This window comes from Neltuma alba, unplaced genomic scaffold, assembly GCF_004799145.2.
Source record: "Neltuma alba isolate B1F8T4 unplaced genomic scaffold, ASM479914v2 tig00012348_pilon, whole genome shotgun sequence".
Lineage (NCBI taxonomy): Eukaryota > Viridiplantae > Streptophyta > Magnoliopsida > Fabales > Fabaceae > Neltuma > Neltuma alba.
The window spans coordinates 67,413-139,272 of record NW_021636857.1 but is presented as its reverse complement, the minus strand read 5'-3'; the positions used below and the strand labels follow the sequence as shown (position 1 = coordinate 139,272).

The following is a 71,860-nucleotide window of genomic DNA, read 5'->3' as shown; positions in this document are numbered from 1 at the left end:
ATCTCAAAAAGCAAAGCAGAGGCTGCTGATAACGAAACGTCCTACTCGTCAGAAGTGCATATAACTTGTGGGGAATTTCATTAATTAAAGCGACAACTCAAGGCAAGTTCTCTATAATTTGTGGAGTTTGAGGAGTCAATACTGATGCTTTTTCAATTGTTCGCAAGTATTTTTCTATTGAAAGTAATTCTCTTTGAGGCTATGATCGAATATTAAATGTGGATAATCTTAGTTCGTCATATTATGAAAAATTAGCCTCTTCCGCTAAATTTAATTTCCATTGGTTCTAATGTTGATGTTTTGGTGACCATTCTTTTTCTGTTTTGTTATTGAATTTAGAAGACAGATACTGATGGTCTGAAATTACAAATGAAATCGAACGCATAACCATTCAGTTATGGAGAGAGTTTTATGTGAGCCCAATGTTATTGGTGTCGCCATTCCTCTTTTGCTTTTTCGTCTCAATTCAATTCAACTCAAGTCTTCTAAACAGTGATGGAAACCTTAACACAAAATGGCGTGTAAGGATCAAAGTCTTGGAGTCATCTTTCTGTCAATTGTCTTTTTCCTTTTATGAGACCTTAGAATCATGTACAACTCACATATCTGCATTTTAGTTCCTTGTTTGTGCAATACTATTTGACAACCAAGAAAGCTATGCGTCGGGAAAAAGAGAAAGAAATAGTATGGATAGTTACGTTTGTCACACATAAACAAAGCCATATATTTATAATTAGCTTACCATGTATCTATCCCAAATGCTTATTCCTCCTTTTTTTGTTTTTAAAATATATATATGGGACATGTGTGTGTGTGTGTGTATAAGACTCTACAATGAGATTCCTTTCCATTGTTTTTTCATAACTGGCAAAGTTTTTCTTTTTTGGCCTCAAATTGGCAAAATGAATTAGACAAGGCTGACGCTTGGTGCATGTATACCCGTGTATTTATATATATGCATGTAATGTATATAGGCGGCTTGGCTGGTTTTGAAGATGTTCTCGAGAACTCGATAATTAAAGAAAAGTAACTCCATCATTTTTTATGATACAATTTTAATCTTGACTTTATTGAAGGGTGAAAAGTAATTTTTGTTCCTCAAGTTTGCCTTCATTTTACTTTTAGTCTATCAAATTTTAAATCATAGGTTTTGATCTTTTAAGTGTCTGTTTATCTAAAACATTGGTCCTATAATTTAATAAAAATCTAGACTATTTTATCTCTTTAGAGACCAAAATTTATGGTTTAAAATTTGATGGACTAAAACCAAAATTCGTGAGGGACAAAAAATTATATTAACCTTTTATTCTTTCTTTATCATTATTTATTGTACACTTATCAAGCAAGTAATAACGCAAGCACTTTAAAGACCCCAAAACGATCCAATAATATGGCAAGAGTATAACAATGAACTAAAATTCAATAAAAAGAGAATGACAACTATGAACCTCTTAAGAAAGTTAACATCATAGCATGACTCTTTAAAAAATTGTTAGTACTGAAATATTAAAAAAATGAGTCGTAACCATTTTTGAGATTATCATCCCTATTGAGATTTACTAGGTGAAGATTTGATATCTAATGCAATATTTTTTCTATGATTTTAAATGACATAAAGTTTTAAAAATTTTTTATTTTCAAACAAAATTAACATGTTAATCCACTTAACCACTTTTCATTGTTCCAATGGGTAGTTAGATGTAACATCTAATATGAATAGAATAATATATATGTTACTATGCTTTAGAGATTGAAAATAATAAACCTTTTTTTTAAAAAAAAATTTCGGGTCTAGGGGAATAAACATCCATATCAAAGTACACAACAATAAAGTATTTACTTCTTATAACATATAACTCACTTTTAGCTATTTCACTGAAACCAATAGGCATGTAAATTATTCATATATTATCCGAAAAAGAAAATAAAAATCTCATTTTATTCTTATTAGATCCACCATATCTGTTAATATATTTGTAATAAAGTGGCACGATTCTCTAATAAGTGGAAAGACGTGAGTTCAATTCTACTTATAATCCAAAGTTAGTAGTGCATACTCCTTTGATTTCAAAAAGGAAAATACATCATTTTCTTCAGCAAAGAAAGATGCATCATATTTAAAATACTTGTCTTTTGTAAAACAGGTGATTATTGGTAGTGAAACAAAGTAGGCCCAAAAAAGTGCGAAAGGGCAAAACTGAATGAAGATATAATAATGATTCTTATATATATATATATATATATATATATGTATGATGACCTATAAAAAATCAGCAATTTGTTAATGACTTATATATGAAATAGTAGGAAGTAGATTATAGAGGATTTAGATTATTAGGAATGCCTGAATAGTTATTGCTTCCCAGAGTTAGGAAAAAAGACAACTCTATTAGACGGTGACAAGTATTTTCCTATTATTAGCTTATGTGCGCAAATAAAGAATGTGTGTAAAATTTGGGACCCCCAAACCAAAAAGAAAAAAGGTGTGTGAAACAAGCAAATGTGCTCAAATAATATTAGAGAAAAAAAAAGGGGCTCATTTCTATTAAAGAAAAAAAAGAGGTTTATTATAATTACTAGTTGCATTTTTAGAAATAAATAATTACCTACTTATTTTTTGTGGTTTGATAGCTCCCTAGGGTTAGGAGCCTTCTTTCCACCACCAACTTTTTCACCCCACTTCTACCGTAATCCAGGAAAAGTATGAGAGACTCACAAAGAGAGACCCCTCCACCATCTTCGAAATCAACAATGTGCCGTAACTTTAATCATTATTAATAATCCAATCCTCAAACAAATTCCTTCAATTAAGCCTCAGTCCTTAAGCTTAATCATTGCAGAATAGATCCTTCACACTTACCCGCAAAACGTTCCCATCGTTGGGTCAATTCCATACCAAAAAATTGAAGAGTGTTTTTCGGAATGAACCTTCATTTATCAGTGCAGGCTAATGATCTTTGCGAAGCATTCACATCTCAACAATGAACCATTTCATTTTCATGTCAAACAACTTTGAATTTCATGTGGACAGATCAAACTTTATATTCGTTTTTTTTTTTAATTGAAGTAAACGGGAAGACCATTTCAATCACGGCACTCTACCAGTGGGAAATTTCTGTATGAATTAAGCATATTATCAGTAATATAAAGTGACCGATCAAATGAAGTGATGCATTTTTTCAGTGGTAGTCATTCAATATTCCCTTTCAGCGCAAGAAATGCAGCCACGAAGAGAAATAAAAATATTTTTTAACAAAAAGTAAACAGGAAGATTCTGCAAGTTTGTTACATTGAACATGATCTTAACATATGGTGATTATAAAGAACCTGTTGGATGCTAATCTCTTAGCGCAGTAAGGATTAGTGGTGATACCACATGTTAACCCATAAATGAGGAATTCACTGGGTCAACCAAATTTGACTTGTTCTTTAGTTGAACTCAGCTTCCCTTCTCTCATTTTTCATAAGTCACTCACATGATTCCCAATTGTACAATTGAATTAATGGCAAGTGACCACATGGAGGTGGGGTTCACTTGTTCATCATCATTACGCCAAACATTATATTTGAGACACATCAACCGCTATTCTTAAATTATATATAGCCTTAGTTCACTTCACTCCAAAATTCAAGGGAGCCTGTTCTTTCTTTCTCTTGCTCTTGCGCTGCAACTACTCTCTCTAGCTTAGCAAAAATGGTCTCAGCTTCTTCTCCTCCTTCCAAGGTAACTCTGTGTATAGTGTTCTTCAGTGTCTGTGCTTTTGTTTTGTTGGTTCGGTATTTCTCATGCTCTGATTATTGCAGGAAGTTAATTCAGACGGAAAATGGACAGAAAATGGACCTATCCGAAATGCCAAATGGTGGTACTCGACCTTTCACACCGTCACGGCCATGATAGGCGCAGGAGTTCTAAGCCTACCTTATGCCATGGCTTATTTGGGATGGTACGTGGAAGATCAATATTGGATTATGTCCTCACCCCACATGAAAAAGCTTACAGCTTTTAATATTAACACTACAAAATTACATGTTTTTTATTTTCAGGGGACCAGGGACGATGTTGTTGTTGTTATCTTGGTGTCTGACCTTGAATACAATGTGGCAAATGATCCAACTCCACGAGTGTGTTCCGGGGACGCGGTTCGACCGTTATATTGATCTGGGTCGACATGCTTTCGGACCAAAGCTTGGACCTTGGATTGTGCTTCCTCAGCAGTTAATTGTCCAAGTTGGGTGTGATATTGTGTATATGGTCACTGGGGGGCAATGCCTCAAGAAGTTCATGGAGATAGCTTGCACGAATTGCACACAAATCAAGCAATCGTACTGGATTCTCATCTTCGGGGGCCTCCATTTCTTCCTCTCTCAGCTTCCCAATTTCAACTCTGTTGCAGCTGTTTCATTAGCAGCAGCTATTATGTCTCTGTGGTAAGGACCAGTGAATCCTTTAACATCTGGCCTTGTTTACTTCGTATTATAATTCTTTTATTATAATTATTACTACTGTGCTGCTTCTGCTGCTTTAAATGTCGCAAGTCAACACTATATTTTGATTTGTATCTCATAGTGTCTCGGGAGGAGTCTATACTTTTCTCGCACTTTAACTTTATGGGTCCTGGATGCTTTCTGAGCCAGCTTGACACTTTATGTCCATTAAAGATCACAGGAAAGTTCTGGTTGGATTCTTTGGGGATAAAAAGAGGTAACCCATGTGAGAAATATTTTAAGACAGGTAGCCAGATTTCTAGAGAATTGTGGTGGGCTTGTCTACTTTGCTTAGTTATCACTGAGTTACCTTTTTCCATAGGGGAATGTCAGGAAGGTGTTTGCTTGATTCTAAGAAGATTAGAACAAAAACAGGGGCATATATCTACAGAACCCAGATTAGTAGATTTGGAAAAGGCCTTTTGCTTGAACTTGGCTTGAATTAATTCTAAGAATAACTAGACGAGATAGCTATATGCTTCAGAAATTTCACTTTTTGATTAGGCCTGAGCAATGGCCATTATCATCTAGTAAAAATCATGTGACCATATAACCATCTGTTCTTTTCCTCTACAGTTAGGAGAGGAACCAACAAGAATATGATAGACTAATACCATAAATAAATTGATTATAATATGTTCAATGCTTAAAGGGTTTAATCCAGTTGGGAAAAAACAAGTTTGATTTTTCCAAGAAACAAAAAAAATTCTAGATGACCATGAGTTCAGAACACTAGCTCACTGTACACTGGTGGCGCTGTGATTGTAGCTATTCAACTATCTCGTGGGTGGCATGCTTGGCCAGAGGTCCAATAGAGAATGTGAGCTACGCATACAAGAAGACAACCTCGACAGATTTAATGTTCAGGGTGTTCAATGCATTTGGTGAGATCTCATTTGCATTTGCCGGCCATGCAGTGGCCCTTGAAATTCAGGCCACAATCCCTTCAACCCCCGAGAAGCCCTCAAAAGTATCCATGTGGAAGGGTGCCCTAGGTGCCTATTTTGTTAATGCTATATGCTATTTCCCAGTGGCCCTTATAGGGTACTGGACTTTTGGGCAAGCCGTCGAAGACAATATCCTTAAGTCTCTTGAAAAGCCTGCTTGGCTCATTGCCTCTGCAAATTTGATGGTCTTTGTTCATGTTGTTGGCAGTTACCAGGTATATGTCTTCAAAATCAAGAAGCTGCTATATTCACTGATATATATCCCTCAAATTAAGGTGTGTTTTTGTCTAGTTTGATGGAGAAAAATGGATTGGATTGTAGGTTTACGCCATGCCTGTGTTCGATCTGATAGAGAGGATGATGATCAAGAGAATGAACTTCCAGCCTGGATTAACACTCAGACTTGTTGCTCGAACTTCTTACGTAGGTGAGATGTCAGAACCATTTATTTCATTGCTGCAGAACATTTTCCCCTTGCTGTAGAGAAGAAATTTTCTGTACATATACATGCAACAATGTAAATATAAATTTTGTGTTACATGTACAGATTAATATGAACCATTTTATGCCTGTGTATATGATGGGCACAGAAATTTTATTGTTGAAAAGAGCATTAGAAATTGACCTCAGGTTCAAGTTTAGTATTTGAACTAGTAGATTAAAATTCAGTCTCAAGTAACACGTTTGCATATCTACCAACGACTACCCAACTTAACTGTCAAGTGGTTATGCTATCATAACCAATAGTCTTGGGTTCGAGCTTCAGGTATGCAGCTACGTTGAATAGTTATTGAGAAAGCTTTTTTGCTTTTGTGGTTCTTCTTAGCTCAACCTAGGCTGATTAGAATTCAATGTGGCTTCTGAATATTGAGTGGTTTGACATATATATATATAAATATATATATATTAAGTTTACATATCCACTACAAAATAATTATAGCATGCATTAGATGAGAGAGAGTTGGTTTTTACATGAAAACTCTTGAAATCACCATAAGTGGGTTGAAATGTTGCAGCTTTTACATTGCTCGCTGGGGTGACCTTCCCATTCTTTGGCGATCTTCTTGGGTTTTTTGGAGGATTTGGTTTTGCTCCCACCGCCTATTTTGTAAGTCTGATCTATATATCGTCCTCTGCAATTTCCTCATGCTTCTGTTAAATCACTGAAGAAACAAGAACTGATTCAAAGCCTAAAACTTTTTTATAATCTGACTCGTCAATATATTTCAGCTTCCAAGCATAATGTGGCTCATAATCAAGAAGCCAAGGAGATTCAGCATCAACTGGTTCATCAATTGGGTATTGATCAATAATTTGCAGGAGCATCTTTTTCCTTTTTATGAAGCATCATTAGAAAAATAAAACCCACATAAAACCCACAAGTAAAATGCACTGATTCCTAGTTTGTGTGTTTTTTCAGGTTGGAATATTCATAGGAGTGTCCATTATGTTGGCTTCCACAATTGGTGGCTTCAGGAATATTATTGCTGATGCCTCGACGTATAGTTTCTACACTTAAAAACGTCAGTACTTAGTACTGTATCCCAAGAATACGTCAAATGTAATTAATCTGCTTGGTTAGGCTGCTTTGGCTAGTGACCCTCTTTTTTACCATGATATTTGAGAGGCCAGGCCTTTTTCATAAGTAGAAATTTAGTTTTTAAGTGAGTACTATAAAGTTCTTCGGTAGAATTATTACATATGATAAATGTGTAATTTAATGACATGAAAACTCCTCTATAAATAACGGGTTGTAGGTTTGATCTCGTTTGTAGTCTCAGGTCATTAGTGCCTGCCCTTATGATTATAAAAAAAAAAAAAACAAAGAGAATAATTACATATGATAAACTCTTACCTTATGTTTGGTATAGAGCAAATGAAAAGAAGGGAAGGAAAATAAAACTTTTAATGCGCTTGATTTGAAAAATTTGAAAAATGGGATTTTAAAATGTATTGAAGCCATCAATTTGGTTTCACGAGGCTGTGATCAAAAGCACCCCTTTCATGATGTTATAGATGATTGTAGGAAGTTAACTAATTGCGATTGACAGGTCTTACCTATTTTTTTTCTATCAGAGAAACCTTTTTATGGCTGATTGTTTAGCTAAGATTTCTCATAGTTTGGATAATCCTTTTTGTATTTTTGACTATCTTTCATCTTTTTAGGAAGAGACAGACGGTTACGAGGGTTTTTGACTTCTTAGCCTAGTTGGTTTGTTATCTTTGTACTGTTATATAGTTTCAATAAAAAAAATACTAATAAAAAGAAGATATAAAATAAAATATTAATTAATTAAAAACTTTTAACTTTGTTTTTAAAATTTTTCAGGTGGAGATTGTTAAAAAAAAATTTCTCCTTCCTTTCTATTTCCCTCGTACCAAACAAACCATAAAACTAAAGTTGACAGTGTGATGCTCAATCATAAAAATATTTCCATTTGAAGCTTTTATCAAAAACTTTACCCCCGTTATAGCATATGTGTGTGTTTTGGTGACTAATTTGAACTTCATTGACAAAGATGCAAACACGCATGAGGGCAAATTGGCAAATAGTTCTTATTATACACTGTTCAAATCCCCATTGTGGACATTAGTGGCGAGTGGCCACACTTTAACATGAATCAATTCACTTCAAATTAGTCCAATCTTGTTATTTCCACGGTCATATATTCTTGCATTAATGGATTATTAATCCGTATTATAGATGAACGCAAAATCTCGATTCTGTTCTAAATCTAAGAGATCAAATGCAAAATAAATCCAAATAAGTTAAGGAATACGTCCTAAATATAATTCAAATAGAGATCATAGGTTCATGGGGTTAGCAAGTTGCAATTTTTTGAGGATTTTTAAATTTTAACCCTAATTAATATATGCTAATAATACTTAAAAAATCCCGGACAACTTCTCCTTTAAATCACCTACACATTTAAAGAGCTCCTCTAATCAAGAAATGGAACACCATTAGAGAGAGATGGTGAGCAAAGAACACAGTTAGAATGGCATTCTTTTTTTAGACTAGCCTTGGCTAGCTAATCAATAGCTCGATTAGTGTCTCTAAGAATCTAAAATCACTTAGTGATATCTGATAAACTAATTTATAGCCCCACGTGATGCGTAGTTTGTTTAAAACGTATAATAAATTAATAAAATAATTTAACTGAATAGGAGATGAAAATATTTCACAATGAAAGATAAAAAACTAGGATCGAGTAAAAACAGAGCAACCCTTACAAGCTATTTTCAAAAGAGTAATGCATTAGCAATATCTGTTTTATGTCATACCCGCATAAAAATAAGAAATCATTGTCCACTGCCTTAGCATCGTCTGAATCTATTGCAACATCAAGGGGGTGGGTGTACTCAAAATTTATTTCTTGTGTATGATCAAATGCTACTTTTGTCATGTTCTTGTGACTTACTTGTTAATGCCGGATACAAATTCTCAATTATCAAATTCATTTGTTTCAACCTTATTTCTCACTGAAATATCAAATGACAGTCATTTTATGATTTCATTTTTTTTTCCAGGAATATATCAGGTAATAACTATTCTTACTTTTTTTTTCCCCCGGTTATTACGTATTAAACACTTCTCTTTTGGCCAAAAAAGCCACTTCTCCGGCCAAAAACACAACCACCTCTGTTTTTCCCGCTCTTTTCCTGAAACAACAACCACACTTGAGAAAAATTGGATTTTGTTGTTAGAATCCTCACATGAGATTCGAGTTTGCTATCACAATTATATAAGAATAAGCAAGCAATGTCTGTAGTGTGGAGGCTTGAGTTGGAAGTCAAGCAAAGGAGCAAAATTAGGACTTCCAACTGAACCCCACTGTCATGTTATGAGAGACCCGAGAATAATTTCAATCTATTTGTCTCCTTTAACCTACCTACTTGTTTCGTTTAATTTCTTGTATATTGGAGACGAGTAATGCCATCACTATGTTAACCTATTGTCATGTAATATTGTTGTTCAATTAGAACATAGATTCATTTGAGACCGACTCCTTTAGAAGTGTTCAATGTTATGAAAGATATGAAACACGCCAGCTTCCACCCTGATTTCAGTTAACTATTGGTTAATTTGTAAATTTCGAAAACTTTCATTCTCAATCCGTTTCTCTGCTCGTCTGCATGTGAAATTCGTTGTTGTTGTTTTTTTTTTTTTAATTCCTTTCGTTGATTATTTTCTTGTAATAGCTCTCTGTCATGTGCAATGAATGGCCTAGTTATGTTTTGACCCATATCTGTCTTCCTCTTTTCATTTGCTTATACTTGCAGAATTTGTTGTTGCCCATAAAATCTTGGATCACCCTGTGTACATGGTTAAGTGTTTCAGCTGCACTTAGTGAACTAATATTTGCACCGCAGGGGACAAACATTCTCTTTGCAAAGGACCATTCTCCAATCTCTGCATTCCCATGGCTGCATTAGCAACAGGACCAGGTCAGGGAGGAGGACTACCGGGGAGACCAGTTATTGAAAAAGGCACTCCTGGTCGTGAGTCTGAGTTTGATTTGAGGTATTCAAATACTCCTTTGGTCATTAATATAAGATCCATTTAACAAATTTGATTAGATTAAGAAAGTTAGGTAAGTTAGTTAATTATAAAAAATGTGACATATTTTTCCTGAAATACCATAATTTTTGAGGGGATTGGTTTCCTTTTCCCTTTCCCTTCACAATAATTGGGATTTTCACCTAAAAATTATAGATCGCTATTGGTGCCTTGTCCTTCATGATGGTTTAAAAGCTGTTTTTAGCCATTTGTTAGTTTTCTGCTATGAAGCACAGATGCATTGTCGTATTTTAACATAAAAGAGAATTTTTAATCCTGGGGTTCCTAAGATGTGCAGGAAATCACGAAAAACAGCACCACCGTACCGAGTGATTCTGCACAACGACAACTTGAACAGACGTGAATGTGTTGTTCAAGTACTGATGAAGGTTATTCCTGGGATGACCCTTGATGATGCATATAACAATGACATCATGGTAGAAGCTCACTACAATGAGTTTGTCGGTGGTGATTATCTGTGCCCAAGCTGATGCTGAAGAACACTGCGCGCAACTAGGAGGCAATGGCCTATTCAATTCAATTGAACCTGCAAGTTGGGGCTGCTGCTAAAAGGTGTCAACATAAGATAAGTATTAATCTAGTCAACGTTGTCTAAAATGAAGTATGGGAATATTCATGTTAAAAAGGAGACAAAAATGTGTCAGTGTATGAAACTTGGTCTGCCATGAATCAATGATCGAGATATGGGGTAGTTGTGATTGAGTAAAGAATAATCTCAACCTCTGCATCAACTAGTGTTGCTCAAACTTTTTAAGGTTATGGATATATTTAATTGTATAGAGACGCCTTAAAAGTGAACTAAATAAAATGATGTTCTCAACATGCCTCTGGCATACATGTCCGAGTTTTACATTGGGATTAATCGGCAAGACAAATAAAATTTTGTTAATAAAAAAACAAATATCCAAAACTATTTTAGTCAAATTTTCTATCAAACACCCATCTTTGCAAGTCATCTCCTTCGTTTTGAATAGCATACTTCACGCACACTAGCTACGAGCCTTTTTGTTAAAGACGCATCGTGATCTTGAGTCATGTTCTAGTTTTTGACGGCATTATACTTTTTGTCAGTTTGGAAAAAAAAAAAAAAATCTCCTTTTGTTAAGCGTGGGCGTGGCGGTAAAAATTGAAACTAGCCAATTCCTGCCAACTTAGAGTGTGTTTTAGTGTGTTTTAGAATGCTGTTTGGATTCTATCTAAAAAAAACAAAGAATGCTGTTTGGAAGCCCATACATGCATCCCAACTAGAAAAGCTAAAGGTGTGGGTAAAAAAAAAAAAGTGTTTGGGCCCACATTTTGAGATCTGACATTTGGTCTTCAGATGGATTTCTGCAATAGGTTCCTTGGAGTTGTTTTTTTTCTAATTGGTAGTGCGTTCAGTAATGCTGTTGGAGCATTAATTGCATTTTAAAATTTGTTATCCACCTTGACCCTATCTTGCATGTATTTTCTCTCACCCGAGGGTAAAAGAAAAGGAGACAAAATCAAAGGCGCGCGAGCACATCTCTCACCTAAGTATTTTTGTTTTCTTTTCTAATAATAAATTAAATTTCTTTATTTTTAATAATTTTATTTTCAATATTTCTTTTAAAATGGTCACCTTATATATATATAATACTCCCTCTGTCCCTTTTTATAAGCAACATTGGAGCTCATTACGTAGATCAAAATGTTAGTTAAAATTAGTTAAAGACAATAATGTGTAGAAATTAAAAATTCTTTCTCTAAAATGTCCTTATTTATGGGGGAAAGTATAAGAGAGAGAATAAGAAAATTATTATAATAAAGAGAATTGTGGAAAAGAGAGAATGTGTGATGGAGAAATGATGGTTTAGAAAATGAGATAATAAATATATTGAGTATTAAAATAAGCAATTAATGAGGGTAAAATAGAAAATTCGCTACAAAAATTTAAGACAACTTACAAATGTTGCTTATATTTAAGGAAAAGAGGGAGATAGTAATTGTTGCTTATAAAATTAGATGAAGGGAGTATTAGATATGTATTACTCTTCCGGTCATAAATATAATACTCATTTTGTAGTGTAATTACATTACAAAATTGGTCTTATATTTAGGACTAGATGGAGTACTTAATAAAATTCATGTTCTTTTAAGTCATTTTGCATCTAAACTTGCCTTTTCATTTATCATCCAAACAAGTTTCAATTTCTCAAACTGATTTTTTTTAACAAAACTCATTCTAAATATAAATCACATTACACTATCTCACTTTTATCGAATCTGACTTCTGTGTAAAAGTCAGATTGAAAAAAATTACTTCTATCACTACTAATCTAAACACACCCCTAATTGTTAACCAATATTGAAATAAAGAAGAGGGGTTTCAAAACCTTCAATACATGCATGTGAACAGGGCAATCATTTTATCCAATAAACTAAACTTAAAATGAAAACAATGCAAGCATATGGATAAAAGAAAGTCATTATCGAATCATTGATCCGGCAGTGCCATCATCTATGAACAAGAGAAGCATCCATGTTAAGCAGAAAGTGGTCCTTCTATTCCTGTCAATCAGGGCTTTGGAAATGCATCCATGGAGTACATAGAGACGAAGTGTAGGTTTGTCGTTAAAAACGATCATTCTAATGAATTTAACTTGAAGAAGAACCAGGATTCAGGTATCAAAAAAAAAAAAAAACAGGATTCAGGTATTCCTAAGCCATGATCTTCTTCATTTTCACCATAAATGCTTGAGATGCGTTTTAGACTTCTTCATATAGGGGCTATGGCAAGAAACCTTGCAGATCTGTTGATTCATCTTCATTATAAACCCCCCCCCCAAGGCACTGCAGAGGTACTATATCAACAACGAAGAAGTCAAATTTATATAATTTGAATCATGAACACTGTAGACTTACTGTTGCTGTGGAATTGTATGTATTTGTCTAACTTTTTGATATCCCATGCAGTTTTACACAGGCATGAATTAAAATCTCACATAATGAAACGCAAATATGGAGAAGCTGGAGGATGCAATCTCCATATCCGAGAGGGGGAAACGAGAATAAATATGCATTACTGTTCTTTCAGATGTATGAGATGCCGAGCTCTTTATTCCAACAACAGTAGCAATAATGCCTAACGCTTGTCCCCTGCAAAATATAACTAAGAAACATAGTTCTCCACAAAAATTTCTGGACCTTATCACATTAGATGCATCCTACAGCCATTTTTATGCCTCTAGAAACGAAGGCTGCATTTGCACAGTATGCTCATACCTCTATATGTAACATTCGAACAAAGTATTGGTCAAGAACATGCACCATAACAGATAACAAAAATAAATTAATCAAATACTCCAAAACCAAATGGGTTCTTATCTGCAGCCAAGCCATAAATTGCCAGCTGAAACAGAACAAAGTTATGCCTAGTGACAGAAAACCATGTTCTCTAATTATGCTCCCCCGCTTCTTGTCACCCCCTTCACCAAAAAAAAGTGATTGAAAATGCCTGCAGAATGGTAAATACTGCATATATTGACCAAATAATACCTTTAACAAGATGGGGGAGAGAAAAATGAGCGGATAATGGCCGTTTAAACCCCTTCAAATCATCATCATCGACCTGGGAATGAAAACATTCAGTACTCAAAACACCACATATACAGCAAGTCAGGAATCTATGCTGAAATTAATTAATTACTTGATGGAAATAAATAGCGGAGGTATTATTCCAGCTCCTAAACAGATCCACAGACCAATTTATCATTGACGCAACCAGAGAAGCCGAGTATTTCTTAGGGAGAGTTGCTGTAAAATTCTAAGAAAGAAATATAATTACTATAAAGTCCTAATGATAACAAAGCAGTTTGCAATGATAAATCCTTGTGTAGGAAATGATAAATGTTCACTTATCATTGGTACTACTGTCGTAATTCTCCCTATATCTTAATTTTCATAAAACACTTTTTTTCTTACATCCAAGCACATAATGAGAGATGAGTTTGTTCATTCCATATAAAACTGATCTTTTTCACAATTCCCTCACGAAGCGCTCTTGTAATCGAAAGGTGTTGTAGTAAGGCTAATCAACTAGAAGGTAAATTTCTATATCATTTCTATAATGGTTTGTTTTATAATTATTCCATTTTCTTATTCACATTGATTTGTCTCATAACTATTCTATTCTCTTAATATTAATTTTCATTTAACTTTTATATGATAGTATCATCATGTCAAATCTCACGAAACTTGAGTTTGTGGCTCTTGACATTACTGGAAAGAATTATTTATCATGGATATTAGATGCGGAAATCCATCTAAATGCCAATGGTCTAGGAGACACAATCAAGGAAGGCAACCAAGCATCCAACCAAGATAAAGCCAAAGCCATGATCTTTTTACGTCACCATTTGCATGAGGGGCTCAAGATTGAATATTTGACCGTAAAAGATCCACTTGTTCTTTGGAACAATTTAAAGGAAAGGTATGACCATCAGAAAACTGTAATCCTTCCTAAAGCTCGTTATGACTGGATGCATTTACGTTTACAAGACTTTAAATCTGTGATCGAATATAATTCTGCAATGTTTAGAATCAGTTCTCAACTGAAATTATGTGGAGAAAAGATCACTGATGAAGATATGTTAGAAAAAACATTTTCCACATTTCATGCATCCAATGTGCTCCTGTAGCAGCAATACCGTGAGAAAGGTTTCAAAAAATATTCTAAATTAATTTCTTGCTTGCTTGTGGCTGAGCAAAATAATGAGCTTTTAATGAGGAATCATGAATCCCGTCCTACTGGCTCCACTCCATTCCCAGAAGTGAATGTAGTGGCAACTGAATCAACTCGTGGCCATGGTCGTGGACGTGGACGGGGTCGTGGTCGTGGCTGTGGGCGTGGCCGTGGACGTGGCCGTGGTCGTGGAGGCGGTCGTTCCCACCAGAAGTGGGCAAATAATGATGAGCATCACCAAAAAGAATCTAGTGGAAATAATAATCATGTTGAAAATCTTTGTTATCGTTGTGGTGGCAAGGGTCATTGATCTTGTACCTGTCGTACGCCAAAGCATTTGGTTGACCTCTATCAAGAATCGCTGAAAAATAAGAATAAGAATAAAAATAAAGGCAAAGAGCCAAAGGTGGAAACAAATTTTGTAGGAGAAAAAGGCGATTCTGATTATGGCAACATGGATGTTACTTACTTGGATGTTGCTGATTTCTTTGCCGATCCTGATGGAAGAATTGATCACTTAATTGGTGATGGAAGTGTTAAAAAATGAGTCATCTTGATGTAATTGAGTTTCTATAATTAAGTATATTTTCATGTTTTGCTTATAAGTGTGCTCTTTCACCTACCACAATAAATTCTGTACTTGTAAGGTTATTACCCCCAAAATAAATATAATTATGAGTTTTTATTCATGATAAAATTATATTTTCTTTTATTAATAATGTTTTCTTTTTAATCTTTTCCTATGTTTTTTTCATGAAGAATGACCATTATTGACATCAATAATGAAGATTTGTGTCTCGTTGATAGTGCAACAACTCACACAATACTCAGAAATGAGAAATATTTCTCTTCTCTGGTAATGCGAGAAGCCAATGTTCAGACTATATCTGGAAGTATAAATATGATTGAAGGCTCTGGAAGAGCTGATGTATTACTACCTGAAGGAACAAAATTACATATTGATAATGCATTTTACTCTACCAAGTCTAATAGAAATTTATTGAGCTTCAAGGATATCCGCAGAAATGGATATCATATTGAAACAATAAATGAAGGAAATCAAGAATACTTGGTTATCACAAACTTAATTTCTGATAAGAAATGCATTCTAGAAAAATTACCTGCCTTTTCTTCAGGCTTATACTACACACGTATTAGCACAATTGAAACACATGCTGTTGTAAACCAGAAGTTTACAAGTGAGAATAAATTTAACATTTGGCATGACCGGTTAGGCCATCCCGGGACTATTATGATGCGAAAAATAATTGAGAATTCATGTGGACATTCACTGAAAAGTCAACAGATTCCACAATCACATGTTTTCTCATGTGCTGCATGTTCTAAAGGAAAGTTAATCATTCAACCATCACCAGCAAAAATAGAAAGTGAGTCTCTCACATTTCTAAAACGTATATAAGGGGATATTTGTGGACCGATACACCCACCATGTGGACCATTTAGATATTTCATGGTTTTAATTGATGCATCAACAAGGTGGTCACATGTTTGCTTATTATCCTCTCGAAACCTAGCATTTGCAAGGTTGCTTGCTCAACTAATTAGATTAAGAGCACATTTTCCTGATTATCCAATCAAAAGAATACGTTTGGATAATGCTGGTGAATTTACTTCACAAGCTTTCAATGAGTATTGTATGTCTCTTGGAATTGATATTGAACATCCTGTAGCACATGTTCATACACAAAATGGACTTGCAGAATCATTAATTAAACGACTACAATTAATTGCAAGACCATTACTGATGAGATCAAATCTCTCAAATTATGCTTGGGGACATGCAATTTTGCATGCAGCAACACTAATTCGTATCAGGCCAACAAGTTATCTCAAGTCCTCCCCTTTACAATTGGTTTTTGGTCAGGAACCTAATATCTCCCATCTAAGAATTTTGGGAGTACAGTATATGTTCCTATTGCTCCACCACAACGTACTAAGATGGGTCCCCAAAGAAGGATGGGAATATATGTTGGATATGAATCTCCTTCTATAATAAAATATCTAGAACCATCAACAGGAGATTTATTTACGGCTCGATTTACCGATTGTCATTTTGATGAATCAAAATTTCCAACATTAGGGGGAGAAAAGAAGCAGTTGGAAAAAGAGATTAGTTGGAAGGAAGTTTCATTATCTCAACTTGATCCTCGTACAAAACAATGTGAACTAGAAGTTCAAAAGATAATTCATTTACAAAGGTTAGCTAATCAGTTGCCAGACGCATTTACTGACCCAAAGAAAGTGACCAAATCACATGTTCCAGCTGCTAATGCTCCTATCAAAATTGATGTCCCTGTTGGACAACCTGGTATTGTAAATGAATCTAAAGCACGCATGAAGCGTGGCAGGCCCATTGGTTCCAAAGATAAAAATCCTCGAAAGAGAAAAGGAGCTAAAAATGTAGATGGCCAAGTCGAGGATAATCAAGAAAGAATTGCAATTCAAGAGGAGTCATTAGATAATGCTAATGTCTCAATTCCAAAAGAAAATCAACTACCTGAAATGTGCGAAAATGATGAGATCTCAATAAATTATGTTATGAATGGAATACGATGGGATCGAAATGAAGTGAATGAGAACTCCCCCTAAATTTCTCCTCCAATTTCTTCTTATTTTCTCCATCTCCCTCATTTCAATCTTTGTACTTTTCTCATTTTTCATAACAGAAGTAAATCTTTTCCTGCATGACTTCTTTCTTGTGCCTATTGAGCATTTGAACGTCTTAAAGAATATGATACATAATCTAGTTATCTAGAATTCGCCCAATTCATAATCAAAAACAAGAGTGAAACATGAGTGGGCAGACTAGAGTTGGGAAAACGGGCCGAGCCCGTCAGGCCGGCCCTGAAATTACAAAGGTCAGGCTTGAAATTTTTCCCTTTAAATGGGGAAATAGGCCCTGAAGGGTTGGCCCTAAAGGGCTGGTCCTGGAGGGTCGAGGGCTTAAAAGGGCCGGCTCTGGAGGGCCGAGGGCCGGCCTGTTTAGGCTCTTTTATATATTTTTTTAAATTTTTTTATGTAATTCTAATATTATTAATTTTTTACATTGTTAATAATATTTTGAATATTTAGTTATTATTATCATTTTAAAATTAAATTTTACAGTATGATTTGATTTATTTAGTTTTAGATAACAATTTATTCAATTCAATTTTTCAAAAATGGGTTAATTTGGACTTTAATAATGATTTGATTTAGATTATATGTGTTGATATTTTTAAACTATATATATTTGATAATAGAGTGTTTTTATACTTATATAACTTGTGATTCTATAATTTGAATTAGAAATTCATGAGTTTCAACAACAATGTTTCTCACATTAAAGTAAAATAATAGTTAAATTGCAAAATTTAAAAGTAAAATTCATATTAAAAAAACTTGATATTTTTGTTACGAAGGAAAAACACACTTATAAAGAAGAGTAATTGATTATAGTGATGATGAAGTTTCAAACGATTAATGATAATGTTTATTTATTGCATAATTACACTATAGATAAAACTTTTGGATATTGTTATCTTGTTAAATGAATATTTTAGATGTTCTTGAATGTTGATGGATATTTATATATGATGATATTTTGTATTTGTGACTTAATTTTATTCATATTTATGTCTTTTATTAATAATTTCATTGGTTTATTTTTATTTTTTATTAAAAAAATGAGAAATATAAAAAATAATATTTTTTCTTAAACGGGCCAAAAGTCGGCGGGCCGGCCCTGAGCCTGTTAGCGTAAGGGCCCGGTCTAGCAAATTGGGATATTTTTGAAATTTCGGCTCTGAAGGGTCGGCCTTTTTAAACCCGTCAGTCTTGATTCCCACCTCTAGGGCGGAGAGCAAATCAAAAAATTAATGCTTTAAAACAAAACGTATTATATCTTGTCCAGTATATTGTTTGGACCTGCGGAGAAAATTATATAATTGTATCTTATTATTTACCATTTATGAATCTTGCTGTTTAATATGCATGCATACAGAGAGACTAATAATTAATAATGAGATCGTTTGGTCCAGGCCTTGCAGGGTTTGATTTCCTCATGGATCTTCAAACTGATCAATAAGAGTGGGTCCAAAGACAAGCCCAGAGACTTCTCTGAACTTGTTCAGAATATCAGATAGTCCAATTTCGAAACCCAGTTTGGCAGCCTGTACATCCACATTTCATTAACAGTCGGGCCAGCAATAAAAAAAGCAAACTAAAACAGTTTTTTTAAAAAAATTCATCTAATCCTTTTGAAAACACTTATTAATTTCTCTACTAATAAACAGGGAATCCTGTTAACTTATTAACCGTGTTTTAAAACGAAAAAAGCTTTCAACTTTGTGAGTCACATCACATTGCTGGTTGTTCATAAATAGAGGAAGTTTTTCACAGATTGTATGCAGGAAATATAAAGCTAAAGATGAGGACTTTATACATGTAAAGATAGAATTCTCCACAGAATTAAAGGAGTAAGTGGGACCAAAATGATGAAGAACATCCAAAGCACACTGAAAATCACTTTGACACAGTGCATGATCAGATGATTGCGAGATGGGTCATGATGATAGAAGCAACTAAGAGGCCTCAAGGATTCAACCCCACCTCCTGTCCCACAAATACGCAGCATCTTTCCCTGACTATGCAGGTCGCACTCTCCAGATACTCATCTGTATTAATAAGTCGATGAAATATTGGAGTTACGTCCAAAATAGTCCCGCAAAGCCGAAGTCTTAATTAGTCAAAAGCTTAGATTTATTGAAAAGATGTCTCTCGTAAGTCTCAAGCATCATAGTCATACCCACGCACTAGCCATGCTTATCCCAATGATATTACTAGTATTTTATAATAATCCCCTCATGAATCAACTTCCCATAAAGCTAGAGTTCTCAATGCCAAGCACTCTTTCGGCTTTCCCAAGAATCATAAAGACTATGGGATCAATGAGGGATTAGCCAGACAATGCAAAGCTTATGAAAGCTTCCTCCTTTGCTTTAATTGGCTTTGTTTTATGCCCAGACAGAGTGAGCTTGACGTGAATCGCTTTAATTACTTCCTCCCACTGGTCCCCTTCTCCCCTTCTCCTTCCTAAATATAAATTCATCTCTTTCCATTCTCTTCATGCAGCCTCGTTTCAATGCCTGAATCAGAGAATTTTCTGCTTTTTCTCTTGTTCTTCTCCTTCTTCTTCGTCACTTCCCCATTGGTTCACTGTCGGAGCATACCACAGAGCTCAAAGACCACTGTGCTTCATGTCGCTTCATCCATTCGAAATGCCCAGAAAATTTTCTCCACTACCCGACCAGCTTCTCTGAACCAGCAGCAACTGAGGTCTTCTCCTTCATCTTCCCTCACACTGCAGCTGCATTCTCGAGCTTCACTTCATAAACCTTCACATGGAGATTACAAATCTCTCACTCTGGCTCGTCTCGAGCGCGATTCAGCCCGAGTTAGATCCTTGGTGACCCGTTTAGATCTAGCCTTGAAACGCATTACTCCATCAGATCTTCACCCAGCCGCCGGAGAAAACAGGTTCATGTTTGGAGCAGAGGAAATGCAAGGTCCTATCGTCTCTGGAACCAGTCAAGGAAGCGGCGAGTACTTCACCCGAGTCGGAATTGGCAAGCCGCCGAGTCAAGCTTACATGGTCCTCGACACCGGCAGCGACGTAAGCTGGATTCAGTGTGCGCCGTGTGCCGATTGTTATCAACAAGCCGACCCCATATTCGACCCGGCTACCTCGGCTTCCTATTCGCCGCTCACTTGTGAAAGCCCCCGATGCAAATCACTAGATTTATCAGAGTGCCGGAATAACACATGCCTCTACGAGGTGTCCTACGGTGACGGATCCTACACAGTCGGTGACTTCGCGACGGAGACTATAACCATCGGCTCGTCTTCGGTTAGAGATATTGCCATTGGCTGCGGCCATAACAACGAGGGATTGTTCGTCGGCGCAGCCGGCTTGCTCGGTCTCGGTGGCGGCTCGTTGTCTTTCCCGTCTCAGCTCAATACAACGTTCTTCTCATACTGCCTTGTGGACCGCGATTCTGATTCGACTTCGACCCTTGAGTTTGACTCACCGTTGCCTCCTAACGCCGTTACTGCTCCGATACACCGTAATAGGGAACTAGACACCTTCTACTATCTTGGTCTAACAGGAATCAGCGTCGGAGGTCAGATGCTTCAGATTCCGGCGTCGAGGTTTCTCGTGGATGCCACAGGGAACGGCGGCATTATTGTGGATTCCGGCACGGCGGTGACGCGGTTGCAGACTGACGTGTACAACTCGCTCCGCGACTCGTTCGTGAAGGGAACCCGAGGTCTGCCACCGGCGAAGGGCGTGGCGTTGTTTGACACGTGTTACAACCTTTCTTCGAAGACGAGCGTGGAGGTCCCAACGGTGTCGTTTCACTTCCCGGAGGGCAAGGAGTTACCGTTACCGGCCAAGAACTACTTGATACCGGTTGACTCAGACGGCACGTTTTGCTTGGGGTTCGCGCCTACGACTTCGACATTATCAATCATAGGCAACGTTCAACAGCAAGGGACACGTGTCGGTTTCGACCTTAAGAACTCCCTCGTTGGATTCTCTGCCAACAGCTGCTAAATAGGAGCTTTTAGCTTCGTCTCATAGCATTAATTGCTATATACTGTTTTACCCTCGCAGTTAAAAGTCAAGCTTTTGTGTGTGTGTGTGGGGCCCCATTCGGATAAAGTTGTAATGCGGTGGGACCAACTCAATGGCGCGATAAAATGTAACGCAGGGGCGGTTTGTTGGTTGGCTCGAGCTTGTGCTTGTGGTACAACCATCACGACAATTGTAAGAAACCTTAAAACTATATCTCTGAAATTGCTAAATTAGTGATTATTATTTCTTTTCTTATTATTTAATTTAATTTTTTGAATAGGTGTGTCATTTTTTATAAAAATTTTTTTTTGAATTTATCTGAACATTTAACATATTATTACCTATTTTACTTTCAATTTAATGCATTTAATATATATTTTTTATTTACCTTATTATTACTCTCTCATGTTTACCCATTTATATATAAAAATATATTTGAAAAAATTATATTTGTTACGTATTAATTGCTTTTAACTAATTTTAATTGTTTTTATAAACATTGTAATTTAGTTAAAAAAAATTTATAATAAGAGATAGAGGGAGTATAATTTATAAATGTTGTGAAGTGAACACATTCATCTAATTTTGAATCAGGCTTATTACAATTGATGAACGATTTGATGGTTGTTTGGAATTGCGATTACAACCTTTAAAATCAATTTTTTAATCATAATTTATAAAATACAAAATAAATATGTTAAATGAATTTTATCTTGATTTATATGAAAATATTTATAATTAAATATCATGAGTTTAAATCCCATAGTTGATGTGAAGATTTTGTTAATAGGTGATCTGTAAGTATATTTACAAGCACTCTTTGATCTTGAAGGCTTGTTCCGATCCTAATAAGTCTTAGGACTCCACACATCTAAACTTTTTTGTATAAAAAAAAAAGAAAAAGTTGAGCGTAATCAAATTATTTTCTAATTATCTGACAAATCAAAATTAGTTTCTAGAAATTCCTTTTAAGTAAATTATTTATTAATATTTTAATAATTTTTATCATTATATTTTCACTCTTAAATCAACTAGTACAATACTCGTGTATGAATTGGTGGTTTTTTTTATGAAAAATAAAAAGTTGAACCAACACAAAATAATTAGTTGAATATTACTTTTCTATTTCAACTCATGATTTCAGTTTAATAAGAATAAAACATCCATAAGCTTTTGAAATATGCAATATGTGTAGATTCATTATAAACATTTTTAAAAATATACTATGTACGGTGTTCTTTTAAAAAGATTGAATTAATGGAGACAAAAAAATTAATAGATTAAAACTCAAATATTTGATTATATTCAATAATTACATAGACAATGTCATGGTCAATAATTATATATTTTGTTTGCCAAAAAATAATTATATATTGGTTACCTTATTTTCTATTGTAAAAGTAGGCTATTTAATATAAGAAAAACTAATGGAGACACAATAGTTAATGAGTTAACATATTTCAAAAACCACATAAAGATGTACTTTGTTCAAAAAGAGTTTATCACTATAACATGCAAATAAGCAATTCCCATAAAAATTAAAAGAAGATTCTAAAGTAAGAACTAAGAATATAAACTTAAAATAATCTAAAATTACCAAAACAATATCAAACTATTCATACTTAAGAAATATTTTATGAAGACAAAAGAACTATAGGGAAGAACTAGTCTAGGGTTGCAAACTCAAATTTAAAATGTATGCTAAATACACTTTGGTAGCATTACATTCAGTTATGCAAGACAAAATTTCAAAATTCATACAATTCTTGAAAGGAATATTATAATTCAAAATCAAATTATAAATACAAAAAGTCAATAGTCAAGCTAATCAATTATATGGTATTTACACATTAAAACGTTGGAACTTCCAAATAATTAGATGGCATGGAATGATACTGAAACTTCATTTTAAAAAAACGCTAAAGAATGATGAAAATAGAGTAAGGACCAAGGTTACTCCACAATACATGTGGATTCTTGAGTGTCTTCGACTACCCCATCACAAGCATGACTTTCCTAGTATTCTTGTCTGTTAAAAATTTCATAGTACCCATGCCTCTCTCCTTTTATCAATTCCCACCAACTTCTCCTTCACTACCATGGTCATCACCACAAAAGGAGTAGAGTGCAACTTCTGAGAAATGAATAATACATTCTAAATTCATGAATCGATTATTGCAATGGAGGGGAAATATGGAACAACACTAGAGACAAAAAGAACAACAACAATGAGAGGAGGAGAAAGAGAGGAGTTGAAACAAAACAAAATATGGAAAAAAAATCAAAAACCAATAGGCTAGATGAACATGTCATCTCCTTTTCACCATCCACATATTCAAAGACAGTGTTCTATATCTCAATCTGTAGCTCCGTCCTATCTTCTTTATTTGGCATTGAAAAGTTAGAATGTAGATCTATAAATACTCGATAGAAATGATGATGAGCTAATGAGATAAAACAACTATTGGAAACTAATTCTATAGCATGCATAGCATCCTATGTTCCTTTCCCTAAATAGGCTTGTCCACCCTAGCTGGTGATCTACCCATTCAACCACAACGATAATGAAATATCAAAAAAAAAATGGAAAGCATTCAATTAATTAACTCAAACACGAGAAAGGCTAACATGTCCTAATTGAAAAGGAGGCAACAAAGCATTTATTGTCATCTTCCTAGCTACATGTAAGAATGGAGTCTCATGGCCACTGCCATAGAGAATGATAGAATAAGATTTCCAATGTAATCTTGCGGCAGTGATCTGTAGTAGATGGCCTGTCATCTTCACTGTCCACGACAAAGAGGAGAAGGAGGAGTGTGCATGGCAACATTCATGGGTATTTAGATAACTGTGATAATTGAGTAACTATCATAGCCTCCCAGAATCCTCCCCTCCCCCACACAAATATCGAACGAATACTAGTTGCTCCCTCTCAAAATCTCCATACCTCATGGAGTTAAGATTAAGTTAAGTATTTAATATAAAACATAAAATATGTTGATTATTGTAATGATAATTTGGAAATTCACTATTTGAGATCATTAATAATAGACAAATATTAGATAAAATATAAAATAGGTTCACTATTCAATATATTAGGAAATTGAGTAGCTGCTATTGTTAAAGTTACATATATATAAACAAAATATCTTTAATATGTTTAAGTTTGTATTTTATTTTTTTATTAAGCTAATTCATAAAAAACATAGATTGTTTTTCTTAATTTACGTAGAGTTGGGTAGACATGTTACTTTAACAAAAATAAAAACGATAAAAAAAACATTTAGCTGGGAAATGGTGCTACCACAATAAAAAGGTGCTACCACATGTTAGTCTGCTACTAAGTTTTGCTTTGTACTCTACGTTTATATATTTAAAGCCCATTTGATTCAATTTCAAGAATAGGCATCACATGCAATCCTAGTACAACAGACTGATTCAAGCATTTGGTTGGGTTTTTGTAATGTAAAGTGGATTACATTTTGTAATCATGATTACCTCAAGTGATGTATTGGGATTGCTAGCTGAGACTCATGAATAAGAGTGCAAACCTCTTATAATCAAGTGAAAAAGATATTATTGCCCTTATAAAATTTCAAATTGACTGGATTGTCCCTACTGAAATAAGGCCCATAAACCCTATTAATCGCTACCCACCATATATTTACTGCTAACATTGTCTTCTTCACTGCCGCACTAACAGAGGTCATTGCTGCTTGATTGTCATTGTTCTAAGGAATCTATGGCGAGGTAAAGTTCTTTGCTTCTTGTCCATATGGTTTCTCTTTTACTCCTTCTTCAACAGTTATTTTGTGTGCATTCAGTTCTGTTTCTTTGCTAGAAACAATGAACCATTGGATTGAAAACTAATTCTCATATTATGTCTAGGTTGAGGACATTTAGAAAGACGTGCAAGGTTGTATCTAAGATGGTGACTTTTGGCTTTATATGAGATCCCAACAAGAATTATGTCACAGCTGAAGATCATGCATGGTCTGAATTTGTGAGGGTAATTATCTATTATATGTTATTATTAATGTTTATCAATGTATTTTGTTATATGATTTATGCTTACAAATTATTATATGATTGTGCAGTGTTTATTTTTCATTTTCAGGTTAATAAGCTAGCTGGAAATTTTAGAAATATAAGGTTACACTACTTTGAAGATCTATCATATGTTTTGGAGTGAGGACCATACACCTGGAATGGGTGCAAAATTACCTCCACCTTATGTTGAGAATGATGAAGAAGAAGATTAAACAACTGAAGCTGAGATCCACGCCAAATAATTAAAATACATGATATTTTATTCATATCAATTATCAAGGCATAGTATAGTATGCATTATACGTCTTTTGTTAGACATAACCATCATATTTTATAGGATGAAGTTATTATAAGTCCTTTTTTTACTATTGTGGCTCATACTTTTTATTTGGTTGGGACTGTATTTTTTACTTTGATTAATGATGATAGGGTCCACTTTATTGGTTTTTATGCACAAATTTATATTCAACTAATCAACTTGTTAACTCAATTGCAGTCTATATGAAAATTATATTTATTATCATAATATATATGGATAGAGTTTCAATTAATAAAAATTTTATTATACTTTAATTTAATTATACAGGTTTTGCATACAAGTTAATAAAAGAAAAAAATTAATGTGATAAATAGAAAATGTGGTTGTAGGGTTATACAAGCAAAGCTACTCTTTATATTTGTCTATAGATACCTACATACAATAATTCAACTTATTGATTTAGTTCCAGATTTATATAAAAAATTATACTGGTTATTATATATCTATAAACACAATTTTAATTAATAAGCTATTCAATTTATATATATATATATATATATATATGAACAAGGGGTAATCTATTATTTTATTATATATGTGGATAGGATCATTATATATATTTGGAGAAAAAATTGACGATTTTAGTTCATTATATATGTGCATGTAAGTAAGGATAATTTTACCTATAGGAAAATGGCATTAAAAGACCTTTGAAATAGCAAAATGGCTAAATAGGTACCTGAATAAAGAAAATTGCTTGGAAAGACCATGTCCTAAATTGCAATTATCAAATCAAATTTAAAAGATCAAAAAGCCCTTCTTTCTTTCTTCTGTTCTGACTTCCTCTCTCTCTCTCTTCTTCCTTCTTCTCTTACCTTCTTTACTTTCTTTCGACTTCTTTCTTCTTCTCTAGAACTATAACTTTCTTCTATGTTTTTCCAAACCCATTAATTTGCAAGGGGAGAAATGAAAACATGTTAACTGTGGGGCTTTCATATTTAATTTTCTACAAAACATGTAATGCTAATATTGTACTCTTCATGTAAAAGCTCTCATTCTCCGCAATCTCTCTTTATTCCACAATATCATCTCATGCTGATATAATATATCTATGACTTATAGAATAAAAGCTCCACTTAGGCTTGAAAAACCAACTTCATGCTTATTAAAAACTACAATTCATGACAAGTTTAGTAAGGCGAATAATAAGTTCAATAAGGTGAATGACAACTTCTGATAAACAATTAATAGGAATTTAAGTTTTTGTGCTAAAATGACAGAATTTTCACAATTCCTTAGCAAATAACAAGTTTAGTAAGACGAATGATAACTTTTAACAAGCAATTCATAGAAATTTTAAGTTTGTGTTAAAATGACAGACTTTTCACAATTCATTAGCAAATGACAAGTTTAGTAAGGCAAATAACAACTTCTGATAAACAATTCATAAGAATTTAAGTTTCTATGTTGAAATGACAAAATTTTCAGATTTCTTTAGCAGATGACAAGTTCTGATAAATAATTTATGACAAGTTCAATAAAGCGAATAACAAGTTTAGTAAGACGAATGATAACTTCTTATAAGCAATTCATAAGAATTCAAGTTTCTGTGTTAAAATGATAGAATTTCCAGATTTGTTTAGTAGATGAACTAACAGCAACCAGTTTCTGTAATTAGCCATTTGAATTCGAAATATTGGTAGAAAATCATGTTTGAAAAATACTATGAAGCCACTAGCAAAAGATAGGAAAATCACGTATGTATTTAATATAATTTTATTCTATCAACTCAATCATTTACATATGAAAATTAAAACTAACAACCTCTTCGATTACCAAGTTGACGTTAGAATTTTATAATTTCAGCATTCAAAATGATAACATTCTGATTCACTCTCTTCACTGCAACCCCTAAAACTTCATACTCAAAATGGCAAAGTGTGAGAGGGAAAATAGGAGGAGGTAATAGATGTTAATTTGAGTATATCAACATGAGATAAGATTGTGGAATAAAGAGAGATTGTGAAAAATGAGAGTTTTTATATAAAAAGTACTATATTAGCATTACATGTTTTGCAGAAAATTAAATATGAAAGCTCCACGGTTAACATGTTTTCATTTCTCCCATTGCAAATCAATGGGTTGAGAAAAACATGAAAAAAAAGTTACAGTTTTGGAGAAGAAGAAGGAAGTTGAAGGAGAGTAGAAGAAGGAAAGAAAAAGAAGAAGAGAGAGAGGGGAAGTCAAAAGAGAAGAAAGAAAGAAGGGCTTTTTCGTCTTTTAAATTTGATTTGATAATTGCAATTTAGGACCTAGTTTTTTTAAGCAATTTTCTTTATTCAAGTACCCATTTAGCCATTTGCTATTTCAAGGGTCTTTTAATACCATTTTCCCTTTATCTTTTGATACATTATTCTTATGTATTCTCATGTTTTTTTTTTTGGGTAATCCAAACCAAACACCTTTATATTTATATATTATCTTTCTTTAATGGCATACCAAATGAACTCATATAATTATCATTACATTATAACCAAACAAGCCATAATAGATTAAGGGAAGGCTGTAAGGACAAAGTTGTTACGGCCCATCAAATGAGAACATGACATGGCTACTAATTAAACGAAAATAGCCTTGCCCTAGCTCCCCATGTATAAGATGCAATGAGTTCTCATTATACAAAATTACAAACCTTTAAGTATAAAAGCTAAGCGCACATGAGTTGGCCAAAAAAAAACGCACACAAGACAGTAATGCATACTACACATAGTACGACATAAAAAATTTCCAAATACACCTCAACTAGCCAAAGCCATAACCAAACTAAAATTGAAAAGAAAATTGATCTTTTAGTTGAAGTCTTAGCTCATTTAAGACTCACATTCTCAACTATAATTAGATATAACTCAAGTTTCTAAAATTTTCAACATTTAAAGAAAAGCAGCACGCATTGTGCAAGAATTTTTTTTTTTCTAAAAAAAAAATTCCTCTATACTTACAAATACTTCTACATATTCTATCGATTGCTCACCGGTGCTTTTGATCCCATTTTTAACCTAACCAATCAGATTAAACTATAATTAATACTTATGAGCTCTTTCTTAAATGACCTTATAATGACGCATTAACATTTCAAAACATATATATATTAATCTTATTAGAAGCATGGTCAAGTATTCAAAGTAAACACTTGTTCTGACAGGAATTTAGAACTATAGTTTATCATGTTCTAAGAAACTAGTTCATTTTACTGAGTACCTAACCTCATTAGGGTTTTATTTCTTTTTTTATTTAATGTTTAGAGTATTTAAACTATTAACTTTTTTTCTTCATCACACTCACCCTTATTATTTAAATTAGTCTCAGGTAATCTATAAAATCTTAGTTCTATGTACATACCATTAAGTCGTTATTATTTATTTAAATAAATTTTTAATATAAAAATTTATATGTATTCTTTTTTAAATTAAAAAAATATTTACATCAAATTTCATATATCTATTATGTCGAGTTTTTTATTCACACATAATATGTTGATTATGTTATTTTTTTATGTAAATTTATAATTTAATAATAATATTTTAAAAATAGAACATATAACCAAATGTTATTAAAAAACTTGACCTAATATTAACATATATAATATTGTTCTTTTAAATATATTTATTTTTTTAAAAAAAAATTGAATTTAAAATAAATAAAACAGATGTTCAAACTTCAAAGGGGTTAAAATATGGCGCGTGGCGGCAGAACTTTTGTGTAAAGGCCTCCGAAGGCCCACCAAAAGCGGCAGTGTCGCACGTGGCTTCATTGGCTCATTGCGCCATTGGAGTTATCTGCTTAAACTGTTTCCAAAACCGTTGTGCTTCAGTTTCCATTTCCCCTCCGCTTCCCCTTCTTCGTCTACGTTCCCAATTCGATTCTTTTTTTTTTTTTTTTTATTTCTCAGAACACTAAACAGCCATTATTAGCCCAGCTGGCCTTCTTCTCTTGATTTTGTCTTAATTTTCACTTTTTCGGGACTCCCGATATGATCCGTTAACCAAATTGGTCTCCACTGGGCTTAGTTATCGTTTTTCTCCTTATATTTAAACCAAATTGATCTGTACTATGTTTCTTCATCGCACTCGATGATGGAATCTCCCTCCTTTTCTTCCTCCTCCTCCGATTCCAGTACCGTCGCCACCCGTGATCAGGTATGCCAGTCGCACTCTTAAAGTACTCCCCGACATTATTACGTTATTTTTACTGATTTATTTGGCTATCTGAGTTTCTCTTCTGTGACAACATGTTTTCTCTGTTTTGTTATCGTTTCACACTGTTTAATCTGATAAGCCCCAATCGCATTTTCATGGCGAAAGTATCCTCTAAATCATTTCTCTAATTCTGTTTATCTGCGCACCCCACTTTCTCTAATGGCAAGTCATTATCTGCTTGCCCTAAAATAAGTCACCATGTTGTCTATTTGCTCTCCAAGTTTTGTTGAAGAGCGAGAAACCAATCAGAAATTTTGAACACCATTACTTTTGATAGAATGCGGACCGAAGTCGGAGAAATGGCGACGTCCATGAAGCTGTGACCTTTGAACAATCGCGTCGATGGCATGATGTTTTCTGGTCGGGAATATTTATAATTCATTTGATTTCTCTGGCACTCATTATGGGGGTTCTCGGCCTGAATGGGTTTAAGAAAAGGGATAGACTAAATATTGGTATGTACACCGGACCCCCTCACAAGCGTGAACATGGATTGACCGAGGATTACTGGCCGCTTTATGCTGCTGCTGGTGGCGTTGGGACTGTTCTCGGATTGAGTTGGCTGCTGCTATTGGGTTCTCGCGCAAATCAAATGATGAAGGTGTCTGTTCACATACTGACCACTTATCTTGCTGTGATCAGTGTTTTGTGTTTCTGGGCTGAACAATTCTTCTGGGGAGTTATTTTTGCCACTGGCGCAGCCCTGCAATTCTTGTACGTGATATCGGTCATTGATAGGTATTGGCTCGAAATTGCATTTATTGAAAATAACGTCTCTCTGCGGAGTTCCTTCCATTTGTTTCTTATCATTGTTATTATTATAAATATAATTACAAAAACCTTTCTTCTCATAGCAGTAGCAATGCAGTAGAAATATCCTTTAGTGCCTTAAAATTATATAGGCGAGTTTAGTATATATTGCGCATCAAGTTAATATGTGAATGAATGTTTTTAAGGTAAATCTAAAAGGAAAATTTACTGTACTATTATTTTCATTTTAAACAAATATCTTTGCTGCCATTTTCTTCTTTCATTATAGCTTACATGAAAGTTCCTCCTTTTTCAAATGAACTACCTTTTGCTTATTCAAGATTTAGAGAAATTTTTACCCATTAATTAGTTTATTTATTTTACTTGAAAATTTTAGATGTTGAGGATGAGATAGTGGAAACTTGATTCTTGAAATTTGATGATTGGATGAAGTTTGGAAAATTATTTGATGGCAAGGAAAGGCCTTTCTTCCACTGATGGTATTTCTTTAGTTTTAACCAATATCCAAAGCTTCAGACTTTGGGGGAGAAAATTTATAAAACCTAAGGAGGGTGGTCATATAAAGAGTTTAACCCAGAAATGTCACGCTTGTTTGACTAGATGGTGCGGATGTGTGTAATATAATGCAAATAAACTTGTCTACAGCTATGTTTATTATTTATTAATATTTTATGCACTATAGATTCTTTCATGTGTTAACAGGCTAATATTGGTATTTCACTATTTCCTATTCTAAGATTGGCAGCTAACTTCTGTCTTTTACTTGTAGTTACTTTTGTTTATTATTCTATTATAGGTTATATTTCTCCCCACCCCCTGCTTTTGTCTTCTGTGAAAAATCATTGTCTGTGGGATGATTTCTGTTGCATTTCTTTTTTCCCCATCTAGACTTCCGTTTACCATGCTGATTCTCCAAAAAGCTATGAAGATGGTTTGCAGTCTTCCTGAGGTTATGAGAGTGGCATATGCATTTATGCTTGTGGTGCTTTTATGGATGGCCATATGGTCTTTTGGTGCATCAGGCGTTGTGGCTTCAAGCTTGTTTGACGTTGGATGCTGGTGGCTTCTTTTGGTGAGCCAGCAAGTTGTGCTCTTAATTCTATCTCTTCCCGTTGGGAGTTGAGGGTGATAATGGCAATGTCTTTTTTTTTCCCTTTTCTTTTTTTTTTTTCCCCTGAAAACTGCTTTTTCTGCTTACACTGATATTGCCACTTGTATATGCAGATTTTCTGTGTCAGTCTATTCTGGACAGGTGCTGTACTCTGTAATACTGTACATGTAATAGTGTCTGGGATGGTGTTTCTCAATCTCATTCATGGTGGTAGAGATGCAACTTCAATACATGATAACTCCTTAATAAGATCTTTACAATATGCCTTGACGAAATCTTTTGGCAGCATTTGTTATGGCTCATTATTTACAGCTGCTATTAGGACACTTAGGTGGGAGGTACTCACTGCCATTTGCATCTGTTAATACTTTGTGTGTGTGTGTGTGTGTTAAATTCAGTGGCTTTTTCTCTAGTTTCACCATAATTGCTATACATCTCTTAGATAAGGGGTTTCCGGTCGAAGATTGGCAACAACGAGTGTTTGCTTTGCTGTGTTGATTTCCTTTTCCATCTTGTGGAGACTCTTGTCCGATTCTTTAACAAGTATGCCTATGTTCAGGTATACTTTTGCTTTTATGTCAATATCACCCAAATGTTCTGTCTCCCTGTCTCTCTATCATACATGACAATTACATGTTTCTTTTTATATTTATTTTGATCTCTCAGCTATTGTTACCCTGAAATAAGGGTTATGTTGCCTTTCATTGATTCATTATTCCGTCAAATTTTGTCCTTGTTATAATTTCGACTTAATGTTATCTATGGAATTATGTTGACTATACTTCACAAAGAATGTTCACTGCTCGTCAGTGCATTAATGGGCAAAATCAAAACTCAATGTTCGCACAACTGGTTCAGCAGGGTCAAGTTGTTTAGTTGTAGGATAGTTGAACATTGAATATGAAATCTTAGAAACATCATTATCTAGCTAAAAGAGAAAAATGAGGATTAGAATTTTGGTGAATGTTACTGGAGGAAATTTGAGAATGATGTGCGATGTTCTGCCTCACAGCATTTGCTCCTGATGACATTGGTATGGCATTTATATGAGTGGTAGAATAGAGGATCAAGGCGCAGTATATTACAAAAGGCACATTATTTTATAGGCTTGGTCTACTCATAAACTCATGACTCTGTTTTTGTCACACATGAGGCTCCAATATATTAAATTTTTAACTTCTATTGTTAGACTCTTTGTTCATTTGTGAGTGAGGGTCCAAGGATGATGCGGTAATGCTGAGCCTATACAAGAGAAGTCTTGTACAAAGGTGCAATTGGCAGTTATAAGTATATTTCGTGTCAGAAGTGATCATTCACTTCTCTATGGTAACGGAAATCTAACAGTGCTTCCTAGATTTGAGGATTGATTCTTGATGAATGAATTTAGCTTCTGTCGTGCTTGGGCACTTATTTCAAATATTAACGTTTATGATTATGTCTGCTGCAGATAGCTGTTAATGGTAAAAGCTTTAATCGTTCAGCTAGGGATGCCTGGGAGTTACTCCAGTCAACTGGTGTTGAAGCACTTGTAGCATATGACTGTTCAGGTGCTGTCCTGCTAATGGGCGCTGTCTGTGGTGGTTTGATAGCCGGAACATGCTCTGGTGTTTGGGCGTGGTACAGATTTGGAGATAGAGATAGAATATTTATGATTGGAACAACATCTATGTTGATGGGGATGGTCTTGGTAAGTCGTAAGCTCAACTGTACAAGGTATTCAGTTGGGTTAGCAGTGTAATTGTTTTTTGCAAGGATCACAGCATTTTTTTGTATTAATGACTAATATTGCCTGTGATATGCCTAATCAATTTGGTCTATAATAGATAGATAGACTAAAGAGATATGTAAACATGTCAGTTACTCTTGCAAATACTACTGTTTTCTCGTGGTTGACAGGGAAACACTGCATTCTAGTTTGTGTCTTGTGATTGGGAAAGTAGCTCCAAGTGACTGTCTCCGCATTTAAGCATGTTAGTCTTAGCACTTCTTGATTGACTAGAGCTAGACATCTAGGCATGTTAATCACATCACCATGATACAAGTTATTGAATTTTACTTGAGCATCCTCATTGTCGAGCTCATGACCAATCTTATTTTGATTCTTTTTCTTTTCGGTGTATCATTATTTTGAGGTTGAGAATGCGAGTTGAAATGCGCAATTTTCAGGTTGGAGTGGCCATGGTTGTGGTGGAAAGTGCCGTGACATCCATATATATCTGTTATGCGGAGGATCCCTCATTGATTCGTAGATGGGACACTGAATTTTTCAACCAGATGTCTGAGACACTTCACCACAGACTTCAACATAGGAGTGCTCGAGCAAGGGAAGTTCTAACCAACTCACAACTTGATTACCGTGTTCGACAAAACACATCTTTTAATTAATTACCTTGTGTTGCAATCCTACTGCATAGTTTATATATCCCTTCGATCTTTCTTGTGGGGGAAGCTAAAAGTTGCCTCAGATATGGTCTTACACAAAGAAAACAAAATCCAGAAAAGGGGGTTTCAACCTTCATATGTATGTATATCTATAGTAAAAAATTTGTGTCTTCAAGGTATAAAAACAGAACTAGTTTCCTTATTGAGATGAGAGGAGTATTGGAATTCCATTTGAACACACTGCTTAGGCTGTAACTAACTAGAAAACAAAATACAGAAAAGGGGGTTTCAACCTTCATATGTATGTATATCTATAGTAAAAATTTTGTGTCTTCAAGGTATAAAACAGAACTAGTCTCCTTATTGAGAGGAGAGGAGTATTAGAATTCCATTTGAACATACTGCTTAGGCTGTAACTAACTAGAAAACTTTTGACGAAACGTGGGATTATATTTATCAGTACTTTTTGTAATATAATTAAGGGTGGCGTGTCCAGAATTCTGATGTGTTTTGTTTGATGCATCCAGCACTTTAAAGTATTTTGTAGTATTCAGCATCTTGAAGTGTTTTTTTAGTACCCTAAAAAATACTGAATAAATATTGTATGGTGCTTGATATACATTTATTTAATAAACCTTTTGAGGAGTTACTGACGAAGTTAACATTACTCATAAAATAATATTTTAAAAGCATAATTACTTTTGAAAAAAATAGCACTTTAATAATAAAATTATACCATAAAATATTTTAGGGTGTTATATGTAATTAAAAAAATATTTCAGATGTTAACACACTTCAAAATACTTCATAATACCGGAACGCACCTTAACCCTGTAATTAACCTTGACAAGCTGAAATAACGTAAGAATCTGATGTTGAACTGGGATAGAAGCATTATTGTGACATTTTGTTAACAATAACAAGGGAGAGTCGTCTAAGTGACATGGCGGAAGCAGAGTAAAGAATAGCACTGAGTGAACTGTAAGTAAAACCTGCTATGACCGAAAGTAAATGCCGTTGGATTGCGTAATCCAAAAAATACCAGTTAAGCCTTCATACATTCTTTGATCTCAGAAAGCATCACAAACGGCTATATCAAAGGGTTTATCAAAAGTCATCGCCCAACAAATTACACGTCATTCTTCTTTTTTTTTGGTAAAAAAGAACGAAACATTATTCTAAAATGAAATATGAACGACACTCCAGCCAAACACTTTCTGTTTGGTTGATTGAAGATGTGGAGAGGGGAAATAAAGATCCATTGTTTGATTTAGTAAAGGAGGCAAGGGGTTAATAATAAGGTGATTATTATACGCTTTGTCAAATTTTAGTTGTTTTCTTTTTCTTTCTTTCCCTTTTTTTTTTCAAACTTATGAATTCCTAGTTTTAAATGTCATAACTTAACTTCCGTGTCAGAATTAGATGTAAAATTTTCACTTTCAATATAATACAGATATTGTATACTATTTATTATAATTCTCATCAATAATTTTTTTTGGAAAAATTATTTGCTTAATTTTACTTGTCTACAGTGATGACGCAGGGTCGCAGGCTAGAGCTAACTAAAGAGAGCGGTAAAAACGCAAATGAGAAAAATGTGTGATTATAATGCTTTATTAACATGACTAATACTCTGAGAATCTAAAATTTGTATCAAATTAATACAAGATTGTCAATAGCAAGTCGCCCAGGTGATGATATATTATCCACCACATTCGAATAAGGTCCTCATGAAAGTCTCATCACCCTGTCGTGTAAACTCTCAAATTAATTAACTAAATTAACCCTATATAGTATAGAGGTCAACCTAGATCATCTCTCTCTATGAAAAGCTTTGTTAAAATTTTGAAAACCTTTTTAATTAAGAAAAACATGATGTAAAGAAGGAAGGAGTAAGAAAGAACATTAATTGATTTTTTAGGAAAATAAATTGAGAAAAAAAACAGTAAGTAAAAGAAACCGAAAGGAACGAAGACTTTACCAGAAGGATATACTTCCCGAAGACGTTATGAGTGGCTATCACGGTTCAAAAGGATGAAGAGTTTGTATAAAAACAATTACTAAGTCAAAAGAAAAAAAACCCTAAATAACATCTAAGTCGTGATTAATTAATTAATACTTATACCTAGAGAGCTAACATATAATCACCTTTCAATTAATCATTTAAAAACCACTTAGCTTGTGAATTTAATTAAATAATTATATCTTGTTCCTTAAAGAGAGTTATCTATTGAAAACCCTAGAGCATGAACTACTTGTGCAAATCAAAATAGAAATCTATACAGATAAACACTCATAAAATAATGAGAAAAATGAAAATATATTCATTGAAAACTTCTAAACATAGTTATTCAACTAAAACACAAATCAAATATCAGTCCACAAAAGAAATAAAAATCCTAACCTGAAAAATTTATAAAAGCAATATCCTAGTGAATTAAAATATAAAAACTAACAAACTCCCTAATAAAAATAGAAACTCAAGCCACGTTATCTTGCCCTCAGAAACAATGAGGACTAGCCACATATATGGTTAGATAACACCATAATGATAAAAAGAAAATAACAAAAAGATAGTGAAATAATTAGACACAAGAGAAAGTCAAGAGTGTGTTTGTGTTTGTGCAGTGTAGATAGCTTCGTTGCTTCTCTAAGGCTCCTTTGATCTCCTTTTATAGCTTTTGAATATGTTCTAGGTAGATGAAGAAACCCTTGAGTCTTCTAGCTTTATCTTTTATCTTCTTTTATCTTGTAATCTTGATAGAATTTTAAATTTGAATTCTCTTGATTTGGTGTGAACTTCATGACAACCAAAGTCAAAGGACTTTTGAATTTAAATGATATTGGATAAAATCTAAAATCAAAGCAAAAATACCTTTCAAAAGAGAAATTATAAAAATATAATAAAAATACACTTTTAAGCAATTAATTCATATAATTTCCTTAAATCAAAATATGAGTATCTATTACATTTTAAACCCTTCAAACATTATAAAATCCCTTAATTATACATAAAAACATGTTATAAAATAGAGATACATCAAAGTCTAATTCTGACATGTACATTTTTGGGTCCACCCTAAATTGAAGGTTAGAGCTTTTTCTTCATCTTTGATGAACCAAATAATTGTCTTCACTTCCTTCAAAAATCCCAAGTCAAACATAGGCAAAGTACATAACTAGTGCTCCACTCAGCAATTTATTGATTGGCTGATTTATAGAAGCAAGTGATGAAAACAGTTCACCCACGAGTTAAAGCATGTGCTTATGTATGGATCTTATGCTCTTTACGCAAAGGCACATCACGCAAACACAACTGCTCCTAATCCATTTTCAACTAAAATGCATTTCTTAAAACATAGAATCTGCCTCTTCCCAATGCTCAAATATCAAATGTTCAAAAACAGGGCTTCATTGTTAACAAGAGTTGATGTAGTTGATAAAGAATCAATCCATAACCAGTAAGGTCATGAGTTTGAATTTCATTGTCAATATAAAGATCTTATTAACGTACAATTTGTAAGTATCTCTATAAATGTTTTTTTAAGTCTGGAGGTATGCCTAGTCCTAATGAACTCCGAATTCAACTCACCTGAACCTTTTTTTACTAAAAAAAAGGCTCTTCTTTCATTTTTCTTTTTCATGAACCTTGTTCATTCACTCGATTTTTAAGACTAGTCTTTTTGGCCAGCTTCCAAAGTACACGAATGCATTGTGTTGGGAAACTAATTCCCATGTCAGAAAGCAATAATAAAAATATTTTTTGCTTTTCTTATTATTTTTATTATTATTATATTTGTCATGCACCAAAAGCAGCCGCACTAGATGATACACTATTTTCTCCTTTAAGACACATCAGGATTCGCCATTCTTCACTTCCCAACCTGCCTTCTCTCTGCTTCCTCCATTCCAACTTACAGCGCCTCATCTTTCTCATGTATCAGAAGGGAAACATGGCTGTCGGTGGCGCCGTGCCGGAAGGGGAATTGGCAGATTGTGTCATGGTAGATAATCTTTTTCTTCTTCTAGTTTCAAGTCAATTCGCACGTTTTATTTGCAATTTAATCCTCTGTATGTTTGTCTATTAACACGTCACGCGTATGTAGGACTGGTTCTGGTGTGCTGTTTCACTCCCTCCGGTCTCGGACACAAGACAATAAGGGGGGGAAAAAAAAAAGGAGTGAATTTACAAAGCATGAGGATGACTTAAGAGAGAAAGAAATTAACCTTTCAGTATGCATAAATATAGCAAAAAAAATTGTGTTTTGGAACAAATTTAATGAAGAAAACTAATTTCAACCAATTTTCTTGGAATCTGTAAATTAATTAACAGTGTTATATTTAAGATAGGAGGGAGCATCCTATTAATTTCTGTAATGTTGTAGCTCCTGTTTATTGTCAGCTTGTCTTTATATGAGGCTCGACCTAGCTATTAGAATGGAAAGAGTCCCACGATAATTAATAAAGAAATTATTAAAAGTATATCATGTTAAAGAAAGTTCTATCAAATTGATTTAAATTAGTTTGATAAAAAGCCAACCCCCAACACATACTTATATCTTTTGGGGGAAAAAAAAATCTAACTAACAAGACGATTCTGCAATGCCAGTCAGTTCATTTCGTTGATTTGCGGACTAATCTAATGCTTATATATAACAAGTAGAACATATTTGGACGATTAATAGGCTCTGATTTATTAGTAATTTTAATAACAGCAATCTGCCGCTTGCTCTATGATCTTCACTGATTCATAATGTTCCTAATGCAGAATATACGTCTTGCAACTGGGGATCATGCTCATTCTGTGGTCGAAAATGGTACGTTAATCTCATACTTGTTTTGAAGATGTTGTTGTTATGCTACTTTTGATCCTTAATATTAGACCCAATTTACTAATTCGAAGAGATTAAGAAAATTTCTAGATCAATTGATTACAGCATAGATGTTACATGATCTCTCTAAAATACTTATGTTTATTGTTAGATTGTATATCAATTTATAAGTGAGACAAATTAGTTTTAAAAAATTGATAAATATAAATACTGTAAAATAATTTAATAACTTTCTTAATATCTTCAAATTAATCAATTGAAGTATTATATTAAAGAGCAGATGACGTAGTATCATACTAGACATGTCTGCTGCATTTCTTAGATTTTCAAGCAAAGTAGCCGCCAAATATTAGAAGAGAACATCCCTAATCGTGTGCACAACTATATTACCTCTCTCTAGTGATGCAGAAACTAAATAACTAATTTATAAATCTTAAAAAAATTACTCAAATTATTAATTATTTATAATAAATATGTGTTAGTTTTCTACAAACCCCATTGATCATTGCCCAATTTTAATATATACAGTTAACATAGATATATAGTTTGAGAAAAATTTATAAATTTAAGAAACAACATGGATTAAAGTCTTATATTTAAGACTAAAATAAACACTTCAACTAGTTTTTACATTATTTAGGGCCAGAGAGAGTAATTTGCAAAGTAGGAGTTTACATGAACTTGTTGTTAGAAATTGAAGCACATAACTTAGGACTTGACATAACTGGCTAAAAATTAAACCAGCGACCCTTGTGGCTGAGAGAAGAGAAACTCATGTTGCCATGTGGTTCCGTTAATGTTATGAGATAAGTTTTAAGGCAATACTGATTTAAACTAACTGGGACCTAATTCTTCAGGTGCCTTAACATTTGACAAGGACTATGAGCAGTGGGTCAATGAGCATCAAAAACTGATAAACGACCTAAGAACGGCAAGTAATTCGCCAGTGGATAAGGATAATGATGATGATCTGCATAATGTTGTTGAGGGTGTAAGAGCCCACTACGATGAATTATTTAGGTTAAAGAGCAAAGGGACAAAGGCTGATGTATTTCACATGTTCTTTGGCATGTGGAAGACGCCTGCAGAAAGATGCTTTATGTGGTTAGGTGGATTCCGACCATCTGAACTTCTTAAGGTAAAATGGTCTAACCCAATCCTTCTTTTCCTAAGTTATTTATTCTCGTACACCAAGGTATATATGTAGGATTAGGTGCGGTTGTACCCCAACTACTTGGGTTAAAACATTTATGGCTTTGTTTGGTGGCTTTTCGGCTCAGAAGAACCGTGGGGCCATTTGTAAGTACTTTGGTAACATTGCGTTAGATTGGATTGACTTTTAGCCTAAACTGGCACTTTTTTTATTTAAAAAAAAGCCTGTATGTATATATTTTAATTTGACATTCACTGGTATTCTTACTCAATTCATTACACTTAAGCGCTGCAATTATTTAGGTATGGCTAAGTATTCTAAGTCTGTTAGTGTTTTGAAGTGTTGGACATACTTTTAATTAAAATCATGCTTACTCTTTTTATATATAATATAAATGTATATTATAATACATTATGGTTTCTCAAGAACCTCTTGAAGATGCGTCTTAATTCTCCCTAGTCTCTATTGTATATCACTTTCCATATACATCACCTCTCTACATCTTTTAACAAATAATACTTTTACAAAAAAAATATATAAATTAAAAATCAAAAAGAAAAATCCTCGATTTTGATGATATTTGTGAGAGGTAAAGGATGAAAAGTAGTAGTAAATAAAGATCAATCAAGATTCAAGATTTGGATGGGTGTGACGTGTGTGTTGAAAGGATGACTGAAACATATCATATTCAATCACCGTACCTTCGATCCTAATTAAATATAACTGTGTTTACTTTTTATCTCAGATATTAAGGAAGCAGCTTGAGCCATTTGCGGGGCAGCAATTGATGGAGCTATATAATCTGCAGCAGTCTTCGATGATGGGGGAGGAAGCTTTATCACAAGGCATGGACGCATTGCAAGGCATTCTCTCTGAGATACTTTCTTCATCTTCAACCTCCCTCGGATCCACCAGTTCTGCAAATTCTGCCAAATACGATATCATGGAACTTGCTAGGAGCAAGCTGCTCAACTTACAGGATTTCCTTCCTGTGGTATATGGAATCCACAATATGCCATATATACAGTTTCATTATTTTCCCTCTTTTAAGTTTACTTTCTGAGTCATTTCTCTACATTAATCTACAATGCGCTTCCTATATGGGAGTGAATACTTATGAGGCAATGATCCGTCAAATTACTTGAAATATCTGTGTCAATATTGCATCCGATATCTATACGTATTGATGATAATTGTACATAAGAAATATCGAAATATTTTTTTTGATTAATTCTTTTTTTTTTCAGTTTTTTTAATGTGCATCTAATGTTTAGTTTAGGTCATTTCACCCCAATTCTGAAATCCCATTTTAGGTCCATTTTGTGATTTTGGGGGATGGATTTGGTTTTGACTAATTTTGATGTATTTATTAATTGTCTTTTGTCCAAATAAAAATTAGATTATCCTAAGAAAATGTAAATTATGTAGGAAGGGAAGAGATTGATGATACTACTACCTATTGCAGGCACTAGACAGTAGGCAGTAGGCAGTAGGCATTAATAAAAATATGATTAATGATTATATTTTGCTTATTAAATAATTTAGTCTTTTCTTTATTCTTCTGGTCCTATTTATATGGTTAAAAAAAAATTGTCCTATTTATAGAGTACTAAGAAAAAAATTTTGTATGAATATGCAATTTTACCCTTTATTTATTATTGTGTTGACTTTGCTTACATAAATTATAATGCATATTAAATTAGGATAAAGTTAAAAAATTATTAAATTTTAAATGATAATTAATAAAATTTAAGGGTTTTTATAGTTTGTATGAAACATATTGAAAATGACTTATAAATATGACAATATGAGTTTTTTTTCCCCTCAAATAATTTACCTTCTCTATTCTTTCTAGTATCGAGCTATTTTCAATTTCCTGGCTTATATATCTTCAAGAACGCCACTAAATTAAAGTTTTAAGCTATAAACCCACCGCATACTGATTTTATACTTTCATCTTCTCAGGCTGATAATTTGAGGCAGCAAACTCTGCGGCAGTTGCAAAGAATCTTGACCACGCGACAAGCAGCTCGAGCCTTCCTACTCATAAATGATTACATTTCCCAACTACGAAATGTAAAATGCTATACACACACACACACACACACACACACACATTGTTGGTCAGGCAAAAAATATATATATTGTTGGGTTAGCTATTCGATTTTGGTTATGATTGATAAGTTATCATCATTTTAATTATGTTGTCTTGTTCAGAATCTTTGTAGGCTCGCTCATCAGAATCAAGTGGCTAAGAGGAAGTGTCGGTCGGAAGAAAAGGTACATCTTCTTGAGGGCTTTGATTTCTTATGATATAGTATATGTAAAAGGGTTGATCAACATAATTAATCTTCATAGACTTATGTGTGTGTGTGCGCGCGCTATTCCTAACAACTAATGCAGGGTACACTAATTGCAATCGAGTATCCTGAGGATCATTGTCGTTCAGTGGTTAGAAATGGTACATGTCACTCCTCTTGTCATAATAAACTGCAATTATTATTGATTACCCCTATGCATCTTCTCTGCTGCATTTCTTAGATTTTCAGGCAAAGCATCACATGCATCCTTAATCATGCTAGCTATTGTATTCAATCAAGATTTTTAAGGTTGAGTTAAGATGTGCGACTTTGTCATAATTTTGAAGCCTGTTTAAATTTTGCTTGTCTGGTTGTTTCTGCAGGTTGTTGCTCCTATATATAGTTCCGTTCCTATATATAGCTAGAGCTCCTACAAAATTTAGTGAAATATTTATGACTTTTTTTTTGTCAAAATACTCTTATTTCCTTCACTCTCAACTTATGGGTTTTCTTTTTTCTTTTTTTTTTAACATGACCGAGGGTAGATTTTAAAAATGTTTGACATTTTACTAATTTCAATTTATATAAACTAGTTAACAAGTGCTGATAATTAAGGAGGACAATAAGTACTAGTGAGGAGAAGCAGGCATATATAAAAGACGCATTTAGTAGAAGGTTTTATATAGCAGCAGTGTATTACTTTTCTGGTTTGCTGATCCAGAAGTGTTGACCGCAAAACTTATATTCAGGTGCCTTGGCATTCGACAAGGACTATGAGCACTGGTTAGATGAGCACCAACGTGTGATCAACAATCTAAGAACGGCTTTTAATTCTCAGATGGGAGACAATGATGAACTGCATACTACCATTGTTGCTGTTACATCACATTACGATGAATTATTCAGGTTAAAGAACATAGGCACAAAGGCTGATGTATTTCACATGCTCTCTGGTGCCTGGAAGACGCCTCTCGAAAGATGTTTTATGTGGTTAGCTGGATTCCGATCATCTGATCTTCTCAAGGTAAATGCTCTAGTTTGATCCTTGTTTCCCAAGTTGCTTAATCTCTGCATTGGAAGGCTTAAGGGTAATTTTTTTCCCCAAATTATTTATGAAAGCGTAGTGAGTATTTAAAAGCTTTTTTGTTTTTACACTCAATATTGTCATGTAAGTGTTAAAAAAAAAAAATCTTACCCTAACCTTTCAAAAACTAATATTTACCGTTAACTTTTTTACACAGAAAAGGCAATATTGTTACCTTTTTAACATTTATGAAGCGATATTAAGCCCCCCCCCAAAAAAAAAAAACAATTCCAGATACCCATTCATGAATACTTGCGAGGCAAAAGTTAACCCTTAGTATGGTGAAATATGTCATCTTGATTCTTTTATGAGATGTACTATGTTGATTCCAGATAGTGAGGGACCAGCTGGAGCCATTAACAGAGGACCAATTGATAGGGTTGTATAATTTGCAGCAGTCTTCGTTTCAGGCTGAGGATGCTTTGTCACAAGCCATGGGAATGTTGCATCAAAATCTTTCAGAGACACTTTCCTCATCAGCAGCCTCCCTCGGACCCACTGGTTGTGGAAATGTTGCCCAACACATGGATCAAATGGCACTTGGTATGAAAAATCTTGACAGTTTGGAAGCAATCCTCCATCAGGTAAATTAAATAATGCGATAAAACTACCTAGTTTCATTATTTTGCCTTATTAGTCACTTGTCTAGTAGTGAATCATTTACTGTGTTGTTTCTATTTTCAATATCTTGGTCATCATCAAGCACACTCTTAAAGTCTAACCTACATATATATATATATATATATATATATGTATATCTTGTTCATCTCAGGCTGATATCTTGAGGCAACAAATTCTGAATCAACAGTTGCCAAGAATCTTGACCATGCGACAAGTAGCACGTGCATTCCTTGTCATAAATGACTACATTTCTCGAATAAGGAATGTAAAATGTGGGAGCTGTCCTGTGATTGATAGTAAACTGTAACATGTTGGAGATCTCTTATGAATATGGTCCCATTTAGTATGTTGGAAGGAATGGGATATATATGATGAAACATAAGTACGTTTAGCATGTCAAATAAAGTAAATGGAATCTTCGAATGCTTTTTGTTTGGTATCGCCTGTATGGGTATCTTTAACGTTTAGTGGAATGGAAGTTTAAATGTTACTGCTAGTGTTTCATCCTCTTTTCCCATTGTTTCATAGCTTATCAATATCATCATTCTTCTTCGAGAACAGAGACATGGATTGATCATAAAATATGCCAGAAGCAAATGCATCATAGATTCATATGAAAATTCTTATACGTATTCGCACTTCAAAACTTGTAATTCCAAAAACTAAATTAGAGGCAAAAACAAGTTAATTAGATTTATCAAAATTCAACCCCAATTTGTAAACTAAATCAGTATCTAACAACACATCAAAATTCATTAAAAGATAACTATGCATCAATAGTGTTTTTGAACAACTTCGACGAACCTATAAAGATGAAAGAACTGAGCTATCTAAATTCATTTCTATTATTTATTTTATTGATTAATGTGATTAGATAATGTTATTATATATGTATGCTTTTATCCTATGAAGCTCATGGTGAGTGAAGTTTTTTGAGGTTATGGTAATAAAACATTTAATGTGTCTTAAATTTCCATAAACATTAAGAGAATATAATCTCTAAAAATGTTATTATATAATTAAATTAGGTTCAAAACTATGGTCCTCGATATGAATACTAAAATAACAACTGTTTTATGATATCCATACACACACGTTTCTTCTTAATATATAGTTGTGGTGGATCAAGGAAGCTAAAACAAAGAATCAGTAAATTAAAATGTAAAATGGAAAATGAACGAGTCTGCACATACTAGTAGTCCAACAATTAATAAAATGCTAATTAAAGGGTTCATTCATTCTTTGATCTCAGAAAACGTCAAAAAGACAAAAATCTTGAAGGGTTTACACTGTGAGCCACTGCAAAACAAATGAGAAATCGTTACCTTTTTTTTCTCCTTCAAGGGCTACAATTAAATGTTATTAGAGCTCTCCTATGAAGTTATGATGAGTGAGTTTTTATGGTTATATATAATAATAAAATGGTTACTTTGTTGGGAGAATCCCACAAAAAAAAGTTTGAAATTGCCAAATTTCAAATACAAAATTCTTATAAAAATATGTTGTTATTTACAAATTCAGTGTTGTCAAAACCTATTAAGTGTTGTTACTAAATCTGATTTAAAATTTAGTAATTCTAAATTTTTTTTTGTAGGATTCTCCTTTTGCTTGATTATTTTCTATGAATGCACACATAAGAACGATGTTCTTATGTGTGTGTAGCCAAGCCAAAAATCCAGCCAAGCACTTTCCTTTAGTAAACTGCGTGTCTTTAGTTTAGTGCCAAACGCGTTCTTCAGAGCCAGCTTAATCACCATTCCTATGTTCAATTTTATGTTTTTGGTATTGGTTATATCACTATCACCCGAGCCCCTTCAAAATGCACTAAGTTAATAAAGTTGGATCAATAGAGGGCGTAATCCACCCTTCCCCACTTTATATGTAACCAGTATGCTTAGTTGTATTTCTTTTTTCTCTTCTCTGAGAAAAAAATCTTTAATACATTTAAATTATATAATTTTCAAGATTTGTTTGATTTATTATCTGATATCCTCTCTCTACGAAAATCAACTAATAATGTTCTAAAAACGTGTGTAGGTGTGTGTTAAAGAACTGCTTCTTTTTTTTAATACTATCTCTTGTCCTTAATATGAAAGCTATACAACTAGTTTGAGAGTATTAAAAAAATCAGTTAAATTAGTTATTTATCATGTGTTGGTTTTCCCAAAATATCTTCTTCAATCATGTGCATTGGATAATTGGAGTTGTCCTTTAGAGGAAACCCTTACAATTAATAAGGATATTTTGAGAAAAGATGAGAGAGAAAAATGGGTTAAGGTCTGATGGTTTGGACCAAATCTAGCTCTTAACTACTTCTTATATTAAAAAGCAGAGATAGAATATACTTATACATAGAAGAACTTTGATTAATCCCCCAGGCTTTTACAAGATTACAGCTAGCCATGCGACCTTTGGTTGTTCAGTACGAGTCAAAGCACATATGATTAGTGCGCCACTCAGCAATTTATTAATTGATTGATTTATAAAGAGAGTCAGCTCTATTAATTATAAAGTTACCCCTAGGATTAAAAACAGTTACCCCTATGAGTTAAAATGCTCGCTTTACTATGGCATATATACTTACAGATCTACGTCGCTTTACTCAAGGGCATATCACACAATAGAGGTGGTCCTAATTAATTAATAATAATTTTAAGTTAATTAATAAGCACTTCTTAAAAGTTATTAAACATAGAATCTGCCTCTTCCTAAGGCTTAAGTACGAAATGTGCGTTCAAAAACAATTGCACATCCGATCCAAAGGCTTTCTTTCTTTCGTGTTTTTTAATATTCTTCTTTAATCCTTAATTTTTGGCAAGTACTGTATATAATAAAATACTTGATGGTGGTTAATTGTATGTGTCAAAGGATTGGTTTATTTAGTGCCTCATGACTTTTAATTGTCATATTGGATTTATCACTTTTCCCCATTCTGAAACATGTCATAATTAAAGAAGCCGAATATTTTGTTAATACTACTGTGTGTTCACATGGAGATATTCGTTTGTAACAAGCTAAGTCCGTTAATCTTAGCACCTAAGTAATTTTTTTCCCAAACAACCTTAGGAACCCACCTTCTAATTATATGTACTACTTAGTGATCTTTTCTTCTTTCGTTGTGTGATTTGCAAATCGAATATAAATTTTTTATGGGGAATTTGATTTAATTGATTCGATTTTTAATTTGATAATGTGAATGACGAAACGGATTTTCTCTTGATGATGTTGCACCACTGAAGCATATACCGGTTAATAAAAAAAAATGTGAATATAATATACAACCGGTTATGAAAATAAATATTTGAATGAAGTTTGAAAGAGAGTGATAAAAAGAATAATGATTTTTATGTTTTGTTATATTTTAGTGTTCATAAGAGTAAACGATAAGTCGATAACGTTGGGACTTTGTTCAAAGAAACGGATTCGCTCTAGTTATTTGTTATTCAATAGTAACGCTCAAATCTTGGATTGAACTAAATATGAATAAAAGTAAACATAAATGTTAAAAAATTGAACTAAATACACCGATTAGGTACAATATGCACACACGTTTTTTAACCCAATAAAATTTATATTTTAATACTGATAAAAAAAATTATATTTGAATACAACTGATTTGTTTTGTTCGATTTAATTAAGTTTGATATAAAATGAAAGTATTGAATATCCCACTTTGCCGGTAAGTGTAACTAAGCATTTCATCCACTGTGTTGATAAGTATTTCTTGCACCTTCTAGTTCTTTCTTCCAATTAAGGGTGTTCATCAGTGTCCCACTCCGGTTATGTCGAAACAGGACATAAAACAGAAAAGCTATCCCATCACAATTATCAGGACGAGATCAAGATGGGATTATCTCTATTTCGTCCAATTCCGTGAACACTCTTACTCCCAATATTCCTTCAATCACATGGTAGGAAATATTATCATTTATTTACAATTTTTCTTTTTATCATATTGATGTAATTCCTAAAAGCAGGTTTCTTTCTTTCAATGTTGCTAGTATAGGCTATCTAACTATTTCTAATATTTACACATTCTCTTTTAATATATCATTTTGTTGTAGTCTCAATTTTGTTCCTTACCACTTCAATCCTTAATATAAGTCATCTTTAGTATAAGTCATGACTCATGTTGGCCAAAAAAAAAAAAGTCATGACTTGTAAGACATTTTTATATACTAAGAAATGTATTAAATTGATAAAAAAAATTTTAATTTTACCCTTATTAAAGTTCTTTCTCTATATTTATAAATTATTCTCATATCTTTTTTCCTCTTTCCAATGTGAATTAAAAAAAGATAAAATTGAAAACAAGTGTTAAATATATTATAAGTGACTTTATATTTAGAATCAAAACTTTTGATACGAAGCCAGTAACATTTAAGAATTAAGATCAAAGTGGCACATTAGCTCTTCCTTTTTGCAATAATAAAAAAGAAAACAAAAAAAGTGTTTGAATCATCAATATATATAAAAAATGAAAGTAATTAAGCTCAATCTTAAAGCTTGATATAGTATAAGGTAATGCATTAATTAAAAGCAGGATGTATTAATGATGAGTTGAAATAATGAGAAAATAAAAGAAATTAAGGTGAGTGAGGATTACACGCCATCAGAGAAAGGAGAGAGAAGTGATTCTTTGAGAGAGAGATAAATTGAAGAAGAGAGAGTACACTGAAACAATGGACGCAGGTGGCGGAATCTTTTGGAGTGTAAACACTGCGCACAAATTTTTTGATTCACTAACTTGGAACCTTCCTTGACGTGCTTTCTTGTTAAAATGATTCTATTTCTCTCCCCTTCCTCCTTCCCTTTTCTCTTGTCTTTATTTTCTCTCTCTACTACAGTACTCTGACCTCTGTATGTATTCATGTATATTTGCACTGATCATCACATTGATATACCATACCCTGCTCTCATTCTGCTATATATATATATATATATATATCAGATTAGTTTAGGGTTTTTTTAACACAGTTTTGCTTTACTTTTGGTTTCTGACTTGATGGGGGCAAAACTTTCCTTTCTGTTGTTTTCTGCAGATTATTTGGAACAAGTTTAGTATTTCTAGATCAATGACATGTTCATTTTCATGTGTTTAATTAGGAAAATACGCTCTTTCGAACGCTGACAATAACATTGGATTTGAACCAAAGTAAGTAGGGGAAACTAACCGGCTTCTGTTTTTCTATTTTAAGGTTAAAACAAGATCAGATATTTGCATTTTGTTCTAACGTCTAGAATTATACCTACGTAGTCCATGCATGAATATTAAAATTCAAAATTAAGTTTATAAAAAGTACATGTTCATTTCTGCAATTATCGTAAGCCAACAAGTAATAATTTCAATCTCTGAGAATTTTCGCCTCTAGTCTTTGATTTTATTATTTGGAAAAATCATTCTTGAGGTACTTATAGTTTCTTCAAATTTTAATTTGCTACCTATAAATTTTTTATATTAAATCATTTATTTTATTCTGCTAGTATGATTAGTTTTTATATATGATCTGATAATAGTAATAGAACGAATTAATATTATAGGAATGAATGGTATTAAAAGGGTAAAATTAAAAGATTCAATGAGAAAACAAAACACAGCTATCAAATTAAAAATTAAATGAAACTTACTTTATTACTTTATTGTGTTACTGAATATTTTATTATTATTTTTTAAATGACTAGCTATTGGATGAGGAGAAGACAAAAGAAACATATGAAAATGGCCAGTATACGTGCTAGATTCGAAGTCCAATGTTTACGAATTTGTCTTTACTAATTTTAATGTCCTCCTACGCACTTTCCCATAATAGAGTTTCCTATCAATAAAGTAATAACATTGTCCCCTAACATTGACAAAGTACAATTACAACCCGTGAGAAGACCAATTTATTATTGCCATCATTTGGTGTTCTTGCTTTTTCACCTATCAATGTGTATGAGGATCACAAGTCACAACTTCGTTCGATGTCTTTTTTATTAGTCAAGATAAATTCATTTTTTAATCAAAATTAATTCTCACTATCATGTTTATTAAGAACTATTTTCATGCACTGCAGAATCTAAATGTGCCTTAAGTTTAAAACTGTAACTAATAACTTTAATAAATATTAGGAACCTCTTGTATTAATAGAACTTACAATGAGATATTTAATTTTGTATGAATAAAATTTATAGTATTGTTCCCCTAAATGTTTTACAATAATGTCTCACTAAATTTTTGTTATTTTATAGTCTCTCCTATCCTATTTATAATCTTTACATTTTATAATATTCAATTTATGTTTGTCTCAATATTTAATGCGTTTTTTTAAATTTTATTCTTAATTATTTATTCTATCTCATTATGCTTTTCTATGCCTTTTCCTAAATCATTTTTCTCATTTATTATAATGGTATATTTGAGAACAAGAATATTTTTTTTACCTTTTAAACTAATTTTAACTACTTTTTTTGTTATAGGCAAATTAGGTATTTGAAACCTATGATGAGAAACACAAAGAGTATTGATAAATTTATTAAGAAGTTACAGTTTGTACTATATACTGCTTTCAATCCCTAACATAAAAGCCAATTTAACTATTAATGTGGTCTTAAATATATGATTCAAATTCACTTTGTCGATCATATTTATCTATTTTTTTAAGATACTTATTGTAGTAGTTGCACATATTAAATATTTCATCAAATGACACATGAATAGTAAAGATATTTTAGGAAATACAACATATATTTATTATAAATAACTAATTTAACTAATTTTCTTAATCTACTCAAATTGATCAACTAGCTCTTATATTAAGTACAAGAGGTAGTATTATTTTCGAATATGACATTAGATCCATCAAGATATTATATAGAGCTGAAGAGAATATATAAAATGATATTGAAATGGTTAGGGAATATTTAAGTGCTAGGAAAGATTAAAGGTAGTGGTAGAAGCAAAATAATGCCCTTTTCTTTTGTTAGAAGTTAAAGGTGGGACGATAGGCCGTAGAGCCCTAATAATCTAATACTATATATTTATAAATCTCCATCTTGTATTAAATTTTGGATGCTATTTCTCCCTGCAAATACTTTCAGTATACAAATGTATTTTAAACTAAACTATTTCTTTCCATTTTGTGGGCCCCAATCTAAGTGTTTGACGTAGAAAATTCCATTGGATTTGAGTCATATTACGTCATTTTTGATACATTGGAGGAGGAAAATTGCTCATCATTTCTATATTCAAGAATACCAATTGTTGGTCGAAAATATTTTTTTAACCCTTTGTATAATTTGAACAATACTACTTCCGGTCGTAATTATAAAAGCTAGTTGACTAATTTAAAGAGATTAAGAAAAGAAGTTAAGTTAGTTATTTGTAATAAATAAATATTATCTTTCTTAAAATATTCTTGCTAATCAAATATATTGATTAGAACTATCATTGTTAGAAGGACGACATTAGAAACAAAATACATAAATATGAGAAATATATAGATTGAGATTTTATATTTATGACCAAAATAAAAGACAAACAAAGTTTTATATTAAGGATTGTTAATAATTCATAAGACTCACATATGTCACAAACCTATTACCTAAATTCTAAACATCTAATCATATTCCAATCATCATCCGTATCACCTTTTAACTGATCCTCGGGATGTAATGCATCATGCATGGGCATTTCGCCTTTGCTCTTATTATTAATTAAAAAAATGAATAATTAAAAATAAGAAAAATAGGAATAAATTTGCTTTTGAGAAATTCATTAAAAATAGGAAAGAAAAGATATATTTATTATAAATAAATAACTTAACTAATTTTTTTAATATTCACAATTAATTATCTAATTCTTATATTAAATATCAGAGATAATATTAGTTTAGTTATGGGCATTAATCACTATGCTCATATCCTGTTAATTATGACTAATGTGAGTACTAACTACATAATATATATAAGTTGTCATAAAAAATAAACATGAGTTTTTTTTAAAAAAAATAAAATGATTGGATAAAGTTTATATATTATTAATATAAAAAAATTACTCACTCCGATCTTAAATATAAGATCTATTTTATAATATAAATTATACTAAAAAATGAGTATGATATTTAGAACCGGAGGAGTATTATGCACATAATCATCTCCTTGTATCTATATGTAATATGTAATGTGTAGGTGATTTTAATTTTATTTAGATTCATGTTGCAAATTTTATCTAGATGTATGTATGCCGAGTAAAAATTACGTGATTGGTTATCGGTTACAAGCATTGTTATCAAACTCACGAGTTGACTCTTTGAGTTTAATGTTTTTACGTTTTTAGCTAATAAAATCGTGTCGATTCACTCTTAAACTCGTGATAATTGTAAACTCAGTTAAACTTATGAGTTCATTTACCGAGTTTACCGTTTTTATGTTTTAAGCTTATAAAATCATGTCAACTCGCTCGTAAACTCATGTTAAATTTTTGGATTTGATTATATTTAGTGACTTTATATATAAATTTTATAGAAATTTTTTTGTTGAATGTGATAAATTATGAACATTGATGGATATAATTTCAATTATTTAAATTTAAAATATATTTAAATGAAATTATTCTCATTTTTTAAATATTAATTATTTGATTATATACTTTTAATATCAATTTATTAATAAAAATAAACTCTTACGAAATCACGATTTGAGTTTACAATCCGAATTTATCTCATTCTCACGAATTTGTTTAAACTCGTGAGTTTGACAACCTTAGTCAGTTACAAGCATTATGTTTTCTCACAAATTAACCAATTATCACTGTAAAGACTGATAATCATAATTGAGACAACCATATGTACGAACTATAACCTTTCTTATCAACCAAATTTTGAAAACCCCCCCCCCTTTGTTTCTCACTGAAAATGTTTTTAGCCGTGCTTTGTTCCATTTATTTAAACAGAGGCATAAATAGAGTCAGATTTATATCAAGTGTAACTATTCTGATCACCTCTCCATTGCCACTCCCTGAAGATAAAAGAACACAAATCCTAATGCAAGTAATTTGGTCTGGATAAGAACACCGCCTCGTCACGACGCAAATAGGAACTAATTTTCATACATTTCATTAACAGCCGAATTATATTTCTGGCCAAAAAACAAAAACAGCCGAATTATTGTATGATTGATTAGATTTGATGATAGTTGAATCCAAACTAAAAGCATATTATTATCTAGGGTTTGATGCAAATACTATGTACTAAAGCTAATTATTACCTCCAATTTTAAATATATAATCTATTTTATAGTGTTAATTACACTTAGATTGTAAAATCAGATTTTATCTTTGGGAGAGAGATAATATATTAGAAACAAATAAAGAAGGGGGGAGATAAAAAGAAAACCATTTTAGAAGTACTTATACTATTTTTTAATTTTCAATTTAGTAGATGATATTGCTAAAAAAATATTAATAGAATGAAGTTACAAGAGCTAATATTATTAAAAAATTAAAATAAAATTATTTAATTAAAAAATATACAGATACTAAATTAAAAATTAAGAAAAAGTATACCCTAAGTATTTTTAATATGGTTTTTTCGGAAAATAAAGACAAGGAAAACATGGAAAGGAGGTACGAGTTGGCGTAGGGAATGCGTCATGGAGGGGCTTGTGCTGCAAATAGAGTCCCCTGTGTCTGAGTCTGAGTGTATATGCGGGCGTCTGGCATACAAATACAAATAACGTAAATACATACACTTACCCCCCCCCTTTTCTCTGACACCCTCTCTGTTCATTCAACTTCTGTCAAAAGCCACAGAGCCCTAGATGCAAATCAAGGTACTTATTACCACGAAACCTATTAAGATACTCCTCCGATTCTTAATATAAGATTTATTTAATTAGTTTGATTAGATTAAGAAAGTTAGATAAATCAGTTAATTATAAAAAAAGTGACATATTTTTTCTAAAACACCACAATCATCTTTCTTAATACCCCATCTCCCTCTTCTACTTGATTATGGTTGAGAGAGTATAGATAGGGATAATTTAGAAAAAATTAATAAATATGATAAATGAGTTTTATATTTAGGACCAAAATTAACTTAAGAATTGGGTCCTATATTAAAGTCCGGAAGAGTATGAGACGAAGGATTAATGGGTTAGATTGAAATTAACTCCCGATCAAACAAAATGAGAAATTAAAAAAAAAATAGAAGGAAACTTACATTTTCATCATATCATTTCAGAACTAAAGATCAACTCAGTATCTTGATCACTGCCAAAATAGTCATACTTGTCTTACAATATCTTTCCAACCTTCCTTATTATTATTTTGACAAATTGAAATCATAATATCATATTACTAAAATCACTAAGTATTTTTGTAGCAAGATATCAAAATAAATATATGATAACAAAATATTCTTCCCTGCAATACTTTAATCACTAAGTAAAAGCTATTAACAACTTAAAAAGAGAAAGAAAAAAGTTTTTCGTTAAGATAGTTTTAAAAAATAATAATAAAGCAACCTGATTAACCCACCAAAACTAGTCGGGTCAATCAAGCTATTCCCGATTTACCTAGGTTCAATTCGGGTCATGCTTAATCAATTTGAACCTGTTCATATGGTCATCCAGATAGATTTTCTAATTGGTTTGCCAGTTTCTAAACTAAACCAGTCGATCCAATATGGATTTCAATGCCATGCTTATAATCTAACACTGTGAGAGCTCTTTTATGATTAGGGGGCCTCTTTGGACCTACTTATGATAAGTGTTTATAGGGATCGAGATATAATTTTCCTTACATATTTTGTAAATCACAACTAAACCCTTCTTAAAAGATCCTAATGCAATTCTAAACGAGCCATGAGGGTTATGAGTTTGAATTGAGCTTGTTTATATCTGTTCACGTCTAATGTTTATGTTTTTTACATAAATTAAAATAAAATTTTTTTATATATTTATTTTATATTTTATAAATCACGATTAATGAAAAGCTGCTTTTAAATTCTGACTCCGATAAACGCCAGTGTGTTAGCATGGGTTTCTCCCATCTTCTTCTTCTTCCTGCACTGGGAATTAGGGTTTTGTGGCGAGTAGCCTTGTAGGCTGCTTTTACTAATCTACATCTACATGGGTCTATACATATCAATATTCACATCTGTCTGAGTTGAATTATTTACTGCACTCAATGGCTGGATTGGATGGACAGATAGAGGAACAGGGTATCTAATCTATTTATAATGTATTTGATTGGTATATTTGTTTTTTGGGGGGCGTCTGAACCAAAGGGGCGAGCTTCAGAACAGAAGGGGCTCAGGTTCAGTGGTAGCAGCTCCGTAGGAAGAGACCCCTACTATGCACACAGAAAGAGGGCGCAAGCGTAATGCCACACTCACACGGGATCAAAATCACTCATCCTGGCCCCACTTCCTTGTTTTCATGCCTTTCCCCCACGCGCTTCCCTCCCCCGTTCCCTATCCACGCCCTCAATTGATCCCTTGTCTCCTTATTCCTTCCTTTTATTCCTCCACTCCAAAAAACAAAAACAGTCAATTTGTTCCTATTATTCTTATTCTTTCGTGGTGACATAATAATTATAGTGGATGTTTGAAATGACATTAGAAAACCATCTTTACATTATACTTTACATTCTAAGAATATATCTTTTCATAAGAATCAAAAAGAGTAATTCTCATTTGATATATAATTTTTTATTTATAATTCTCCTGTTAAATATTCCTAGTGATGCTGGATATTAATTTGTCATTACCTTTGATTGGAGTATTGAAAAGAGCAGACGTCTGCTGAATAAGTTTATTTCATATCAGAAGCTTCTTTTTTTTTTCCCTCTTGGCCTGAACATATCAGAAGTTTGAGAATCAAACTTTTTTTAAAATGAACGCTTTTATCAGTCATAATAATAAATTAAAGGGGTGTTTGGTAACCTTTTCAGAAGCACTTTTTCGTAAAACGAGACAAATTCCTCCACATATTTACTTCGTAAACCGTAAAAGCACTTTTGAAATCATGGTTTGGTTTCTATCCAAACACCTCCAAGTCAATGGGAGACTTTAGAAAAAGTCACTCTCTTATTTCACTTCACTATATCACTCGAAACTAAATTCAATCCATTTATGTGTAAAAATTAGAGAAAATTAAGAGAAAAAAATCCTTCATTAAAAATGTATTAGCAAAAAGGACCTAAATCAAAATACTGGCCCTTTTTATGTATAAAAGTTAATCAATTTTTTTATCCACTTTTTCCTAAGAATTATAAGCACTGCTCAAACAGTATAATTCATAAATAATGAACATTGGTATTTATCGAGTCATGTTGACCTTCACGCAAGTGCGAGGCTACTTTATGATTGCGGACTAGCTAGGAGTTGTTGGGGTACTTAGATTAGCTTTGACCAACTCCCAGAAAAATTATTGAAATTTCAAAAACAAAACAACGAATTAATCTTATTTACAGTAAACAATATATATATAGTGTTTTTCTCATAAAAAATTTGTTCACTTAAGACATAAAATGATATTGAGGTTTTAAGCATCAATGTATCCACTGAGTAGATAATCCTCAGTGTAGTTTTGTTGTTTGAAATTTTTTTAAAAGTACCCATACCCTACATTTTGTCCAGAAATAATGATCCTATATTTTTCTTGAATTTCAAAATGATATTGAGGTTTAAAGCATCAATGTATCCAATGAATGGGTACCATTTTGAAGGTGATTATACTTTTTTTCCTTTAATTTTTAATTTAGTATCTATGTGTTTTTTTTCTTAATTAGATTTTTAATTTTGCTCTATTAAATTTACTAACCCTTAGATAGAGACTAATAATAATAACAAAACAAAGTTGCACAAGCTAATATTGCTAAAAAAAGTAAAATTAAATAATTTAATTAAGAGAAAAAACACATAGGTACCAAATTAAAAATTAAAAGAAAGTAGAGGTACCTCCAATATGGTTTTTTCCATTAAAAACATTAAAAGAAATACATATAGATACATAGATGGGAATATTCTTTAAAAAAATCCTAAAGTTAGTATTTTCCAATCCAGGCACCTAACACTTAAAAATGATGGAGAAAGAAGTAAACCCAAATTGTAATTTTAAAATTCAAGAGAAATGACAAAAATGTCTCTTTGTTAATCCCGCTAAAAAAATGTAATCTCAACTCGAAGTTTATAATTTTACAAGTAGGACTTATTATTTTAAGATGAATAGTTGCCATTTTTAATTGATTCACATGTTATCTCACATGTTATGTATTAGAAAAACACTTGTTGGTAATCTCAAATCGAGACTTATCATTTCATAATTAAGTCTTGTTATTCTCAAATAAATTATTATTCACAAAGGGACATTTTTGTCATTTTTTTTGAATTTCAAAATTACAATTTGGTTTACTTCTTTTTTTTCCTCTTGAAGTGTTAGGTATTTGAATTAAAAAAAATTAATTTTAAGGTTTTTTCCTGAAATTTTTTTCACATAAATTGTCCAACTGCAATGACAGCCAATGATATTAAGATAAGGAATGTGATATATTTGCTTTTCTCAATAATGTGCGAGGCGCGGGTCTTAAAAACCAATTCACCAAAATTCATTGACCTTGCTTTGAAGGAGAAAGTTATGATTGGGGTTTTTATTTTATTCTTTTGAAAAAAAGAGGCAGGTACCAATCATCTGAGGATACTTTTAAGAAAATTCCAATGCGACTAAGAGTGTGTTTGGATGAAACCAAATCGTAGTTTGAAAAAGTAATTCTGGAGAATAGATTCTGAAAAGAATAGATTTTGGAAAGAATAGATTTTATAAAAAAGTGATTTTGAGAAGTGAGAGTGTTTGAATAGTTGTTATCAGAAGCACTTTTTATATATACAAATTACTAAAAAAAAGAAATAAGTTAATATGATAATTACAGAAAAAATAGATTTTATGATATATTTTAATTTAGAGGAATAAAATTGTTAATAATATATTTTGTATTAACATAATTAATAATACATAAGATAATATAATTAATAAATAATTAATATGTATATATATTTATAAAATATAAAATTAAATATGTTTATAAAAAAATATGTTTATAAAAAAAATAACAAGATACATATCCTATAGGCTCTCACACTCTCCCTTTTTTCTCCAAAAGCAAAAAATTTTTGCTTTTTCCAAAACCATGGTTTTAGTTTTTAAGGAGGTGTTTGGATAGCATTTTGTGCAAACCATAGTTTGGGCTTCCAAACCATGGTTTGCAAGTGCATCCAAACGGTGCCTAAGCTTCAAAACCTTTAGAGGAGTCGAACATATATTTGAATTTATAATGCACAGGGTTTCATAATTGTATTACATGAAATAAAATCTAGTTGCAAGAGATTTATCTGCTGGTCAAAAAAAAAAAGTTGCAAGAGATTTAACATTTGTTTTAGAGTTATTATAATTGTTAGTCTCTTAAATTTGTCATCATTTTAGTTTTGATCCCTCAAATTTTAAACCATAAATATTAGTCATTCTAAGGACAAAATAATTTAAGTTTTTATTGAATTATAGAGATTTATATTTTAAATAAAAAGAAATTTGAGGGACTAAAACCTATAATTTAAAACTCAAGGATCTAAAATTAAAATGAAAGCAAACTTAATGACAAAAAATTATATTCATCATTTATTTTATTAACTAAGGGGAGATCAGCTTATTCTTGGGAAGTCTTTTGAAGTGTCTAAAAAAAATGCGTGAATGCATAAATATATATATATATATATATATATATATATATAAGATCAGCTGATGTATTGCAGAAAAATAAAGTTTATTTGCTATTTATTTATTATCTATGTTATGATCTGGAAAATTATTCATAATTTTTTAAAGAAATTTCAACCGATTTTCAAAAGTTACATTACGCCTAAATAACTTGGATCGAGTAAAACCAAAGTACGTTAAGTGTAAAACTTATCAAGTGTCATTCCATTTGCGAAACCTAAGTTCAAATAAAAGACATTGCGTAATGAAAATATACATAGAATTATTAGAATTAAATGCCTTTGTTATTTATCCTTTTTTTTTTGAATGAGTGTTCATCAACGGATTTGGATTCCCGAGCCATTTCTAATTTTTCATTTGGTAGATGTTTTCATGCAAATGATTTTTTTATTATTAATTGTAGACAAAATGAGAGATATTATAGTATTTGGTAGTCATGAAATGATGCAATTTTATTTTTCATGATTTTTTTAAAAGATATCAAAACTACACGTTTCAGTTTTTTAAGAAATTAGTATTGAAAGATCATCAAATTACCCTGCCCTTCTTTTTGAGATCTGCAAAAATCTGATTCCATTCATCGACTGCTTCACATGTATTAAAAAAAAAAAATTAACAAGATGGCCAGAGAATCTCGTTCCCTTCATCACCTACGTCACATATATGAAGAAGTTTAATTAAAATGGGTTAACATCATTAAAGATATCTTAATCTATATTTAAAAAAATTGTTCTCATCGAATAAAAATTATTAAATTAATATACTTTTACTTTCATTCCAGAACAGATCATTTTGAGTAAAAAAAAAAAAGTAATTTAAACAAAGATTATAGAAACATCAAACATCCTTTAATTTAAAAAAGGACATAGGGAAGTATTTTTTAAATTTATATATTTCTTCCAAGAAATTTAAATGTTCCTGTATAGTATACGAAAATGTAGCATATCAAATGTCTTTGGCAATCCTTTTAATCAAGAGTTGATTTTTATTGAAATCATAAGAAAGAAATGTTGTCTCTGGTTTAGGGAAAAGCTAGAAAGTAATTCAAACTCTTAAATAAAACTTAATTGCATGAACTTATAGTATTAAGGGTCAAGGTGTAATTTTTGCGTAGGAGTTGTTGATATCAGAAAGTCTTTGTTCAATAATATTGTTGGGGAAGTGTTAGAAAGTGCCCATAACCATTAAAATTGTTAACGATTAACGTTAGTTTTTTTAACAGTTAATATTGGTTATAGCAATTTTACTTCTTTTTTTTTTTTAAACATTTTTGAGGTGATATTCATCCAACAAAAAATTACAGATACCTGCTGTTGTTAGACACAAATTTAGAGAGGAAAATTGGACCTTAATCCTAGTATTAGCTCTGGTCCTATAAACCAAATAAGATGTTTGCTTTAATCTTAAATATACAAATTCAATTCTTTTTATATCCTAAATTTATAATTTTACCCCAATATTCATATTGGTTGTGCATACTCTATATAGTAAAATGTTTTTATCAAAAGATTAGTTATAATACAAATGATCAAAGGGTATTATCAGAAAATTAAGATGTAGTACCTTTGATTCTTAATATAAGAACTACTTGACTAATTTGAGTAGATTTAAAAACTTTGTTAAGCTAATTATTTATAATAAATAGATGTTATCTTCTTTAAAATACTATTATTAATTATGTGTATTAGCCAAAACTATTATTTGATGTAATCTTTAACATATGTAATTATTATATGGACTACTTTAAAAAAAAGATAAATATAAAAAGTAGAGTTGATTATAATCTTATATTTAGAATCAAATTAAAAATTAAGTTAGCTTTTATATTAAAAAACAAAAAAATAGTATTTATTATAATTAATGAATTTAACTAATTTTTTTAGGTTTCTAAATTAGTTTTCAAACTTTTATAATAAAAACGTGAGAAAGCACTATTTGCAGGAGTAACAATTGACCTACAATGATCCGACACCTTAATAGAAGGAAGAGCCACGTAATTTTTTTTTTGTTTTAAAAAATGAGGGAAAGTGGAGGTGGAGGAGACGTGTTGTGCATCTGCGGGGGTGGGGGGGAGAGAGAGTAAGATTGAGCAAGAATGCGATGGTCTTTGAACTGTGTGTGTGATGTGAGGCGCTGTGTTGGGAAACTAAAATCCCAAGTCAGAAAGCAATAATCAAAAAGCCTGATTCTCCCTATTTTTATTATTCTAATTTATTATACCCTCCAAAAGCAGCCGTACTGATACGCTATCCCCTCCCTTTAAGATACATCAAGATCTTCTCTTCTTCACTTCCCAACCTCCCTTCCCTCCTCTTCCCTCTTCCCCTGCTTCCTCTATTCCAGCACACTACACAACACGCCCTCTTCTTTCTCGTTCTGAGAGAGACTACTCATAACACTAACCTCGGACTCATCATAATGCAAAGCTTCAAGACCGCTCAATCCACCCCTCAACAACTCTATTGCCACCCCTCCTTCTTTCTTCGGTATATCTTCTTCTACCTATCTTCTTGAATGAGCAAGAGTTTGAAGCTGAGTTTTTATCTGTTTCTATGGTTTCAAACAGGGGGGACGATCTCGCCAGGAATCCTACGCGTTTCTCTGATCTTGGAGACCTTCAACATTCCGTTTCTCCCTTTCAACATGACGATGCTGTTGATTTAAGCACAAGTCTCTTTTTATTACCTATATATTTTGTCTATAAATATTCTTATTTTTATTTTTCCCAACAACTTCTAATTTAAATTTCGCCGCAGGCTCTATGTTTACTGTGAAGTCCAGCAATGTCGCTGTTGTTCCTATTAACTTGCAGTACGGGACATTGAGCTCGGTATCCTTTCTCTCTCCCTTGTTGGTAGAAAAGTTTGTTTTTTTATACCTGGAAGCCTAGCTGATGAAAGTTTTGGGTTTGAGTTCCTTCTTGTGTACAGAACATCGGGTCTTCAGAAATTGCTTCAACAGGGGCTGGGTGCCTTGATACAGGGCAGCACCTCATGTATCAGAAGGGAATCACTGCTACCGGTACCGCCGTGCCGGTGGGGAACGGACATATGGAGAATTGGGGTGATTCCGGCATGGTAGATAATAGCCAACACACTGACACTTCCACAGATATCGACCCTGACGATAAAAACCAAGTGGGTCTCTGTTTTCTCTATCATGCTCTGTTCCACTTTTTTCAAGTTCCACTCTTTTTAGAATCATGTATTGGAGATTGTGGATTATCGATTACCAATGAGATAATAAGCATGTTTTGGTGGATACTGATTGTTGTTTCTTAACTGTGCCATAGTGTAATAGAGTTCAAACTGGGAGAGCGGTGGTTGCTGATTCCATGGATCAACCTAGAGCCAAACCTGAGGATTCGAAGGTTTTTTATTTTCATTTCTTCCCCTCTTACACAGCTTAATAATCAATTCGATTGTTGCTATTATTGATATGTTATTAACATGGACGTATCCTTCTTCAGACTCTTCGTAGGCTCGCTCAAAATCGAGAGGCTGCGAGGAAAAGTCGGTTGAGGAAAAAGGTACATGCTTGTGGGGTTTCTATTGCCTAAGACATATAGAAAAGGGCTTACTATAATCTTTTTCTTCTTCTTCACGACCGTTATTTGCAATCCTAGACCTCTCTATATGTTTGTCGTCCACACGATATATATGTGTTACGTTTTGCATACCCAGGTCTGGTTCTGGTGTACTGTTTTATTATGTTTCTGAGGTCCTTTTATCATTAGCCTGCTTTTTACGAGGTTAAACGACCTATTCTGCTGTGCTAATCAGTTCTTTGCTTGATTTGTGAACTAATCTTTATGCTATAGGGTCTGTTAAGTCTTAGGATAAAAAGGAACATATTTGGATGATTTATAGGTTTTGGTTTTGGATAGGCATATGTACAGCAGTTGGAGAACAGTCGTCTCAGACTAGCACAACTAGAACAAGAGCTCCAACGCGCACGTCAGCAGGTGTAAGAAGTGAAAGATTTCCACTTTATGTTTGATGTGATTACTTGTTTTATGCATGTAAGATTCATGATATTCCTAATGCAGGGAATGCTTGTTGCAAGTGGATTTCCTGGGGATCATGGTCATTCTATGGTTGGAAATGGTATGTTACCCGATGTTATGGATCATGTTCTTATTTTAAAGCATGCTGTCCAATACTTCCAAACATGTTTCCTGCTGCATTTCTTAGATTTTCTGGCAAAGTAACCACCAAATAAATGAGAACATCCTTAATCATGTGAACAATCTTATTCGCAAGGTAGGGCTCTACATAAACCTCTTACAGATTGAATCACTGAACATTGGGATGGCATCAGATTGCCCCCAGGGCTTAACATACCACAATTAGTTCATAAGTATTGCGGGTGGTAACATCGTAGTTCTGAGGAGAGAAGTTTGTGCTGTCATTGATATGCATAGATTGCTACCATGTAAAATGTGTTTCTAAACTGCATCATTCACGATTTTTTTTAGTGTGAAATCAATTTCTATCAAAATTGAAAGGATCTTAGTACATCCAAGGTGAAAAAGTAAAAGTAGAGAAAAGAATATCATCTCGCAAGTAGTTTACACTAAATTAGTGAAGGACTGACGCAACCATAGAACATCCAATGAGATTGTATCATAGTGAACTGCATCCCCAGATGGTTAATATTCTGCATCATAAACATAAATAGGAATTTTTTATGAATGCTAATGGAGTTGTAAGGAGGAGCTAGAAGGCGTTTAACAGAAGGTTTTTAAAGTGAATACCATACGGTTTGTTGAAAAGTAATGTTTACTGGACCTTCAGGTGCCTTAGCATTTGACATGGACTATGCGCGCTGGGTCGATGAGCATCAACAGCTGATAAATGACCTAAGAACGGCTGTTAATTCTCAAATGGGAGATAATGAACTGCATATTGTTGTTGAGGGTGTTACAACACACTACGATGAATTATTCAGGTTAAAAAGCATAGGGGCAAAAGCTGATGTGTTTCACATGCTCTATGGAATGTGGAAGACGCCTGCAGAAAGATGTTTTATGTGGTTAGGTGGGTTTCGATCATCTGAACTTCTTAAGGTAAATGGTCTACTTTGATCCTTGTTTCGCAAGTTGCTTAATCTGTGCTTCCATAATGTTGAAATGTGTTATCTTGATCCTTTTATGAGATGTTACTTGTTAATTCCAGATACTGAGGAACCAGCTTGAGCCATTAACAGAGCAGCAGCTGATGGGGTTGTATAATTTGCAGCAGTCTTCGTTGCAGGCTGAGGATGCTTTATCACAAGGCATGGAAGCATTGCATCAATCTCTTTCAGAGACACTTTCCTCAGCCTCCCTCGGACCTACCGGTTCAGGAAATGTTGCCGAGTACATGGGTCAAATGGCACTTGCTATGAGCAAGCTTGCCGCGTTGGAGAGTTTCCTACATCAGGTAGCGCATGTCATATGCTAGCTAGTGTCACTTCTCTAGTCTTTTAGGAAAACACAATTGTAAATCATGTGCCTGCCATTCTTTCTACTTTCAATTTATTACTCATCATCAAGCACACTCGTTTAAGTTAAACTTGTATATCAATTGCATTTTGAGGTTACTTTCTTTTTCTTCTTAGGCCGATCTCATGAGGCAACAAACACTGCAACAACTGCAAAAAATCTTGACAACCCGACAAATAGCGCGCGCATTCCTCATGATAAATGACTACATTTCGCGACTACGAGCACTTAGTTCGTTATGGTTAGCTCGCCCTAGAGATTAGAGAATGATGTACGGTAACTCAAAATCGGTTACATGAAGAACCCTTAGGTTTTTGGTAGTTGCTGCTAATGGTCTGTAATTTTCTGTAGAAGTAAATGGTCTGCATCACCCATCCTGATCTATACAAGTGCTGAGAATTATTCTCTGTATATTATATAACCTTTTTCAAAGAGGTTATAATGCAAGTGTAACATGTAAAAGTGAAGAATATTTGGAATATGTTTATGGGTATCGTTGTGACTTTTCGCTAACCTATGAAATAGTATTGCAAAAAAGCACTTGACTTTATTTATAGATATGCTTCATTACAAACTTCTGCCTTATTCTGATCTTATAGTGAACTAGTGATGTTCTGGAATCCAATCTCAATCTACCAATATTCCTCCTAATTTCAACTTATGGTATGATCTGTACATAGATGGCTAGGAAGCTGAATGCATTCTGATTTGGAAGAGATATAATTCTGTACAGCTACTTGTTGACTAGTTTTGCCAAGCTGCATGAATAATTAATTCTGAAATTTTCTTGTAATTAAACTTCATCTTCGAAATTGTTGGTTCATCAGTCCTTGGTCGCCACTGGTTTGTATGTTTTTCTTCTTCTGTTCATTCTATCTGCAAGGATTTGTCAGGTACCCATATCTTCAGATTCCATTTAAACCCAATTTTATCAACCAAAGCTATTGAATCAGAATAGATCTGAGTAGACTTGGCCGTAAAACTGAAAAGATAAAGCTAATAATAAATAGACAGGCATCTTGTGAGTTTTAATTTACTGAGATTTTCATCGGACTTTTTCAGCAGCAGAACTTCAAAGTAGATTTAACAGTAATCTACATAAAAAAATTTATCCTTTGTATGAAATCATCCTTTTACTTTTTGCAGATCAAAGTTATCCGTGAATTTCAAGTTGTCTGTGAAGTTAAGGAACAGTATTTAATCTACATACAGATTGATCTAATCAAATTCTCATGATTTTCAAACACGGTACGAAGAACATTAAAGTTTACCGTGAAACTTTTCGTTGAAACAAACAGAACAACTGTACCTGTTCTTTGATTTTTCTTGCATCTGACAGCTTGAGGAATGAACACCCCAGTTCCTTTGCCATTCTTCCACAAGTTAATCAACCAAACAGGAGGTGGCCCGCCAGAGTTCTGAGCTTCCCAGGACCAAACATGGCTTCCAGCCGGTAAACCATAACCCGACCCGTACAAACCACCATCACCACCAGAGACGATGGGGTTGACGCGTTTCGTTTCTCCGAGGAATCCCACGTTGTCTTCCTCGTCTTCAGTAGTCAGTTGCAGAATCCGCCTCCTGATCTCAGCGTAGAAGACATCATCCTCGTTCTCTGCTTCAAACAACAACCCAGGATCTGAACTCATCTCCATGCTCAAGAAGCAAAGAACACCTTGAATTGAAATCCGATATATATGTACAACAAAAAGGATGAATTTTGACTAGACAAGTGATGAGAGAAACAGGGGTTTTGAAAGGATTTATATAGAAGAATCAAGAACCAAAAAAAAGCTTTGTTTGTGGTCAATGTTTTAGGTCCAAGCAACACGACTCTATGAACCTGTCTCTCAAAATATTGTCCAAGTTGAAAGAATGTGCCCACTTTCGTACGTTACAAGATGCCACTTCATTTGGATCTTTATCATAATTGTTTAATATTTCGGAAGTAATCATTGAATCTATAAAATATTATTATATCAGAGATTTAAGTTACCGAATCGAGTGGATTAGAACGGCTTTGGAAGTAACCTCTTTGAGTGACATAAATGGAGATAATTAATTATTTATCATCAAAACATCAACATCGCCAAGCCAGCATTCTTATGTATTGGGCCAAAATCATGAATTTTAATGGATTATGGGTTAAGAAAGGGATGAACAAACATCAAACTTGCGCATCAAAATTAATGAACGGCAATGGATCACCACTTATTACGGCGTATAATAAAGATTAATAATAAAAAGGTCAACTTATTTTATTATTTGGATTTGCAAATTGCAGTACATGAACGTCACTACGTTCACATGGATCTACGTGCTTCTGGCGTCTTCTGGGGTGGCAGTCATTTTAATTTTACGATTGCGCAGGATGGCTATATTAGGCGAGTGTTCAATTAAACTATGTTTTTCAACTACGGCTAAACTAATTTTTTTCCCCCTCAAATAATCTTTGGTGGCTTTATTGAATACCGATTGATTTTGGAATTTTATATGTGAAATTTAAAATTATACGCAACTTTAATCTTCTGTTGTTTAGGTCAACAAATGTGCAACTTAACCTCATGTTCTTAGATAGACATGTATTATTGTTTATACGATTTTATCATATGCTAACCGTATGTTTATGTCAGTTCAAATATGCTCGTGATGGCCGTGTGGCTTAGTGACATATAAGATCACTTGTAAGTTAGAGAGTGTTTGGATAAAAACCAAACTATGATTTTAAAAAATAATTTTACTATATACAAAATAAAAATATAAGAAAAGTTTTGCCTTGATTTATGTAAAAGTAATTTTTAAAAGTGCTTCTTGGGTCATCCAAACTTTTTTTAAAGAAATTGTAAGTTTGATTTCATTTATAATCTCATGTTGTGAATGTCTGACTACTTATTTGTGGTGAGAAATGGGGGTTTATGGTAAGTAGAGAAAAGAAAGGAAAAATTTGAATTATTTTTGTGTAATGCAGGTAACATTATGTGAGTGAACAAGTGGGGCCTGGAAGGAGGAAATATGTTGTGGATTTGATTCCTAGGCCATTCACAGTTGTTGGCTGAAGATTCCGTCTCTTGGCCTCGGATTCCATTACAGACAATGACTGCCTCTCCATCCTTCCGCATTTTAAAGTTTAAACCATTTCAATTGAAGATTCCTTTCGTCTCTACAATATTGTTTCTTTTGGCAGCTGGCTAGTTGACTTCGCATTTCGCTATGGGCTTAATAAGACCCAATGGGCTTGCAAAGTTAAGGCCCATGGTCATGTCGCCTATTCATCCTCGAGGAAGCGCTTCTTGACTCCTTGGAAATATAAAAGACAATGTTAATAGACAAAAAATTTATTTTAATCATAAATATAAGATTTTTATCTGCTTTGTCTTCTAAATTTATAATTTTTATTCAAAGTATTCTTATTAACTATATATATATATATTAAATGAAACTCAATCAATGAGTAGTTTCAATATATATAGTTAATAAACTAGGTTCCTTTCGTTGACATCCTGGGGAACTATTTGGGGCTGCCAATTGTTTGGGGAAAATCAAAAACCCATGCGCTTAGTTTTGTCATTGATGAAGTGAAAAAGAGAGTTATGGGTTGGCAGAAATATTTTTTATTGGAGGCAGGAAGAGAGTCTAAATAATTTCCCAAGGGAGATTTCATGAATGCTAAGAAAGGAAGACACGCATCCTAGTCTGGATGTGGGACTCCTATCTGGAGCGATCCTTGGCTGGCTGGTATTCCGAGTAAGAAACTTCTTTCTAAGTGCCCTTTGGAACATATGAAAACTCTTGCCGTGGCTGAATTATTGTCTCCTAATGGTTGGAATCTTCCCCTCATCGAAAATTGCATTTCTGATTTTTAAAAAAGAGCCATCTTGAATGCTGTTATAAGCTCTTCTAATGGAGATGATAGATGGCTGTGGACTACGGGGAAAAGGGCACCTATGTGGTGAAGGAAAGTTAGAAGATTGCAAAATTAAATGGCTCTCATTTCGTTCATAATGTACAGCATCCTTCTAATAATCCTTTAAAAATTTTTTGGAAAGAATTATGGAAGTTGAAAGCACCCAGTAAAATTAAAAATTTTCTTTGGAGGATGATGCAAAATGCTATTCCGACCTCTGAAAATTTGGGTTAAAGGAAAGCTAATGTGTTGGATTTATGCCTTATTTGCAAGGAGAAAAGTGAACTGGTGAAGCACTTATTTCTTTAATGCAATTGGGTGAAATTTACGTCGTTTGGAAGCCTCTTTACCTCTAAATTTGATGCTTATACTCAAGCGGACTTTATTGACTGGTTCAATCATTGCCTTTGCTATTGAAGCTGTCTCAATGGCAAGAAGCTCTCTTGGCCTCTACTCTCTGGTCAATTTGAAAGAGTAGAAACAGGTTTTTATATGAGAATGCCCCCACAGATCCTGTCTTTACCTTCAAACAAGCAGAAGATCTGATTCAGGAATACTGGACTGCAAAAGACTGGAATAATGTTATTGATGCTATTAATGAGGGTGTTGAAAAGAAGAATGAGGGCAAACCGAACTGAAATTTGCCACGTGATAATGCCATCAAAATTAATGTGGACTGTGCATTGACACCTGAAAATGATATTACTGCTATAGCTCTTGTTGCCTGAAACTCTAATGGATGCGTGTTAGATGGAGCTTCTAGAGTAACTGCTGCTGATTCAAGTTTGATGGCCGAAGGTGCTGCACTACTATTGACTATGAATTATGCATATGACAATGATCTTGATGAGGTGCTATTTGAATCAGATAATCAAATTCTGATTAATTGCTTAAACAACAACGCCCCTATTCCAGGTTGGAGGAATTATGTTATCCTTTAAAATTTACAATTCTCAAGGAACCTTCTAAGGAACCATTCGCGTAGTTGGATCCCGACAGAGGCAAACTCAGTTGCTGATTGGGTAGCTAGAGCCTCTTTGGGGTCTGAATGGGTGATGAAACCGCTATCTCCTTTGTGTAAACTTGTAAAATCTGATTTATGCAATACTTACACTGATGCGGGCTGATATTTATCTTGCTTTATAGTGATCTCACAAGACTTTGTACTGTTGATTCTTATGGAATGAATTTCTTGTTGGTGAAAAGAAAAATATAGTTTAGGAACATTAAACATATATATTATAAATAACTAATTTTAACTAATATTTTAATATTTATAAATTATTTATCTAACTATTATATTAAAAAGAAGATGCTGTAAATGAATAAATAAAAAATGGCCGTTACAGTCCAGTGGTTAGTTGGTACTACCTCTATTCCTAAATATAAGATTTTGTTTGTTACACTACAAACTGAATCTTATATTTAGGACCGAAGATAGTACTAGGTTGTTTGACATGTGTTTTCTTAGATAAAATATTGCATTTAAGTTTTGTTAGTTAAAAAAAAATGTTTTTAAAAGAGAAGTTTATATTTATATGATCAAGTCCAATTTGATGCGAATCGATTGACGCTTAGTATGACTGCTAAGTTATAAAAAATTGGGAGTATTTTTACCAATATTTTAACACTCCATTCTTGGATCCTATAGAAGTTAGAAAACTGATTTTATAAAAATTAAAAAAATTAATTAAGTTAATTATTGATAAAACTAGAAATTTCTCCTCATGGCAATGCACGGATTAGCATATTTAATAAAATTTAAAATTATCATAAATTGCATTATATACGGCAGTTTAAGATTTACTTTTTATAGGAGTACGATTTTTTTATTCATTGAAAAATGAAATTTGAAGAAATGCAGAATATAAGAGGAATAGATGAAAAATTGAAATTATTTATTTATTTCTCTATTTAAGCCTCTAATTGTCATATTATTTACATATTATGATGCTCTCTATTTAGTTCAATATATTCAAACCCCAATTAGGATATTATTCAAATGCAAAATTAATTATTAATTTCTTCATTTGAGCCTCTAATTGAATTTCATTTATTTATAATGTTTCCTATTTAATTCAATATATTCAAATCTCAATTAAGATGTTATTCGAATCTCATTAATTGAATATATTCGGATCCAATAATATCATACCTGACTCATTTTTAAAGTCATTTTTAAACAAATTAGATATTACAAATTGTTAAGAATATAGTTGATGATAGTTGACATGTGTGTTAGTTCTCTTAAAATACCATCCATAGTAATTTGCATTAAAACTACCCCTATCAATTAAAAATCCTCTTTAATATATATAGTCATTAGTCAATGGGGGATAGTTTGAGATAGAAATTATAAATTTAGGATAAAGTTACTAAAATCTTCTATTGAGGACCAAAACAAAACCTCACGACCAGATCTTACATTTGGCATTAGAGTCTTAAATTTTGATTTACGTCATTTAAAAATATATTTGAAAATCTTGCGTCACATTAATGTTTTTTTTTTTCGCTAATTAATTATATGCTCTTTTATCTTTTTTTTTTTTCACTCATTCTTTCTCGGTCTCTCACTCCCAAGTCGTAGTACCTTCATAAATAAGATGTTTTGAAAAAATAAGTTATATTTTTTACATATTTATTGTTCTAATTAATTTTAACCAAGCTTTTGAGTTGTGTAATTTAATTATTTAAAATTTATATTATGAATCGGAGTAAGCATCTATAAAATACATAGAACAAACTGAAAATTTAAGGGTCCTGACCTCACCAATTTCCCTCCCTCTACCACTACGGTGTCACACGGCGCATCCATCTACTTTTAATTGAAAGTAATACACAAACTTATATATTATCTCTGATTTTTATTACAAAAATTATATAACTAATTTGTGAATATTAAAAAAGTAGTTAAATAGGTCGTTTTTAACAAATACATGTTGACTTTCTAAACTGTATTCATATGCATTGAAATTATCTCTTGAAAGGAACCTCTTTAGTATTTATAATCAATAAGAATATTTTGAGAAACAAATTATCAATTCGAAGTATACAGTAGATTCAGTCTTATATCTAATACTAAGTTTAACTTCTAATTGTCTTTTACATTAATGAGCGGAAACATTAGCCTGGATGTAGGAGTCTTTTCAAAAGTTTTAAGTTGTCCTATGATCTTTGATGACGCAATTGGAAATACTACCTCTGGTCCAATTATAAAACCTTATTTATAGTTTATAAATGAGATCTTATAAATAAGACTGGAGGTAACAACTCCTATTTAGTTAATTGTATTAAGTCATAAAGATATATCATTAACAACTCAAATATCGAAGTTCTCGTTAAGTTGAATCTCTTTCTTGATCAAATATAAGAACCAAGAACCAAGAAACTATGACTCTCCAAATGAAACCATACTTAAAACACAAATACGCATATTCATATGTAAAAGAGTGTAAATAAACCCCACAATCTCATTATTATTAAGTGACATGGAGCCAAAGAAAGCTTATACTATCATTTGTGAGGCCACCCAATATTCAACGACTCAT

The 71,860-nt window shown here is 32.8% G+C and overlaps 6 protein-coding genes, 1 long non-coding RNA gene and 1 pseudogene across 8 annotated transcripts; 7 read left to right on the top strand and 1 right to left on the bottom strand.

Moving 5' to 3' along the window:
* The first annotated feature begins 3,368 nt into the window (after positions 1-3,368).
* Positions 3,369-7,271, top strand: LOC114726272 (lysine histidine transporter-like 6). Its single transcript, XM_028912860.1, has 8 exons — positions 3,369-3,724; positions 3,805-3,944; positions 4,045-4,428; positions 5,254-5,647; positions 5,754-5,859; positions 6,449-6,540; positions 6,663-6,731; positions 6,853-7,271. Exons 1-8 carry the CDS (start codon positions 3,695-3,697, stop codon positions 6,949-6,951), a joined length of 1,314 nt encoding a protein of 437 aa, XP_028768693.1. The 5' UTR covers positions 3,369-3,694; the 3' UTR covers positions 6,952-7,271.
* A 1,135-nt stretch (positions 7,272-8,406) lies between these two features.
* Positions 8,407-10,563, top strand: LOC114726234 (ATP-dependent Clp protease adapter protein CLPS1, chloroplastic-like; annotated as a pseudogene).
* An 8,747-nt stretch (positions 10,564-19,310) lies between these two features.
* Positions 19,311-21,598, top strand: LOC114726267 (protein ASPARTIC PROTEASE IN GUARD CELL 1). Its single transcript, XM_028912853.1, has one exon. The coding sequence runs from the start codon at positions 19,860-19,862 to the stop codon at positions 21,330-21,332; it is 1,473 nt and encodes a 490-aa protein (XP_028768686.1). The 5' UTR covers positions 19,311-19,859; the 3' UTR covers positions 21,333-21,598.
* A 3,049-nt stretch (positions 21,599-24,647) lies between these two features.
* LOC114726212 (uncharacterized) lies at positions 24,648-25,825 on the top strand. The gene is made up of 3 exons (XR_003738485.1): positions 24,648-25,103; positions 25,242-25,362; positions 25,471-25,825. It is a non-coding gene; the product is annotated as an uncharacterized LOC114726212 (long non-coding RNA).
* A 3,761-nt stretch (positions 25,826-29,586) lies between these two features.
* On the top strand, positions 29,587-34,579 carry LOC114726219 (CTL-like protein DDB_G0274487). 2 transcript variants are annotated; one of them, XM_028912796.1, is made up of 7 exons: positions 29,587-29,858; positions 30,196-30,632; positions 31,578-31,761; positions 31,914-32,138; positions 32,243-32,359; positions 33,248-33,487; positions 33,967-34,579. In XM_028912796.1, the coding sequence occupies exons 1-7, from the start codon at positions 29,793-29,795 to the stop codon at positions 34,183-34,185; spliced, it is 1,488 nt and encodes a 495-aa protein (XP_028768629.1). In that variant the 5' UTR covers positions 29,587-29,792; the 3' UTR covers positions 34,186-34,579. The 2 variants fall into 2 exon arrangements, with proteins under 2 accessions (XP_028768629.1, XP_028768630.1); XM_028912797.1 differs by having other exon boundaries at positions 30,196-30,656.
* Positions 34,580-38,113: 3,534 nt separating this feature from the next.
* Positions 38,114-44,607, top strand: LOC114726280 (transcription factor TGA2.3-like). The gene is made up of 10 exons (XM_028912868.1): positions 38,114-38,186; positions 38,951-38,999; positions 39,872-40,152; positions 40,913-41,161; positions 42,133-42,243; positions 42,385-42,447; positions 42,571-42,628; positions 43,217-43,491; positions 43,884-44,135; positions 44,324-44,607. Exons 1-10 carry the CDS (start codon positions 38,118-38,120, stop codon positions 44,477-44,479), a joined length of 1,563 nt encoding a protein of 520 aa, XP_028768701.1. The 5' UTR covers positions 38,114-38,117; the 3' UTR covers positions 44,480-44,607.
* A 16,734-nt stretch (positions 44,608-61,341) lies between these two features.
* Positions 61,342-64,845, top strand: LOC114726233 (transcription factor TGA2.2). The gene is made up of 11 exons (XM_028912816.1): positions 61,342-61,409; positions 61,490-61,593; positions 61,680-61,753; positions 61,854-62,060; positions 62,216-62,293; positions 62,393-62,452; positions 62,810-62,887; positions 62,972-63,029; positions 63,720-63,991; positions 64,101-64,346; positions 64,525-64,845. Exons 1-11 carry the CDS (start codon positions 61,342-61,344, stop codon positions 64,669-64,671), a joined length of 1,392 nt encoding a protein of 463 aa, XP_028768649.1. The 3' UTR covers positions 64,672-64,845.
* A 90-nt stretch (positions 64,846-64,935) lies between these two features.
* LOC114726213 (uncharacterized) lies at positions 64,936-66,239 on the bottom strand. Its single transcript, XM_028912789.1, has 2 exons — positions 65,718-66,239; positions 64,936-65,284 (listed from the first exon to the last, which is right to left on the bottom strand). Exons 1-2 carry the CDS (start codon positions 66,061-66,063, stop codon positions 65,232-65,234), a joined length of 399 nt encoding a protein of 132 aa, XP_028768622.1. The 5' UTR covers positions 66,064-66,239; the 3' UTR covers positions 64,936-65,231.
* Positions 66,240-71,860: the final 5,621 nt, after the last annotated feature.

Coding starts and splice junctions, on each gene's coding strand:
- LOC114726233 (XM_028912816.1), top strand. CDS start 61,342: ATGCAAAGCTTCAAGACCGCTCAATCCACCCCTCAACAACTCTATTGC. Junction 61,754..61,853: donor AGTACGGGACATTGAGCTCG/GTATCCTTTCTC, acceptor TCTTGTGTACAG/AACATCGGGTCTTCAGAAAT. Junction 62,294..62,392: donor CCAAACCTGAGGATTCGAAG/GTTTTTTATTTT, acceptor ATCCTTCTTCAG/ACTCTTCGTAGGCTCGCTCA.
- LOC114726213 (XM_028912789.1), bottom strand. CDS start 66,063: ATGGAGATGAGTTCAGATCCTGGGTTGTTGTTTGAAGCAGAGAACGAG. Junction 65,285..65,717: donor CAAGAAAAATCAAAGAACAG/GTACAGTTGTTC, acceptor AAATCCTTGCAG/ATAGAATGAACAGAAGAAGA.
- LOC114726272 (XM_028912860.1), top strand. CDS start 3,695: ATGGTCTCAGCTTCTTCTCCTCCTTCCAAG. Junction 3,725..3,804: donor CTTCTTCTCCTCCTTCCAAG/GTAACTCTGTGT, acceptor TGATTATTGCAG/GAAGTTAATTCAGACGGAAA. Junction 5,860..6,448: donor TGCTCGAACTTCTTACGTAG/GTGAGATGTCAG, acceptor GAAATGTTGCAG/CTTTTACATTGCTCGCTGGG.
- LOC114726267 (XM_028912853.1), top strand. CDS start 19,860: ATGCCTGAATCAGAGAATTTTCTGCTTTTTCTCTTGTTCTTCTCCTTC.
- LOC114726219 (XM_028912797.1), top strand. CDS start 29,793: ATGATGGAATCTCCCTCCTTTTCTTCCTCCTCCTCCGATTCCAGTACC. Junction 31,762..31,913: donor GATGCTGGTGGCTTCTTTTG/GTGAGCCAGCAA, acceptor TTGTATATGCAG/ATTTTCTGTGTCAGTCTATT. Junction 32,139..32,242: donor TTAGGACACTTAGGTGGGAG/GTACTCACTGCC, acceptor TACATCTCTTAG/ATAAGGGGTTTCCGGTCGAA.
- LOC114726280 (XM_028912868.1), top strand. CDS start 38,118: ATGTATCAGAAGGGAAACATGGCTGTCGGTGGCGCCGTGCCGGAAGGG. Junction 42,244..42,384: donor ACATTTCCCAACTACGAAAT/GTAAAATGCTAT, acceptor TGTCTTGTTCAG/AATCTTTGTAGGCTCGCTCA. Junction 42,448..42,570: donor AGTGTCGGTCGGAAGAAAAG/GTACATCTTCTT, acceptor CAACTAATGCAG/GGTACACTAATTGCAATCGA.